Source organism: Symsagittifera roscoffensis, chromosome 1 (genome assembly GCF_963678635.1).
Source record: "Symsagittifera roscoffensis chromosome 1, txSymRosc1.1, whole genome shotgun sequence".
In the NCBI taxonomy this organism is placed as follows: Eukaryota; Metazoa; Xenacoelomorpha; order Acoela; family Convolutidae; genus Symsagittifera; species Symsagittifera roscoffensis.
Window position 1 is genome coordinate 80,066,663 of NC_087062.1, and position 72,089 is coordinate 80,138,751.

Sequence of the window (72,089 nt, forward strand, 5' to 3'; positions counted from 1 at the left end):
AAACCCGGGAGGTCGGAATGTTAACGGGATAAGTAGAACAAAGACTTGAGAGGGCCACTGAGTAAACATAGTACGATTTAGAGGTTGAATTCAACTCGAGCGCTGAAGTTCGAAGTTCACGGATGTCAGGAATTAGTTGATTAGAGTTGTATGACATTTGTTAATATCTTAACTTTTTCGGGATTGTATAAAGCAGTAAATTCCTGTCGCCCCACTGAATTGACCAACTAAGGCACCATTTTTTGGTGTCTTTAACAGAGAGAGAACGAACATAGAGAAGCAATCACCTACAACTACATTCCTGGGTGAACCATTTTCTGGATTGTAGTTACCGAAAATTCCTGCTAATGAACGAGACGACTTAGGAAGAAGATGAATGACGTGAAGCGAGCATTGATGGCCGAGGCTGCAGTTGCCGCAGCAAACGCGCTCGACGAGCAACAAGGCGTGTTTGGATTTGGGACGATACGGCGAGATCGATTTCCTTCATGTGACTACCAGAGTTGGGCGGACTGGAGGGCAGATTCTCTTGAGTTGCAGATGCCAACCGGTAGGAAGATGAACAAATCAAGATGGTGCTGTCCACCAGCTTAACGGGCGGGGCTCTAGACGAGTTCACGAGTCTGTCGAAGCACTTCATGGAAGAAGTTCATGGCTTCCCTGAGCCGACTTTAGCGAGGATGCTTGCCGAGCTTGATCAGTGGTTGTTGTCATTCCCGAGTCAAGGTGCAGCAAGGGCTGATTTCAAAAGCCTCATGCAGGGCGACAAAGAAGGCCTCAGAGACTTTTCGAGGCGAGTCAGATCGCTAAGTGATTTGGCGAACGCAAATATGGGTGTGCAAATGAGAGACGACATGAACCCTGAGCAGTTCATAGATGGCATATTTAATGAAGAATTGCAGGAGCTACTTCTACCTGAGTAGCAGGAAAGTTCCACCCAGGCGGTGGCTTGAGCCGAGTTTCTGGAACTGCCTAACAAAATTGCCAGAGTGAGGAGCAGGAGACAACCAAACAATTTTCAAGAGTTGCAGAGTGTACGAGGTTGATGTCTGGAGAGGTCGATGACGCACATCAGATACGTGCCAGTCCGACAGGGCTCCAGACGTGTACTGATCAGAGTTTGGATCAGATAGCAATGCAAATGCAAATGCAAGGCTCGCAGCAGACTGAGTTGGCAAAACAGCTTGAGACGCAGAACTCGAGACACGATGAGTTGATGACGGGAATGCGGATGACCACCAATCAACAACTGGATCAGGTGGCTCCGCAGATCCAGGTTATGTTGACATTGATCGCCAGTTTGGTTAATTCAGTAATTCCCACTCCACACCCTGAAAACCTGCCAGGGCAGGATCCATCACAGAGGCCTAGGCAGCTGACTGGTCTGAACTCGACTGTGAACGTGATTCGACCGAGAAACGCAAGCCATAGAGAGGGCCGCTTAGGTTGGTTCGAATGTGATCCAATGGGTTATTTTGCGGAGAAGTGTCCTAAAAAAATTTCGATTTATTTAAACTACCGAGGGCCGGGGCAATGATCAAGTTCAAAAAAGGTTTCGTCTCCGCCAACTTGCAGAGACAACGAGCACCGAAGCGAGACCATTCGGCGTACATTTCGTATAGACGAGTCACAGTGAGTGGTTGAACCAAGATGCAGTTGTAGACAGTAATACACTGTGGAAACAGGAACAAAATCTGTCGATCTTGAAAAAAAAAGACCTCGGGGCACAGAGATTTCTCGCGAACGGGAAACGAGCCAGCAACCTCAGATAGGCGTAGAGCGAGTGGGAATTAGTCACGGTATCTACAGAACCTTTGCTTGTATAGGTAGAACCCAAGTCGAGACCTTGCTAGACGCCGGGGCCACGACTGACCTCATTGGGACAGTTGAAGCTCAAGATCTATTTGAGGTTGAGGTTGCGCCATATCGGGGCACACTAGAGACAGCAGACGGACGAGAAATGAAAGCGAAAGGATGTATTGTATCACCGCCCGTCTGAAACTGGGGGCCATTGAAAAAAATCTTGATAAGCTAGTTGACGTTCAGCCACGATGAAGATTTTCTGTAGACGAGAAAGAAAGAGGTTTCCATGGTTCTGATACGTTATCTGCCACCCAAGGTACCCCAGAAGCGGATAACTTTAACCCCTCATGATTTAGGAGGGAAGAGTGAAGGAGAACGCGATTCGAGTAAAGAGAAGCTGAGTAAAGCTGATAGCAAAGATAGCAGCTGCCTTCGACCAATTCGAAGAAGTACTATGCGATGACGAGGGAAGGCCAGTGGGAGCGATTTGTGATAAAATGGACCATGGTAAAATTGGGGGTTATCCAAAAGAGATTTCTTTAGGCGAGTGTCAAAGAGACAGCGACGAATGAAGACGACGACAGAGAATCGATTCGTTGGAAACGAATGCCTGGTAGAATTGCGAACATGCAGGTTGAAGATGAAGTGATCGCTCAAGTATACTGCTGGGCGGGAACATGCAATGAGACGATTGATACGCCATCACTAGTATCGAACATCATGCCGAATGAGTAGGCCATACAGTATGGACCTGAAACATTGGCCTAATCGTCAAGATGTGATGAGTTGAGTGCAAAAGATGGATTGCTCTACAAAAAACGATTCCAGCGAGATGGCTCCAGGGCAACCCTTTTGATGATAATTCCTGTGGCGGGACAGAAAAGAGTTCTTAGCCAATTCAATTTGATGGAGACTGGAGGAGGACAGCTTGTAGCCGAGAAGATGATGGCAAGATTGCGACGAAAGTATTGGTGGCCGACGATGAGAGCGGATTTTTGAAGAGCAGTCCACTTGTGTCTAAGCCGTGTAGTCCACATGACAGAAAAGAAGAAGAAGCGGGCAGTGAAACTAGCTCCTTTTGACCCCGGGATCAGATTCAGCGCGGTGGCAGTAGGTATTTTGGGGCCAGTGACGATGGCGACGAATACCAGAACGAATCATGTGCTTGTAATGACGGATCTAATCACAATGTACACAACTGCAGTTCCGTTTTCGTCATCGGATTCTGCTGACGTGGCTCATGAAAACATGGAAAATATGGTGCTGAAGTTCGGAGCTCCAGATGTGCTACATACAGTCAAGGTGGTAAATTGATCAAAAAAACTGCCGACTTTTGGGTGTTTACAAAACTCCGACACCTCCTATAAGCAAAAAGGTAATGGGCAGGAGGATAGAGACAACGCGGAGACGGCCGATGTTATTTCAAAATATTGTGCAGAGAGCCCAAGGACCTGGGCCAGGGCATTGCCGTGCATGAACTTTGTGTACAAAACGACAATCAGTCGGAAAACGAGAGCTACGCCGCTTAGAATGGTGCAAGGACAGAAGTACCAGTTTCCAATTGACCTGTTCTACGAAAAACCTCATGATAAAATGATTATCAAGGATAGTTTTCCCGAATGGCTAGACGAACAGTTCTGAGACGCACACAGCAGCGCAAGCGAAATACTCGGAACAAACCAGCGTCGACAAAAAAGCTATTACTGGAAAAAAACTCACGGGAACACTATGCGAGTGATAAAAATGTCTGGGTGTGCTCAAAAGAACCAAGGCGGGGCATTTTAGCTGAACACACGGCGCAAGGGAGATTGAAGCCAGAAGAGATGAAGAGCCCGCGAATCTCCCGATTGAAGCTGAAGGTAGACCTCCAGGAAAGCAGGACAGGCGACAGGTGTTGAGTTGGAGAGAAGCCCAGAACATACGAATGCGCGTCGGTCAAGCCGGACCTGTAGGGAACCTGTATAGTTTGGGGTTCACGAGATCTTTGAGTTAAAACTAGTTTTTCCAAAAATTTGTTACCCAGCTCATCCGTGCTTGTTTAATATCTAAGTGCGATCGCATCTCAGCGTGTTGCGTTACTATAAGCTTTTTTGAACAAATTGAATAGTAAATTACATAGCAGTCAAGCCCCCTGGTTAGGATTTTTGTTTAAAAAATGGCTTATTAGTCGAATCTGATTAAGCATAAAGGAACTGTCCGATGGGTCCGCAATCACGTTTTGGGAAAGGTATTACGGAAACTAAGAAGATTTCTTATAAGATTAGGCATTAGCATGATGATTAAAATGTGGACTGGCTAATGGGAGCAACAGACAAAAGGGACTATCAAGCTAAGCAGTAAAGGTATTAGTGTTAATAGTGCGGTTGGCTATTCTGAACTGATTTTATGATAGGTTAAGCTTTAAGATAGGGTTCATTCAATTTAGTAGAATGACGGTAATTTAATTTTTGTCACTAGTTTCGTTCGAGAGAAAAAAACACTAGAAGATAAGACTGTAGGATCGGTGATTAGTGATACAGTTTCGACAAAACAAGATCTGAACCTAGAGTGTATTACCTTGTAACTTGAGTGCAGTAAAATAAGGCTAATAGTGAGCTCAGCGTAAGATTGATTATTCATTAACTTAAGCAGTACAGCAAACAAACGGTAGATCTCAAAAAAGATCATGTTTGAAAGAATTCGTCACACCTATGTCAGAAAAAAGAAAAAAAAACAAAACCGGCGAAGTCGCACCCCCAAATCGAAACTAAGGAAGCTCAGGTTAAAAAACTCAGAGGAGCGGTACCAGAGATGATTTGATCAGGGCATACGAAAAACGGGACCCCTCAGACCCATAGGGGCATGTGATAACGATCCCAGGAAGTGAAAATGGCCCTATTAGAACTCGGCAACTAGCAGCGGTATTGGGCACAAAGTTTAATTTGTTGTAGGCCTAGTTAAGGGAAGCTTAAATGTGGAACCCCAGACTCCAACGATACCCACTTACGGTTTTATGCCCTAAGTAAACAAATCCATCCCTAACTTCCCGAAGTCGTTTCTCAAATTCCAATGAACAAAGGCAGCTGAAACTGGGAGGGCTGATAGGTAATGGCATGATACATCTTGTGTTCTAAATCGAACCATTCGGAAGCTTCAAGCAGTTAAAAAAAAACCTTAGACCGGAAAAAGGCATTTTACGCAAAATAATGAGAGAGGGCATACTGATTTTATAGCGGCAATAGACATAAGAAACAAACACCGAAAAAAGGCTTCTTGTGAGTAAAATGCATCTTGACTCTTTCAAATGTTACTAACCAATTCCAGGGAAAAGGGACAATGGACCTTAGAAATGGGATAATTTGTGAATTATTGATGGGATATTCATGAAACTTGGTACTTAAGACCCCCATAGGGTTGTGATTCTATTTATGGAAATTTAACCCCGTGTGATCCCTGGGTGACGTTAAAATAACCTTTGGTCGTTTTGACCCTAAATTTGCATAGAAAACCCCGAGATTAGCACCGCATAGAGGCGTAATCCCTAGCCCCAACCCTTGGGGAATGAGAATTGGTCACCTTACTAATGACTGGGAGGAAACTTGTATATTTTGACCTGAAGTAGAAGCTGATGACCAAATAGCTCTTGCATTGATTGCAAGCTTGTAGTAGTAGAAATAATTCAAAGTGAAATTCGCAATTGTTGGGTTCAGCTTAGCAGGGCAAATGATCTATTGATAGCAATTTAATTTGACTAAAGAAAAACATTCCCAGAAAAACTTGATAGTATTAGGACTGCGGCATGAAAAATAGTTCTCCGAAAATGTATGACAGGGACGTTGAATTCACTTGGCTCCCAATAGGTGATTTTTCAGCTTATTGGACCCCTAATAGACAAATTACGTTCCACTGCGAGCTAGACGGTTGTGGTTGGGAAAGGGTTCAGATTCTGTACTGTATTGTTTTGCTTGTCCCTTCCTTGTGCACTGCTCTTAACGCTGTCTCGTCTACTCAATACAATCGCAAGAATTTCCAATGGTAAACAAATTTAGATGAATAAAATTCGTAAGGCTCTAAGTGGTTAGGATATAATCTAATAGTCAAATCAAAAGGAAAAGGTCCGTACCTTTTTAGATGCCTGAAATGGAACGGCTCCTCATAAGAGTGGTCTCTCCGTGCCCCCGGGAGTTCGAATTGTGGACGGGATAACAAAAACAAAGACCTTGGGAGTGTCACTGAGTAAACATAGCATGGTTTAGAGGTTGAGTTGAACTCGAGGGCTGAAGTTCATGGAGGTCAGGAATTATTTAATAAGAATTGTCTGGCATTTGTTTGCTTGATCAAATTATGACACCTACCGCATACCGGGTATCTACTAAGATTGATAAAAAAAATCAAACTCGGCGGACGTAATCAAAAATCTTGTTCGGTCGTGTGATTTAAGCGCATACCAGGACCGATAGGGATTGGTGTGACGTAACTAAAACTAAGACTTAATAAAGATAAAGAATCGGAGGGTACCGGAGGGTCTTTAAGACTCAGAAATATTCATTCCAATTAGTGAAATAGTTTGTTTTTGGAGTAAGAGAACAAAGATAGCAGAAACATTTGATTGTTGGCTCTCATCAGAGTAGGAACAATGATTCTGAACCTGACGAAAAGATGAGTTAAGGTACCTCAAAGTAATAGTGATCCGTAGAGACACTATAAATTTTAGCAGGCCACACTGAGTATTTGTGTAGAATTACTGTGCGTTGATTAGATAGGATTCTCTAGTGAGAGAGAGAATGAATTGTTTTGTGGAGTCAGTTGGAGGTTAAATTGCAATTAGACAATTACGCTAAAAAATCGCGGACCTTTTCCTTTTTATTTGATTATTAGATTATATCCTTACCTCTTGTAGCTTTCCGACTTCTTCGATTTTTTCGTTTCTCCGTATGAAACGGAAGTTTCTTTAAGACCAATGATATGTTATTTAATCCATTAACCAATTTCAAACCATTGCTCATTAAATACCAATGATACGATATCATTCATTACCTAAAGGAACACATCATTTAATAACGACCAGAGAAACTGATATCGATTAACCATCAATTTTGCTTTCCATGGTTTATAGTACCAGTATCAGATCAGGGGAGGAACTAAGATTTTCTTGAGTCGCCATCACGGCTCAGAAGAGTGGCGACTTCTTGTGTGCGTTGGTGAAGAAGGCTTTGAGCGACTTAAAAACAAAAGCCTGTGGTCGTTGGTAACAGCGCAATTTGATCAAGTTTGATATAAATTTGACCAAAGCATAGAATGGAGTTGAAAAATGAAGATAGTGTTCAGTTTGTCAGTTTTTTGAGGTTAATTAGCCAATAGCATAATCGAGTTAGATTTTCAAACTTTTTTTGTTGATGTGTCTGCGCCAAAAATTAGTAGATCCTCCTTCAAGTTAGAGCAGAGGTAAGCTTTTAGTATTCTCATGCTCAAAAAAGACCACTCAGTTGTGCAGATTGTCACGGGGAGGGCATCACCAACCTAGAGCAAAGGAAAAAGACTGGTACTGGGGCTTTGTGACACACCCAGGCCAGCTGTGAAGCTTCTGGCAAATCGCTGAACATATGGAAGTGCCCAAAGTCTTTTCCAACCTTCACATTCGCAGGGGAAGAAATCATCATCTAGAAGCACTCGTTCGTAAGACCAGATCATCACAGTCTTCCTCTTTTGCATTCTGTTGAGCTTGCACACCTGGACACATGGAGATACTGCTCCAATAAATCGTTCCTTTGGTTCGATGAGAATAAAGTCAATGAAGGGCAGGTAAACCGTCTGTCTGAAGCGGCCATAAGCTGATGATGCTCTGGGAGGTCTATATCTTCGAACCTCAATCTGAATATCATCCAGCTTTGCAGCGTCAGCTTGGACTTTTTTTAGGGGGGGGGGGGGGGGCGGACGCCCCTTCTCAGGAATTCGATCCCCTGCCGATCCAAAGGGTCCCCCCTTTGTACTATTTTGAGACATCCATGTATGGTGACAGACCCTAAAAATTTTCTAAATGCGCCTTCGGCGCCAATATATGCTTAATTTAAGGGGCAGCATTTTTTGGCAGGAGAATTTTTTGGTCAAAATTTTCTAAAAAGTGCCTAAAAAAGCCTTTCTTGGGCTATTTTTCAAAAGTTTGTTTGCGGCGCACAAAATTCGACCAAAACAGGGTCTTTTTACTGCTTTGGGAGAGCTCGAAAAATTAATTCGGTCGACCTAAAAAAAAAGTTGACAAAATTTTCGAAATTTTTTGAAAATCCTCCCCCCTCGAAAAAATCCTAGATCCGCCCCTGATCCAAAGTAAATTTTGTTGATTCTGTCACCCACAATAATAAATCTTTGGACAATTGGCAAGAAAGGCACAATAGACAAAATTGAGCGCAAATTTGACTAAAAAGACCGGTTTGAGGCCATTTTGATGATATTCCTTCAATTTGACATGCCCTATGTTATTATTAAGATCATTCATCCACGAGGGATGGGACCAACATACGAGCTGTACAGCTCATCACGGCGAACCGCTGTTGTGCCCCTGCTTAAGAACTACATGCAATTTTTTTGGTTATTTTTCTGGGCTGGGTAATGTTGCCTCACCCTCAAGCAACGAGCATGTTAAAATTCAAAATTTGGTAATACTATTTACTTAGTTTTGTAATAAATTTTCTGATTGTTTTTTGTTTTTTTTTGGGGGGGGTTGATGCAATCGAGAAAACCCGCAAGTCTTTCATTTTTTAGGTTATCGCCACTGCACCAACAGCGGCATCTGTATCCCCATAGGTTGGATCTGCAACGAGATAGTCAACTGCGGTGACGAGAGTGACGAATCAGACGAGCTACACAACTGTACCGATATCATAACGAACCGGATCATGGGGATGTTTTAGTTGATTTCATTTTCAATTGTACTTGAAAACGTATCGCAAAGAAGTGAGTTAATTAGTTTTTTTTCTGAAAAAATGGTTGAAGTTGCAACTTTTTGATTTCAACGAGCAAACTAAAGATTTTTTCTTCAGAATTCTGTCGTTTTCTCTGCAATTATTTTTTTTCATGTTTCTGTCGTTTTTTGCAACTAGTTAAGAGATAGGGTTGAAATTTTGAAAAATTTCAGATGAAACTATTTGGAAGAACTTAGCCGGGCCAAAGTTTGAAGAATCTTGTTTAGCAAACAAAAATACATTTTGAACTTAAGGGCTCAAATAAATTCTTTAGAAAGCGAATGAGCTTGACTTACTTTTCCCGCCGACGAAGAAATACAGGCATATGAATTTAAAAAAGTTAATTGTTCCGGCTAAATTTTTATGAATAGTTTCGCTATGATGATTGAAAGCCAACAAAATAACTGTTAGGACAAATATTTTGGAAAAATTACTACTCCAATCCATGCACAGAATCATTGCAAGGCTAAACTTTGCTTTTGGGAAATAAAGAGGATTCCGCAACAAGGACGCTCCCTTTGTTCTTCTTTTGGTCTTTCATTTTCTTTGATCGTTCCGACAAAGTTTGAACATGTTCACAGTCTTGTCTCTGGAATCCAGGAACATACAAACACAAAATTGTGCGCCTTTACAGTGCACAGTCTGGGTTCGTAATGACTTGCACTGGCAATGGAGTTGTCTCTAATTTTTTCAATGGAAGCTCCCAAGAACGTTTAAGGTCCTTGTCGTCAGAGCAGATATGAGCATTTTTCGACGCCGGACCAGGTTAGCTTTTCAATTTTTGTCCGTCGTTTTCCTGTAACATAAACTTTATGTCAAGTTCTTTAGTATTCGAAAGAAGTTTTTTTAAGCCCACAAATTCAAAGGTTTTTTTTATTGTTTGCAAGGAAGTTTCCGCAGCAAAAACATTCCTAAAGTTAGTTATGGTATTTTGGTTAGTTTTCAATCTCAAAGCAATATTTCCCAATTTTTGATCACAATAAGTGCTTCCGAAGGATTCCATCTTGCTTTTGTGGATATTTCAATTTTAAATCTTAAGCAGTTGCAAAGAAAATGACAAACACAAAGAAAAAATTCGTTCACTTGCTCGTTGATTTCAAAAAAATGAAACTTCTATGTCCCGTGACTGTTTAGGATTGAACAGTTGACAAATGCTAGATGAAACTATTTGGAAGGACTCGGCCAGATTAAATTTTGAGAAATATAGTTTCGACTGCTTAAATTAGCCATTATATCCAAACTAGATTTAGAGGCGTTCTTGCTGTGGAAACATCTTCGCAAACAATATCAAGAATGTGTTTTATTGGTATCAAAATAATTTTTTGGGAAGTTTTCCTGGTTTACTGGCGTCGAAAAACGGCTAAAATTGGCGTCAAACAACGGCTAAAATTAAAGAACGATTTCGCACTGAGGATCAAAATAAGTCAACAAAAAATCATTTCAGCAAAAATCTGGAAAAATAGCTGCTCCAATGAATAAACAGGATTCTCATTAGCAGTTACCTTGTTGCAAATTTTGTCCACCTTTCTAGTATAAGCACCAAAAAACCTTTACTATATTTTTCGTCAAAACAGATTTAAATTTTTCTAACTTCAGATTTTGATAATCAATTCATGGTATAAAAAATTTTCAAAAAAACTTGAAACTTCATTGCTTGCTAGAAACAATCAAAATTTATGCAAATCAATTAAAACTGAATTAAGTTGAAGTTTTCAGGTGTTTCACGGATTGACTAGCGTGCTCAGAAATGTTTTGACTTCATTGCTTTACAACTCACTATAGAGTATCTTCATTCAAGAGTTATTTCTTATTGATTCGCAAATGCCTCAAGTTCTTCTGAATACTCCAATCACGCGCTGCAACTAATGAAACAACTCTCGAATGAAGATAATCTACAGTGAAGATATGAAGATAATGAAGATAATCTACAAAGTCAATTGTAAAGCAATGACGTCAAAAAATTTCTGAGCATGCTAGTCAAACCGTGAAACGCCTGAAAATTTCAAAATAATTCAGTTTGAATTGATTCGCATACATTTTGATTGTTTCTAGCAAGCAATGAAATTTGAAAGTTTTTGAAAATATTTCATACCGTGAATTGATTATCAAAATCTGAAGTTCTTTTTTAAAAAACAAACATTCGATAGCTGAAACCTTTGCAATACCTGAAGTTATTTCATAGCGGAAAACAAATAGCAAAACTTTAAAAAATTTTTAAGTAAGCTATTTAACCTACCAGCTTTGAAACATTGACTTATAGCGTAAATTGGTTCTCAAAAATAATCAACCATATCTTCTAGCACTAGCAATTACTTCAAGTGGTAAAATATTTTTAAAAAAAATCAAATTAATATATTGCGTGAATTGGTTTACAAAATGATCTAGGGTTTTCAAACCAAATTATTCAAGAGATAAAACTTCATGTTACATAATTTATGCCGGAGAGCAGATCAGTTCGCAAAAAAATAAAAATTTCTAGGTAAAGTACTTCAGCGACAAAACTTTGGAATTTTTAAAATTCGCTTATAGAGAAAATTGCTTTCTAGAAAATTAAGAAATTTTCTATGCAAGCTAATGAAGCAAGGAAACTTATCGAAAAACATCAAGGTAATTCATCGAGAGAATACCGTCGCGAAATTTTGAAAACTTATAGCCAAGTTGTTTAAGCGTTGGAAATTGCAAAAGAATTTTGTTCAAATGAACTATGTCAAATCACTCAGCAAATTAGTTTCAAACTAGCTACTGAAGAGTCTTAACAGTGAAACATTTCAAAAACTTCATAAAACAAAGCGGTTTCAGAAAACTTTAAATTCTTTGAGCAAGTTTCTCAAGCAAAAATATTTTGTTTAAAAGCAAAGTTTTCCATCGAGCAAATCTGTTCGACAAGATTAAGTTTTTTGAGCAACAAGAAGCTAGACAATATTTTGAGCTATTTCATAGAAAAAATGAGAAAATACAACTAGATTATTTTACGTTAGTTTTTGTGAATAACACTCTTTGGAATTTTTGAGCTAGTTTATTGAGTAAATCGGTTCGCGAAAAATAAAAACGTTTCTTAGCAAGCAATTCAAGTGATTGAAGCTAGATTGTTATTTTATAAAGCAAACCAGTTAGTCAAAATTTTTTGTTTACTAATTAAGCTATTCAAGCAACTAAACCTTAAAGTACTTCGAAGTTGTTTTCAACCGGTTTGCACAAAAAATCCGTTTTCAACGAGTTAGAATAAAAAACGAGGCTAAGTTCCTTGTAAGCGCTGTTTTATAGAGATCAAGATAAAATGAAACTTAACTATATAAATATATTTTTCAGAGAACCAATTATAATCCCAAGAAAACAGTTAAGTTAAGTTTCATTTAGTCTTGATCTCTATAAAGCAGCGCTTTTACGGGGCTTGATTAAAAAAACAAATAATTAAATCTAATAAGTGCGATTTTTGTTTTTTTTTCTTCGACAAAAACAAAAAAAATGTGATTACTTTCATTGCTTTGAAAAAACTATATATTTTTTTTCAATCCCACAGCACGCCGTCAATAGGCTCCAGTATCGTTTATGAAAAAAGGTAGCAAACGGCTTCCCGCAGAAGGTCTCGAAACCTAATTTACCGATGCAACTGATAATGCTACAACTTTTTTGCGTTTACTAGCTTTGCATATTCACGGCTTTCCGTAAACATTTTCTCGCTATTCTGTTCAAATGCGTGAAACAACAATTTAAAGTTTAATGATTATTAAAGCTATTGAGGTTTTGAAACGCGTTATTCGATCATCATTCGAAAATTCTGTGATGTGCCAGAGGACAATTTAGGGGTTTTCATGGTGGTTGAAGATTTTTTGTGTGCTATCGTATAAAAAGAGAAGGTAATTAAGTACCTGTTTAGGGCTAAATTTTGCAGGACCAAATGATTTTCACTAGCAAATTAATCTGCCATAACCATTTTTTTGTTCTAACACGTTGAAAACGGCTCAGAAAACACTGAATCAATTCAACCTGAAGTAACTCGACTTTTTTCAGGTGTTTCGCGGTTTGAATGGCGTGCTCCGAAAATTTTAGACTTCATTGCTTCGCAACTCACTATAAAAGATCTTCATTCAAAAGTTGTTTCAATAAATTCAGCGCGTGATTGTTCTGCACAGAAAAATATGAGGATTTTCCGAATCGATATCAAATAACTCTAACAACTTCTATAGTTTCATTGCTTGAATAGTTTGCTCAGAACTTTTAATTTTTTTTTGCCAAACGATTGAATAATGGAGAAGGGCTGGCTAGTTTTTTTGAACTGCCAATTTTTGCTTGTTATAATCAACCCTCAAGAAAACATCAATCTTTTTTTGTAGTTGGAAAATTGACTAAAAATTAGCGATCCGGGTACCTTTTTATTCGGATCAGGGATGATGCCCTCTTGTCATTTTCACACAAAATTCTTGTTCATACTTTCTTCTAGATTAGGAAAAATATAGTCTAGAAAATCAACAAAAAGTTATGCTCAAAATTTGAAATAATTGTTATAAGTTTTTCCACTTCGTAAGTATTTAAAATGAAAACAATCAAAAACACCCCTTCTGCAGAGAAGGGATTTGCCGGCTTCATTGGAGAAGAAGCAGAAAATATTTGTATGAAAGGCTATTTTATGTGCCCTGATGATGAACAGTGTGCGATAGCATGTGATGGCATTCCCGAATGCATTACTGGAGGTAAGAAATGCAAACCTGATTTGTTTTAATACTGCTACCGGTTTCCAGCCATGCTAACCGGTTCCAGCTGTGCTAAAATAATGGTTTTATTATAATTCCTAATGTTCTTTTAAATTCTGCTGAAAAAATCTTGGTAAATCTATTAATATAATTTCACGGCAAAACCATTGTATTGTCGCTCTGCCCGAGAAACTGAGTTCGAATCCCGAGCTATCAGCAAACCATGCAAACTTCAAGTTTAAGGCACATATAGCCGAATCCTAAATTCTCATAAGAGTAGTTACCTAACTGAAAAGCATGCGGTAATTTGTTGTCGAGGGTTTGAACTGATGAAGTTTTTTTTTTAAAATGAGGTCGCAAAAAGTTGAGCTGATATGATTTTTCCAGATTTTGACGAACGAAAAGAGGCTGGGTGCGAGGTCAATTCATGCAACGAAAAATTATTAGCGACAGACCAACCTCAGAAATTGACTTCCAAAAATTACCCCTCAGAATACCCTAATTCGCTGAACTGTGTAGTGTCAATTGAATCTGAAAACCCTGACAATCTTATTCAAATAACTTTCGATGATCTGGACTTAGAGGGAACTTTGGAGGGAAGTTGTCACGACTATCTTGAATTTTTTGACGGAGCTTCAACACAATCAACTCGCAGAGTAGTAATGAAATCGCTCAAAGTTTGTGGCCGAGAAATAAAAGATCTCGAACCTTTTCGTTCAAGTGGATCTAAATTGACTGTTAAGTTCTCATCTGACACAACTGTGAACAAAAAAGGCTTTATGCTAAGCTACGTAAGTGTGCCAAAAAAGACAAAAAGACACGTCGAAAATGAACTAAAAATGGTTCAAATGGCCGATGAAGAGTCAAACATAATTAATCAAATTGAATTCAATGGAAAGAATCGAATTCTCAAAGGCGAGACCTCCAAAATAGTTGAAAATTACAAACTAGGAAAAAACTCATACAAACGTCAAAAACGAGCCGACTACAATTTGAACAGTGTTACCGATAGTACTAATGACTACAAAGACTCCACTGATAATGATAATGAAACCGATAGTGATTATGGTACGGTCAGTGGTTCCGATTATACTGATGACTACGATTACAGTAGTTACGATTACGATTTCGAGAATGATCGCTTTTACCAATACGATCACACTGATTTTTTCAGCTTATACAAAGCGTCAGTTCTGTCTGATTATTCTGATTTCAAAAGAGCGGCCTACTTTTTTCAAAGTATTGTGCGCCCAAATGGCAATCAGGGATTACTCAAACTTCAAGCTCACCCTTCTGACCAAAATAAAAAAAAAAGTTTTATTTTTCAGCTGTGCTTTCAGAGATTCTCCCAGTGATCAGCACAAAGATCGGATTTACAAAAAAACTTTCGAACATTTTGTCGACCTTTTTAGGTCGAAAAAATTATTTTCCTGGCGCACCCAGATCAACCTAAGGACCCTATTTTGATCAAAAATTTTGCTCCGCAGGCAATTTTTTTTAAAAAACATCAAAAATGCCGTTTTCAGGCAGTTTTTGGAAAAATTCGACCAAAAAATTGCGTTTTTTCGGCGCGCGCTCCCCTTCAAAATTAGTGTACTTTGGCGCCAAGGGCGTTTTTATAAAAGTTTTTGGGTTGGTCGGCCTAAAATGGATGTAAAAAATAATACCAAAGGGGGACCCTTCGGTAGGTGAGGGGGTCGAATCTCTGAGGGGGAGGCGTCCGCCCCTCCCCGAAATCCGCCCCTGGATAGATTGGTATCATTCATAGCTTCCACCAATTTTACAGGTTAAGCTACGCGCGCGTTTCGTTTTTTTTTCGTTTGGCATTTTTAAGTCATGCCAAAATTGAAAAAAAAATTCAACAATTTTTTTCTGATTCATTGACAAGATTTTTTCAGTTGATCAGTGTTGTGATTTAGTATTTTAGTATTTCTTAACCTTGACCTTTATTGATTAATCAAGTATCAGCTAACGTCTACTCTACGAAATCCAGTGGACTTCGAGTCACAAGTTGCTCTTTTTAGACTACAGTCAGTTTTAATTCACACATTAATTCTATTCCGTTTTAAACTTAGTTAGATAACAGAATTACCAGTGGTAACTTCATACTTTTATTATGGCGCAGTCAACAACTGATTCGAATCTGCGGGGAATACCCGCCTTTTGGCCAAACGACACGGTAGAACCTCCCACCCAATGGAACAACTGGATAGACCAATTTCACCTGGCTATCATTGCGAAGGAAAATCTAGATATAGACAATCTAAAGGAACCATTGGAAGGGGAGACTACGTTATCTGGAAGGCGCCCAGGAGTCAGAAACTGACCAACAGAGGAAAGCTACAGAGGCCACGAATAAAGAGACCATGCGAGTCTACGAGCACGCAGAAGATAAAAGACTAGCAGAAGAGAAACGAAAATTCGGAGGAATGAGGAGATATGATTCCGACAAAAAAGTAAGATCAATCTTATACTTAGCCCTAGGAGCGGAAGGAAAGAGAGTTTTTGCTCAAAAATACCCAAGGGTCAAAGTCCTAGGAATCTCATTCAAAGAATTTTTCGAACTGCTAGAAGCTGCTTTTATTAAACCGACAAATATAACGTTTGAAGGATACAAACTACTAAGCAGGAAGCAAAAGGATAAAGAATCCTACAAAAAATTTTGGGGCGCACTATCAGACTTAGCAAGATCATGCGAAGTTGGAATTAACGCTGAACAGGAGTGGATCAGAGATGTATTTATTTTCAACATGAAAAATTGTGATTTACAATGTAGACTACTCTGGGAAACTTTTAATTCAGTGGATACACTCAACCAAGCTATCATCGACGAAAAAGGCTGCTAAAACCATCTGAAATTAACAAGCATGACTAGATCATTCAACACGACAGGAAGTAGAGGCAGAGTGTATAAAAATTTCAAAAATGTAAAAAAAGGAACCAAGCTTGAACATAGGAAGATCAAATACTTGCATGAAATGCGGGAATGCATTTACCAAGGGTCATCTGAATGTGTGTCCGGCAAAGGAAATAAGTTGTAATTTTGTAAATATAAAGGATATTTCGGAAAACTGTGTAAATCGAAAGGAAGAAAACCCGCTGTAAATACTGTAGAAGAACCTGTAAATAGTCAGAATTGTTCATATTCCCCAGAAAACCTTCAAGCAAGAAGTGAAGAAAATTTTTGCGGTGTGATTAACGCGTGGACCGAAGAGGGGATCAGCGATAACGACAACTATTCCGTTCTTAACATCAGAACCATCTATGACACCAATGGTTTGGAAACCAAGAAATTAGTTAACATCGGACTGGGAGACGATGCGATAGTTAATCTGAACATTCCAGTGGATTCTGCGAGCCCAGTGAGTTTTCTGAAGCAAAACGTTCTGCACGAAAAGAAGTTGAGAAGCCCACAATTGAAAATACACCCAGTAGACAAGAAGACTAGGGAACTATACTGCGGGTTTACCAATGATACAATCAACATCATCGGGAAAGTTGTAGTGAGAATACAATCCAATGGATGGACCGCGGACAAAACTCCACTTTTTATCACTTCTGGACATGAGAGGAATATCTTTGGTAACGATAATTTACCACGAATCGGAATCAAAATAGCTCAACGGCAGCCTCTACTACCCGTCAGCAACGTAACACTCCTCAAGCTGTGTAAGTTAAACAATCATTCAGACACAATTCTCAATCGGTACCATAAGTACGAAGGATTATTTAACCGAGTAGGGAAAATACCATTGGACAGAAAATAACTCATTTGCACTCTCCATTCAAACCTATCAAACCAAAGTCAGAAGAGTTCCCTACATTTACTAGATAATGTAAAGATGGAATTAAATAGAATGGAAAAAGAGGGGCATATTGTGAAGTTAAACAAATGTGATGAAGACTGTTTTATAAGTCCAATAGTGATAACAAGAAAAAAAAGATGGTAGTATCAAGTTGGCATTATATTCGAAATTATTAAATAATCAGATATTCAAGAACAAATATCAAATGCTAAGCATACACAAGCGTATCGACAACATAGCTCTCCAACTTTCCAGCAAATTTTCAGGGGAAGTTTGGTTTAGTAATTTAGATCTAAAAAATGCGAGCAGTCAACTACAACTATGTACAGACACTAACAAACAGTGCAATTTTAGCATTGTAGGGGTGAAACCAACGGGACCTATAGGTTTTTAACGGGATTTTACGGACTAAGCGATATGCCAAACGAATTGCAGAGGGTGATGGATTCTTTATTGAAAGACATTTCTTTTACCAATTGTTATATCGACGATATTTTAATAGCTTCGAAAGGATCATTAAATGAACAGAAAGCGATATTATCAAAAATTTTAAACATCTTGGACAACAAAAAATGGCGGTAAAATGGGACAAATGTGCATTTTTTTTAAAAAAGAAATAGAGTGGTTGGGTTTCAAGATATCAAATTCGGGCGTGAAACCATTGGTGGGAAAATCAGATTTGATAAAAAGCCTCCCAAACCCCAAAAACATATCCGAACTAAGGTCGTTCTTCGGCTCAATCAACCAATATATGAAGTTCGTACCGAACTTGTCAACTCTATTTTCTCCCTTACGACCCCTTCTAGTAAAAAAAATCAGTTTACCAATGGAACGACGATCACACGAAGGCGTTCGAAGAACTCAAAAAACAGATCGACACTATTACAGAGAACAATCACTTTGACATAAAAAGGATGTCAAGATTAAAAACAGACGCTTCACATAGCGGCCTGGTAGCCACTTTAGAAAAATGGGACGGGGATAATTGGTTAACAATAGCATTCGCTTCCCAATTTTTAAATAGCCACGAAACGAAATATTCTACAAACGAATTGGAATTGTTGGGAATAGTCTGGGCTACAGAGAATTTTAAAAATTACTTGTATGGCGCTGAGTTTGAAATCGTAACGGACCATAAGGCATTGTTATCAGCCTTAAAAGCCAATCATAAGAACAAAACTATGCACAGCAGACTAACCCGTTGGGTAAATTGACTTTTACCATTTAATTTCAAGATCAACGACATACCGGGAAAAGAAATCGGATTTACAGATCTACTGTCGAGATTACCTTCAGGAAAAGCCCTCCCAACCTCACATTACAATAGCGAATTTGTAGTGGCAACAGTTAAAAAGGTTGTAGAAAACCTCTCTGTAAAAATTGATTGTAAAAAGAATAATTGTAAAAAGAACGAATTGTATAATCCAGTGGATGTAAATACTATTAGTAACTTGGATTGTAATAATCCAATGGGCGGAAAGAAAGAATTAGCGCTAAGCATCCAACGGTCGTTTTTTTCGAATATTCTGAATTACGTCAACGACACAATTTTAATTTGTAATTCCAATCACTCTCGTTCAGAGTTCTGTACAAGCGGTTGTGTCCCATTAAATTTTTCGAAATTCGATTTAAATTATTTTTACTTGTCAGATAAAACCTTCTTATTTTTTCTTGCCCAGTCACTATTATCAGTTAATCAGTCCACAAGCTCAGAAAAAACAAAAGCTGTTAGAAGAATTCCTCACATCGGTGAACTTGCTAAAAATTTCCCTAAGGGCAGGAAATGAAGGAATTTCACTGAACTTCAACAACGATATAATGTCGGACATCCACAAGAAACTACTGACCAAATATAAATTAGATCTCAAGTTACCAGACACTCCGTTATCCCTCACCGATCATTGCTCGAATAAACTAATCAGACTGATGACGGACGAGGACAAAATCCTCAAGGATGTGAAGAAGGCGGTAGAAGAAGGCAGACCATTGGATAGATTCGGAGCTACCTAAAGAATTTTCAAAGGGACATACATGTTAAAGAAGGATTGTTTTTTAACGATAAAAAACTGTTAGTTCCGGCAGCTCTGAGGTCGCCATTCCTGTCGCTACTACACTCAACTCACCCAGGACAGTTCAGAATGAAATCTCTGGCAGAAAACATTTGGTGGCCACATTTATACAGAGAGATCTACTATCACGGGAAAAATTGCATTCAGTGCATCAAGGCCGGTAAGAATCTAAAAACGATATTGGGTGCGAACAATACGGAAAAATTACCGATTCTGGCTGAACCAAACGAAGAAGTAGATTTAGACTTTGCGGGTCCATTGGACAAAAAGTTGGGGCAATTCGAAATACCTTTTACTATGCATCGATCGCGTCTCAACATTTTTGTCAGCAAAGGTAGTGATTAACACCTCGGTTTCTTCGATTTTAGCATTCATGACAGATTATTGTCACCTTCACGGATTTCCGAAGTCTATTAGAGTCGACCATGGGTCATGTTTTACTTCTAACGATTTTAGAAACTTCTGCGAGAAGAACAACATTAGATTAATCCTATGTGCTGTCGCGGATCACAGATCCAACGGAGTCGTAGAACGACTCATCTACACCGTTAAAGCAAAACTCTTGGCAATGTCGTTTAACGATCCAAAACCATCTTTAAATACGGCTATTGATAAAATCATCTGGAATATTCCATCAACGAAACAATCATCCATTGGATGCTCTCCTTTTTCAAAACATTTTAATAGATCCCCTAACACGTTTTGAAAATCTCTGGTCTCACACGCGATTATTTAGATGAAGGGAAGGCAATACTATCAAAGGATAGAGCGCAAGACTGGGGAGCAGACGACGCATTCGAGGATGGCTATCTGGAAAAGATAGCGACAGACAAAAGGGGGTATGAGAGCGACCCTTTGGACAAAGTAGACAGAAACCTTCCGCGAGCCCCACTGTCAAACCCATTCAGCCAAGGAGGTAACTGGTTTAGGAAGACAGTTAACCGAAGGGAAGGCGAACCCTATTGTAAATCACTTGGAAGAAAACCATTGTCGGATACGAAACATACGGTTACATTAGACAATGGACATGTGATCAGAAAATCTGACCTAGTTTTTAATAAAATTCAACCGTCGGCCCCCAGTAAATTTTCGGCAGTACCGAATTCGTTAAATAATAGTCAAGATTTAGCAGGGAAACGAAAGAGAAACTCTCCATTGAAGAGACCAGACTCGAATGAAGGAGTTCCCTTGACGAGCTATAAACTAACGGGAGAAAAGGCAATGAAAAGGAGGAGAACGAAAACTCCGAGCTCTTAATGTTCAAAATTAGCGTTTACTGGTTTAGATTCCTCGCTAGAGTTAGACCATTGGGACAAAGTTATCGATGATTATAGGGTACAGACTCGGAAATTGTATATAATACACCGACTTTTAATATTCATAGTGATTTAGATCAGTCAAGACGCACCCTACCAAGTGAAACCAATACGCAGACAACGATTACTCCCCCGGCGGGCACAGGCGATAACCCAATTAGAATAGACAGCTCTCCGGAAAAAACATTGGAGACGCCCAAAACCTCGTTATGCAACAATCCACGGTCAAGAAGGAATCCAGGCCCCCTAAATTTTACGGAGACAGGCGATTCATTGACCAGGTGACTATGGGAACAGAAACCAACGAATTAGCAGATTTCGATGACGAACCCCTAATAACATTCTCCGGCTCAAAAAGCCTACAGACAACTTACCCCTCGGCGTCCCCATCGGATTACCTGACACCAATTGAAGATTTTCCAATCCCTCCAACACTGGTGGCGGAAACCACACAAGGCTCCTCCTAAACACCTACTTCTTTGACGCCAAAGATCGCGACAATATCATCTCCATTGATAGAAATCAGTACGGACATTCAGGACGATGACGGCAGTGACATATCCTCATGCATAGACACAGATGTAAGGAAGGAGGCCGATATTTTCCATGATAGATTTAACGCCACATACTAAAACTCCGACAACTTATAAACTCACTTAGCATAAATTCTGACGCTGACTTATTTTTTTTTCTCGGACTTATCTCCAGTGGATTACTCATTTTACGTATCTGTACTAATTCTCAAATTGAGCAATTTTGTACATTTTAATCACTTAGTTATGTAGGTTAGCTTGTTTTTTTTGTAGACATGTCATATAACCCCAATTGTACATTTCATTTCGTCAGCTGTACAGTCGCTGTAAATATCTGTTTAATCTGGTAGGTAGCCTGTATATATTACCATATAATCATCTCCATTGTAAATTGTACTCTCTGTGAATTTCCATTGGTGCTAAACGCGGTTACTTTTTGTTTCAACTTTGGCCCTGGTGTAGTGAGGGCAGAATGGAGTATATGTGTGATATTATTGGGGAGCGAGCAGATATAAATTTTTGTGCAGTGGGTAATGTTGTGATTTAGTATTTTAGTATCTCTTAACCTTAACTTTTATTGATTAATCAAGTACCACCTAACGTCTACTCTACGAAGTTCAGTGGACTTCGAGTCACAAGTTGCTCTTTTTAGACTACAGTCAGTTTTAATTCACACATTAATTTTATTCCGTTTTAAACCTAGTTAGATAACAGAATTACCAGTGGTAACTTCATACTTTTATTAATCAGGGCTAGTGTCAAAATTGACTCAAAATCATGATAGATGGAAAAGCAAAATAGTTTACTAATAAACTGTGGATTGATAAAACGCTAATTTCAGAGCACAGGTGTTTTTTCAGGTTTAAAACATTGAAAAATAATTATTTCATAAAAATTGAGTTTGAAAGCTTGAAATGGAATTGATTTGTGCCAGAAAAACGACTTCATAGTTCAGTGCACTTATGATGGCAAGGAATGCAGAAAAAAAGGCACAAATTTCGTGCAATTTGAAGACCCACACTACGGAAACTGTTTCAGTTTCAACTCCATCAGGTAACATGACTAAATGAATTAACTCAGTTCTGTTCTATGTTAAAATTTTAAATTATCTGAACAGCAACCCTAGCCAGATTAACTAAAATTAAACTTCACTTTCCAGGGGCGGGTTTAAGGGGAGAGGGGGAGCACATGAAATTTTCGAATGATCAGCCCGAAATTTTCTGTACACCTTCGCAGCCAAAACACAGTGAAGACGCCCTCTAGAAAAGACATTCATTTTCCACAAAACTTTTCAATGCGGCATTTAAAAAAAATGTCAAAATTGCGACTTTTTAAATTTTTGAGCGCTCGGAAAGTCAGCAACGACATCTTCGAATACCCTCATGCGAAAATTTAAAGTCCGCCATTGCAAATACCCTTTGAAAAGACATAAAAATAACATTTTGAAAAAGTAATTTACTTAATGAGTTTGGGAATTGGTTGCATTTTTTCAGGTATCAAGAAGACAATTCGACTTATAAATTCCGCAGCAGTAGCAAAACGGGTCATGAATTCGGGCTAAAACTAACTTTATTCCTTGATTATGCAGAGTACATTGGACTATTTGCACCAAATGCTGGAGCTCGGGTATTAGTGCACGACCCTCGAGTTCAGCCTGATATACAAGCTGCGAGTTTTTCAGTCGCAGCTGGCGAAACAACTTTCATAGCTATGAAATTGGAAGAGGTTCAAAGAAAAGGCGGCAAATACAACGATTGTTCCGAGAAGTGGCCCAAATCACTGAAACTTTCGGAACAAGCTCAGAAGGCATGGCCAACTTATACACAGGAATCTTGTTTGAAATTTTGTTTGACCAACGCCTTAGCTACTAAATGTGAATGCACAGACATTTATGATGTTGATTTCAGTGCGGATGAAACGATTAGGAGGAACTCGTTGTATTATTGTCGAGCCACGAATCGCAGAGAGAGCGAATGTCGCAACGACGTTTACGCTGTTTGAGAAACAACAGCCTCACCTGTGACTGTCTCCCTGCCTGTCATACGAACGAATACATCCTCACTCAATCTAGATCTCCTTGGCCGTCGAAAACCTACAGTCCCTATCTCGCTTCAAAGCTGATTAAATCTGACTCAAGTCGGGTTGTGTCTTACATGCAAGACCTTCTCATCAGAAATGTCAGTGAAAATACAATGCAAGAAAGCTTCAAGGAAAACTTTGTGAGGCTGGAAATCTTTTACGAAGCGCTGAATTTCAGGAAAATATCAGAATCTCCGGCGTACGACTTCTCTTCGTTGATTTCAGATTTCGGCGGTAATCTTGGACTTTGTCTTGGGTGGAGTATGCTCATATTTTTTGAACTGGTTGAATTTTTCTTCCGTTGTGTGAGAGCTTGCATGCACTAAGAGCCAAAAATTTAAGAAAACAGATGAAAACAAAAAAAACACCTCTAAGTTTCTAAAACAGCAGCTATCAAAAAACCTGGTCGAGCTCGTTTTTTCTCACAGTACATCAAAGAAGATACTCAATGTTTTGTTTACGAATAATGCTTGCATTTTATAATAACTGAACGAATAATACTTGCACTGTTTTGTACATTTAATCTTTGTTTGCTAATATGTACGTAAAAAATTTTATTGCAGAAAATGATCAATGTTTTTATGACTACTTTCAAATAACAATATTTGAATGGCATAAAATTGAGAGTAACAAAGTAACATTGGTAGTAGTTTCTCGGGCAGAGCGAGCCATCAGCATATGCCAAGCTAGAGTCGACTAAAAAAGTTTAGATTCGAAGCATCCATGATTCGAATTACCAGACAGAAGTTTTTTTACACAGAGGCGCAGCGGAGCTTCGCACCACTTGCGATAGAACAAAAACACTGAAAAAAACGTATGTCGAAAAAATAATAAATTTTGAAACAAACTAGGTGAACCAAAAATTTCGTATGTCTCGATAAAAAATAACTAGGTGCCCATGTGTTTGATATTGAATAAATTTGCCATACTGATGCGGGTAAAATGTGATTTCAAAAAATTGGACTTTGCCCAAATCCTTAGTTGTTTCTCTACTAAAAAAAGTAAAAGAGTAGGAAATTTCGAGATAATCAATTTTCCCAAAGAAATAAAACTTCTCTTCCAAAAAATTAAGAAGTTGCCGCTTCTGCAAGAGCAATTATCGCAACCGATTCTTTCAATTAAACGTTTTATCTCAGATTTGATTGTTCAATTTCTAAGAGATTTCAAAAAGTTACTAACAAAACGGTCAAAAGTTTTCTTTAAAAAGCAGTTTGTGGCCACTTACGCAGAGAAGATTCCCAAAACTGGGTTTCTCGATTGAACAAACTGAGAATTGGTACGGTAATTTTCGCTTAAAGTCAAAAAATATCCAAAAAACTGTCAAAAGTTTCAAAACTTTGATTTGTTTGAAGGCCATAACGTTTATATTGAACAAAAAGACCTAGCCTATTATGGAGTTAGGCTTTCAACCTGTTGTCCTGATTAGAGAAATCTATGATTTCAGGCTCTGCCGGATAGTTAGCGAGAAAAGTCCAAAAAAAGGTCAACTAATCAAGAGTTTGACATTTCCGAGAATCAGAGCTTTTTATAAGAAAAATAGGGCGTAGCTGCTGATACAAAAGTGATTTGCGCAATCTGTAATTTCGATTGAACACGAAATCTCAAATTTAGGAGGGAAGTTCTCGAGAAAAGCCAAACACTTTAAAAAAAACAGTCAAAAAATCAAAACTTTGAATTTACCGAGGGCCATACCTTTTGGTGTCAGAAAAAGTTGGAGTAGACGCATAAGCAAATAAGTTTACCACAATCTGTTATTTGAATCGAACCCAAAACTCCAGATATGGCAGGGTAGTTTTCGAGAATATTCAAAAGTTTAAATAACGGTCATAAATTTGACTTTTCCGGGGCGATAACTTTTTATGAAAAAACTTTGTGAGTTGTCCACTACCAAATAGATTTGAGCATCCCACTACCCATTATCTACATTAAAACCACAATATCGGATTTGAAAGGTTAGATTTCGAGAAAAGTCAAAGATTCACGAAACAGTCAAAAATCAAATATTTGACCATTCCGAGGGTCCTAACTTTGTGTAAAAAAAATTTGGGCGTAGATTCTTATGCAGGAAGCGTTTCAAAACCTTTCTATTCATTGAAAACAAAAACTCAGACTCTAGAGAGGTAGTTTTCAGGAAAAAGAATAAAATCAACACAGAGGCGAAGCGGAGCTTCGCACCACTTGCGATTATACACAAACATAAGAAAATCAGTCGAAAAAATGGAAAACAATGAAAAAAACTGATTCTACTAAAAATTAAATTTTGGGATGTCTCGATAGAAGCTGGTTCTAAGCTAACAAGCCAGAAACTTGAAAATTAAATTAGCAATGTAGAAAAAACTTACGAAGATGAAATAAAGCAGGCAATCTTTGAGCAGACACAAGTTGAGCAGAAAAAATACATTTCATAAACAATAGTTACAGGTTCAAGTCCTAGCTGAGACTAACATGAACAACACTTGCACTTACAACTACCAAGAAAGTTACCTATAGCACAAGAAAAGAAAAGAAAAATCAGTGGTGTGGCAACTAAGCCGACAATCTTTGAGCAGACACCTGTTGAACCGAAAAACAAATGATTTTTAAAAAAAATAAAAAAAGCCAATCTCCCTGAAGCTACAAAGAACAAGTACTTGCATTGACAGTTGCTTACAGGACAATCAAGATTTGTAATGTGGCAACTAAGCAGACCAAATTCTAGTAGAATAAACAACAATTCAACTTCAACCGAACTTTTTAAAATTGATTATATACTGAAAAAAACAAGGCCCGGTCAAGAGTCAAACCCATGACCCTAGGGTACAACGGCGACGGCATTAACTCTGAGCCAACTGAGAAAGAATCTGGAGCTTATGAAGGACCAAGAAAAAAGGAAATTGAAGAAAAGTTAAAACGTAAGAAAAATTATTTACGGGAAGAAATCTAGTACCCGATTGCAATACCCTTGATTATTGCAAGGCTAGTGATTCAACAGATTCAGCTTGGAACGAGCATAAAATCGCGACTCTGTGGTTTGACTCAACGAAACCTGTTCGACTGAAGCGCAAGCAAAACCAAATAGTCTTAAGTGCTGTCGAAGCATTATAAAAAAAACTAATCAAAAAGCAACTTGCGAAGTTTTCTGTATGTTGATTTTTTGAAGCTACGCTCGCTAGCACTTTTTTGCTTCATAATTCATTTTTTTACCTGTAAAAAGGTTATACTTGATGTTTCCAGTAAAAATTATTTCGATCCGGATTTGGAATAGCGACAAATAAAACGACATAAAGCCGAAATATTCTTTGATTAAAAAAAGTGAACTTAAATAGAACATAGCCAACTGACAGTTGGAAAAGAGTAATGAATGCACGGAAACTAAAACAAAAATTCGACTAGTTTTCTCAAAAATCTCCAATTTTTGACTTTCGGATTAGAAATTAGATGGCCTTAAAACTCTTTGAATTTGTAGAACAATTTATGATGGACACATTTTTGTTAAACTAACCCAATTTGAAAAACTGGATCAATAGGTAAAACTTTTATTTCGCTGTGAAATCTGATAATTAATTTCCACTTTCAAAATTAGAAATCGATCACGTTTTTCGTCACCTTTACAATATTGCTGTTCGATAGTGTAGTTTCCCTTCCTTTAAACAATAGAACTGCAACTTAAGAAATCACAAGTCAAACCGCGAAAAATCAAAATTGAGCGTGAATAAATTTAATGACTTTTTCCTGAAAAATAATTAGCAAGACCTATATAAAAGTCTTCACTACGTTCATTACTCTAAATATATATATATATCTTTTTGTGAGTCTCAACGAATATATTCTGTTTTAAAAACTTATAGAACAAGTGTCATTGTAAAATTAGCATTTAAGGATAATGTTTCTACCAGCAATTAAGCCGAATTTACTAAATAGACGCCCGTTGAGCCAAAAAAAAACATGCCACAAAAAATTGTTGTAAAGCTTCGAAAATCTCACACCGCTTTTAAAAAACTATCTCCCTTTAGACGACGCCATATGAGGCGTCCATGCCGATATAAAATTTGCCAACAAAATTTAAGTCGAAGAGACCTATAAAGCAAAAAAATAGTAAAACGGGAAATAATACAAAATCGGAGCTATTCTTTTTATTCAAATAACAGGAATAAATCTATGAAATTATTCATTATCTATCTTATAAAATTTATGGTGACAGAATCTTAGCAGGCAGATAAAATAACGCCAAACGAAGGATTTCGAAAAAGACTACAATATAAAGAGTCCTAAAGCAACTACTAAAAGTACTGTAACAGCTACCAGTGTTTCAAGAGATCGGGCAATTTTGACAAACAAGTGGTTAACCTGACAAAAGTCTTTATTCCGATCTATTATCGATGGCTAATTGCAGACGTTATAAAATTAGAAAAATGTACATTACGTTTTCCATGACGTACGAACAAATAAGAACTTTTTGTGGCGAACATTGTAGTTAAGAACAAACAAATTACAGAAATATAAACTTCGAATTCAAAACTTGCGTTTGAAAAACGAAATAGAAAAATTTCGAGTCATTGATCAAACTAAATGAAATGGTGGCATTGATCAAACTACATGTCTGCTTCAAGAATTCAATACTTAAGTATGGAAATCCTGAAGGATGTGGAAAGTTTAAAAACTCATAGAGGTTCTCTAAGGTAATCGTACCACTCACCGAACATCCAAAAACTCAAGTCAGCTGCACTAAAAACTTGTGCCACTGAAGCTTACATAAGCGAAACATCAGCCACACGTAAAGTGCAGAATACATGCTTTTAAACTGCCAAGTCTATGCAACAGAAGTGCTACCAAAGTAAGCACTTTCACTTAAGAGCTGAGCTGAAGAAAAAAGCGTGTTTCCTTGTTTAACACAATGACTGCAAGCATTTTTGGCAGTATATTAGCGCAGTTTAAGATGCGCGGGCTTTAGCTCAAAGGCCGTGGATTTGAATCCCGCTACAGCATCCTTGCAGCGGTCCCCATGTCCAGACCGTTTTCTGCAAAATGGATGCTAACAACCCCCCCCCCCCCCCCCCCCCCCCACGGAAGGAAGGCCAAGTTTGAACGGTGGAAGTAGGGCCGGGGCTAGAAAAATAATCAAAAAAAGCAGTTACACGTCATCTCGCACAAAAATGCTGCTGCATTTTCCACAAAATTATACTATGTGCTATGATATTCTGATTTACCGATCTTCTCCTAAATCTGCATAAACTAAAATTCTACCTACACAGAAACATATTCCCAGAACTATTTATTAAAGGGAAAATCACTATATAACTAGAAGTAAACGAAATCAATAGGCGAAGCCAAAACTCACAAATAAAAACAAGAATTTGGCAAAAAGTAGTACTGATAAACTAAAAACAAATGGAAAACAATTCAAAAATTAGCCTGGAAAAGTATAAGATTTGCTATACCGGAATAGAATCGCCAAACTGGAGATTATGAGTCTCAGCTTTTCTTATCTTCCGCACGTTCCTAGTCAGTAAGCGAACGTAAGCCACTACGTAAGCGAACGTAAGCCACTACGTAAGCGAACGTAAGCCACTACTTGTCAGTAAGCCACCAACAAAGCAAATAGAACAGCTATTATTTGGCCTAAGCTATGCCACTAAATAAGTAATTTTATTTGAGTGTTGGTTTAAAAAAACATAGCCCACAGACAGTTCAAGGAAAGTCAATAAATGCAACGAAACAGAAAAAAGACTTGTTTCGTGAGCAAAAAATCAGTATCCGAATTTCAAATATGTCCTCTCTTGCTTGATTGATTGAACTTGAAAAAATCAGAAGTCAATCCTCGAAAAATCAAACTGACGTAACAAAATCTGAGGCTGTTTCCTGAAAAAAATTATCAAGCCCTTTCATAGGAGTCTTCATAAAGCTCATTGACTCTTAAAAAAAAGAGATTCATAATAAAAGACTACTAATTAACCTGAGCTCAGCGAAATTCATCATCCACAGAGAAAGGAAAAATATTTCAGAAAACCATATTTGGTTTCCAACACAAAAGCGTGGCTGCGCTTCGCAATCACACGCAAAAAAATCTGACATCATCGCTGCAGGCCCTTGAAAGGTTGCAAACTGTAGCCACCAATCAAACAGCTACATTTGCTTAACATAGCCCAAATAACTTTGTTTTCTGAAAAAAAATATTCGAGTTTCGGAGAACACAATGGCCTGAAAGCTCTGAATTTTTAGAAAAATTATTGCATTGCATTTTTTGATGAAATTAACCCAATTTGAGAAATTTTTATTTCGCTGGGAAATCTCATAAACAAAATCCATTCTTCAAATTAGATGTCAATCACGCTTTTCGATTTTTTGTGACTTTTACACTGTCGCTGTTCGATAGTGGAGTTTAACTTCCTTTTAACAAAGAAATAGAACTAAACTTAAAAAAAGCAAAAATAAATTTTGAGATTTTTCCTTCAAAAAACGGAAGAAAAAATCATTGCGACCTATATAAAAGTCTGAACTATGTTCATCGATTCTAAATAAAAATAGCTGACAGACATTTGAAAAAAGTCAACGAACGCATGTTAACAGAAAAATACTGACTTGTCTTAAGATACAATCTCAACTTTCGAATTTCCAAGAAAACAGATGGTCCTCAGCTCTTTGAACTTCTCAAACAATTTATGATTAACATTTTTGATAAAATTAACCCAATTTGAGAAATCGGGTTCAAGACGTATAACTTTTACTTCGCTGGGAAAACTGATAATTAATTTCCATTTTTGAAATCAGAAGTCGATCTCATTTTTCAGGACCTTTACACTTTTGCTGTTCGATAGAAGAGTTTGCCTTCCTTTTAACAATGGATATGCACTGAACTTAAAAAACAACAAACCAAACCGCGAAAAATCAAAACTCTAATTAAATTCCATTTTGTCAATTGTGGAGTTTTTTAATTGATCTGTTCGATAGCTACCGCAGACAACCGATTCAAAAAAGCCACCAAAAGTAGCACTTTTATTTGCAACTTAGGTTGAAAAAAGAAAGCTTCGCAACTGTAAAATGTAAACTTTGTACTGTTGGATGAAAAAATAGCTTTTTTCGGTTCTTTTGATGAATTAAAATTCATCAACTGTTTTAATTCATTACTAATCGAATTTCAAAGCACATGCTATGAAACTGCCAAAGCAGCCTGTTTACAAAAAGCCACCAAAAGTCGCGCTAATATTTGCGACTTACGGTGGAAAACAAAATAGTCATGTAGTATTACACTACGCTCGGGTTGTGTAATTATTACAAGATTTTGCTAGTGTAACTCGTCTTTCGGTCCTTCAAGTCAAATGAGCTTAATGTGTTCTATTACCTGACATTCCGTGAGAAAACAATCGACAGCAGATTAAATTAACTAACTACGATACACATGTATTGCAACTGTTGAAAATATTGTAAATTGAGTATACTTCAAAAGTTCGCCATTTCAATGGTCTTTTCGCCAGTTTTGCTTTAAGCACTAAAAAACTAAGTTGTGCGAAATTTGTTGGTATATGAGGGGATAGATGCTACGTCGGACGCAGGATGAACAAACAAGCATAAGTTTTGCCATCCTATTGTGAAAATGGCAAATGATCCCACATGACAGTCAGAGTGAGGACAGAAGCCAGCACTCCATAAAGTGAAGATGAGAGGGAAGATCCGATAAGAGACAAGAGTAGTCCCAAGGGGCTGGCTAGGAGCGCGAAGTGCACAGATGCATGTCTGGATAGCAACGGTTCCACAGTTCCGTTTCGGAGGATAAAAGAAACCAGAGCCAGACACAAAAAGCAGCAGGGTAATAGGAGTATCTCCGTAGTGAAGCAAAAAGACATCCAACTTGAGGGCGTTGGAGGAAGGATGGTCGGAGACTGGGTTTGACTTAGAATTGGATTTTGCAAAAGGGATACAATAAACCCCACTATAGCGTAGCATGCACCCATGTTAGCAAAGGGTAGGCAGCTCTCAGTCTGTCTGCTGAGCCAGCGTTTCACTCCTGGTCTGTAGGTTAGTAACAATACACCAGGCACCTGAAAACGAAACTTTTATCCAAACTATTATATCAACCAAAACATTATTCATCCAATAGGTGTAAATTACTAAAGCTAAGGTCAATAACTATTATACCCTGTTGATCAATCAACGATATTAAAATCGATAGCAGTAAAACAAACATAGCATCGTCTCGCCACACATTAGTCAGTTTACCAATACTTTCAACTCGTACATACCCATAAAGCCACGAGTGCCCTTGGAGTGACCAGGAATCCAAACAGGACAGCGAGTAGAGAGTACATGGCTTCCATTCTCTCCAGGGCAGCTGGCAATTTGTCATCCACGTACCTAGCCTGTTGAACAAAAAATGACACAAATCGATGAAACTTCATCTATGATTGTAATTTAAGAATTGTAGTTCCTGCGAATCGCAGAGGAGCTATCAGTAGGCCTTAACAGCCCTGTCGAGGATAGTCCATTTCTATTAACAGTACAAATTTTCTGGTACTTCGGATTCTTCAAAAATAGTAACAACAAATAAGAAGTATCTTCGAATTTATCAAAAACTCGACTTCAGATTGCAATCTCAAATATATTGCACCGACTTGCAAAAAATCTGAACTCGTGATGCGATATTTTGATCTATCGGGCCTTCTACTATCAAATTCTTCGTTACATTCAGAAAACTCCTTGAGAGTAAGTGGCAAGTATTCAAATTAAAAATGAGCATAACGTCATAAAAGATGAGATTTTCAAAGACTTACAGCTAGGTTGTGTTGGTAGACTTTGATTGACAATGCAGTTGTTCCAAGATTGATGAAAGAAACGAGGGCAACGGGTGGAACCGAAATAGGAATCCATGTTTGGTAAACAGACTGGGTCAAATTAAGAGACAGACTCCACTCCAAAATCAGACACATTGCCAACAGAAACGCAGTGCCAACCATTCTGTAATAGACAAGAAATTTCAAAGGGCCTTCAGAGGAAAAATTCAGAACTTCAGTTCGCAGTAGCTCTACTGAGTATAATAATTATCATTAAACGGAGCAAAAACAGCATGAAATCTGGATATTATTAGGATTAAATTTGTTTTTGGCACCACGAGGCCAAAACTGGCATAAAGCTTCGACTTATTTAAATTACGAGCCAAAACATTCGTGGAGCTTGACCGAGCTGACAAACGGTGACTAACATGGAATTGAATGTCTTATTGGTGTGATTGGGCGGAGTGGTTCGGTCATTGACAGTGCTCATGAACAATACAGTATACGACACATAAGCACTGCAAGTACAGATCACCACGTAAAGAAGAGCATCAACCGCCAAGTACATCTGAGGCAGGAAAGAAAACGAGGAGACTGTATCCATGTGAGGTATTAGGAGTGCCAAAGGAAATAGGAGTCCGAAGAGGGTTCCTGAGAGGAGAGATGGCAGGAGGACTCCACGGGTTGTCATCAACTGCGAGGAGGAGAGGATGAAGCAGATACTGAGTATTGCACAGAACAGCAGAGTTCCACACAGACAGAATCGCAGTCTAGATAGAACAACAAAAGTTTAGTTTAAAAAGTAATAGTGAAAGTATAGCCAATTTTATCTGTGCGATGCAGCTTTATATTCGTGTTGTTTTAGCAAATTTTAATTCATAGCCAACTGAAATGATAATAGATAGCCAACAGACAATAGGAAAAAAGTCAGTAAACGCAGGTAAACAAAAAAATACTGACTTGTTTTTTTTTAAAAAAAAAAACTCAATTTATGATTTTTTTGAAAAGATGGCCTTAAAGCTCTTTGAATTTCTAGAAAAATTTATGATTTGCTCTTTTTTTGATAAAAGCAACCCAATTTGAGGGCGCTGTATCAAAAAGTAAAATTTTCATTTCGCTGAGAAATATGATAATTGAATTCCATTTTCGAAGTATAAAGTCAATCACATTTTTCGTGACATTTACTCCTTAGTTGTTCGATAGTGGAGTTTTCCCTCCTTTTTAACAAAAGAAATGAACAGAATTAGAAAAGAAATCAAAACTCAAACCGCGAAAAAGTACATTTCAGCTTGAACAAATTCATGAAAAACAAAAAAATTATCAGGACCTATATAAATGTCAGAACTACGTTCATCGACTCCTAATCAAATATGCGGGCTCGAGTTATCGACCGAATATTTAAATTGCAACATGTCCGCCGAAAGCTGACTAAGTCCACCAGGGCAAAATCTCTCCGGATAAAATCCCCCATTCCGAGGTACGAAATTTTGGCACAATGGAGAGGATGGTGTTCTATGAATCGGGGACTTCCTTCCATCCCATCAAGCAGCCCGTCTTAGTGGAAGCGCATGATTTTTGTCCTGTGGGAAGTTAATTCAACAGAAGTTTCTATCGATTACCAAAATATCATATTTGGGATTCAAGCTCACGCTGAAGACATCATTATTTCCCATTCATTTGTCTTCCTGACTGTTTCACGTGCTTGTCAGTTTTTGCAATTACAGCTCAATCTTATAGAAAGTCAAATGAAAGTTGGAATCTCGTTGAAAAGTCATGTCAAAATGGCGTTGCATGTTGAAATGGAAGTCCATTCAAAATGGATTCGATAGAAAAGTTCAAATCATAGTGCATACGATGTATACAATTAGATTTCCACGATGAATTAAAATATGAAGGATTTTGTCTTTGAGGTGGAACTTCATCCTATGAGGGATTTTGTCCTGCATATTTCATTCTAGGGAGACCCATGTCCAGCATACAGTCTCAAAATCAATTCCGAATGATTTTATTTGGCCTTTGAAAAGAATCTGATACATAACAAAAATTAGGTTCAATGTTCTCACGTGATAAGTTGAGTAGCGATGATGTTGGCTGGTTGTAAGACAGAAAAAAGGATACCACATCCACTAAGAAGGAGAACTAGACCAAATGATAGTCCATTGTTCAAGTGAGAAGGGGACAATGGGCTGCTGGTCGCAATGGGGCTCCACATTTGACACACACTTACGGTGCACAAAATCAACAACAACCCTAAAGAAACCAAAACACTTCAAACTCATGACTCGCTTCAAGTAGTGCCAGCAAAATAGAAAAATTTGTTCATTAGGCACCAAAAATTGTCTTTAACTTCAAGGTACCTAAGGTTGCCTCATGTGAAGGAGGCTGGTAGCCAGTTAGAAATGAATATACTGCAGATGCTACTGTTGTTCCTCCGAGACAGACATGAACAGCCAGAGAAGCTAGCGTCACAGCCAATTCCTTCCATCCAAATGAGCCCGAATACTCACCCACTATTGAAGATACGGATGCCTGAAAAGGAAAACAATTGAAATGGAATCTCGGAAACGTAAAACCTGATACCTCAGAATTATACCGCGTTGGTACACAATTTCTCGAGCAATTGTCCAGATGAATTCTGTAATACAGAAGCAAAGCGGAATTTCGCAACAAAAACATTATATTACAAGATAGTGTTTAGAAAAAGGCGTAGTCGAAAACTATTTACTCGGAAAAATTGAACAAAAAAAACATTCCTTTGTCTCAAATGATATTCACAAACAGCCTTAAAAGCATTGAAAATCATTTACCGAGCGGCAACTGAGGCAATAACAAAACTGTTGCTATAGAAACTCATCATTCCGGACACACAAAAGAAAACCTATTGAAACACACACAAAACATTCTGACTTCAAACCTATGAAGCATAAGGTGACAGATTGAGATAAACATGAGTCGACAGAGTGAGAATAAAAAAATCAAAAATTTCTGCTAATTTTACAAATTACAGAACATTATTGGTAAAACTATTTCAATCAAGGCTTTGGATAGTAATCTGCTAAAACAGTGTAACGGGTAAAATAAATTTGAAAAAAAAAACGGAAAATGAGCCGACGGAAGTTGATTTGAAAAATTATTGTATAATGAGCTAAAAATCACATTTTTCTTGAATTTCAAGAAATTGAGCATGTCAGCCTTCACGTTTTTTTTTTACAGATTTAGAAGAAAAGTTGTTCATTCGGAAAATTCTAGTTCCCGGTTTAAAGAACACGATGGACATGGTCTATGTCAAATAGCATGGTCTCTTTCGTAGTTTCAAATCTTTCAAAATAAATACAAAAAAAAACTCAGCTAATGTCAACGAACAACAAAAGTACACTAACCCAATTTCTGGACATTACAAACATATCCGTGACAAAATGGAAACCCTTATATGAAATTTTCTGTTGACAAGCAAGGCTGATGTAAATGACCAAAGAAGGGTGTAGGCGTCAGAACTCACGTAGAACTGTGTAGGCATTAGGACAGGGGACAGCAGAAGACACAAACTTGGTACACTCATAGCCACTTTGCCAAAACACAATAGCTGTAATGAAGACTCCGAACTGGAAAGCGCAGATGTTGCCGACAGGGAGAGCAGATGCAAGCAGAGGGAGACTAGGAGACAGAAGAGTGGCACGTAGATCACTCTGGGCAGATAGAGACAGGGCGAATCCGGGTGATCTGAGTTTTTCTGAGACCGGAACAATCTGCAACAAGATTCAGGGTCATCAAAATTCAAAAATGATTTAACAATTTGCGGTACAGGTATGATAATTGCGTCCCAGGAAACAGCAACTATGAAAGATTGGTCCCGCAATTTTTATGAAAACTTCAACAACACAAGTAAACAAATGCGAACATTGTTTTCGAAGAATTTAAGGCCTGAAATTTTTCCTGCAAGAATCCATCTAAATTAGTACCCAATCTGCAAGTGAACTTCTTTTATTTCAAAATTCAAATTGATTACTCGCAAAAATTTGGTCAATCATATGAAACAGGTCAGCAAAAATCAAGAGTTTGCACAATCCAGCTTCTTTTATTTTACAAACACTAGCAAGAAAAAGACAATAAAACATCTCTAAAAAGTGAAATTATAAAAGAAAAGATGACAATAAGCCTTGAAAATTAAAACTTTAGCTTTTGCATGTAAAAAATAGAAAGCATGAAACCAAAATATGTATAAGCTAAGCATTATGTATAAGCTAAAAAAAAGATTTAGTTGCCCCTTTACGGCTTTTTGATAGCATATGCTTTGAAATTCGATTAATAAGAAAATTCACCCAGTTGATGCCTTTTTAATTCATCGAATGAACCGAAAAAAGTAATTTGTTTCAAACAGCACTACAATAATCATAACTCGATTTCAAAAATTTTTCCAGCTCACTAATTCTCGCATTTTTTTGAAATGTATAATTTTTACATAATTTGGCTTTATGCTTTCCAATTTATTGTATGCGAAGTTAGTGTGGATGCTTTCAGTTTTTATATTCCAAATTACGACATGCAATATTTGAAACTTAGGACGGCAAAAAAGAATCGTCGTATATTACACTACTCTCGCTAAAACTCGGAAGTTTAAATATGGTAATAACAAAATGGCTATCAGAAAAATTAGTTTTTCAACCAAACAAAAACTTCATTGATTTTATCCAGAAAACATACATGTGAATTTCCTTCTATATTGATGCTAGAAAGATTCTTTGGATATAAACGAACATCTCGATATGTGTATAAGGACTCACGTGTTGATGAGCAGAGCTAGTGTGAGGGTAATTAGATGAGCCACTAGATAGTTGATGATGCCTGAGAGGACAAGGAAGTGACAGTACTGCACCCAGACCAGCGCCACTCCCACGATTGGCACACAGGTCGCAACTCTACATTTAAAACGCCAAACAAATCAATTACTCAAACCAAAAAACGAATGAACTGTTTCATCTAAGAACAAAAAAGGCACCACTTTTGGAATCGATACTCTAGCGTTTTCTCGAGGGAACGGGGTGTATTTTGAACACAGAAGCAGAGCAGAGCTTCGCCCCAATTGCGATACAAAAAGGAATAGCTATAATCACGGACGAATAAAACGACAAATTTAAAATATGAAATAAAAATATTTTAAAATTGCTGAAAAAAAATCCAAAAACGTTCGAAGGTTTTTTCAGGCACCATTAAAAATTCTTCTAAGAGTATTCGAAATGTAAGAAAAAAGCCGAATTTCAAAAAAAAAGTCGTTCTGTGGGAACTAAGCCGACATGAAAACCACACGAACGATGGTCTTAAAAACTTTAGTCTGCTTAAAAAACATGTCCAGACTTTGTGGTCTCAAGCACGGTTGCAATCACTACAGTAAATGCGCAGAAGGATCCTTGAATTTGGATTTTTGATTATTGTTCTAAACGAAATAGGCTAGATAGCAACTACCAAAAAGCTTGAAAAGGCCAAAAAATATTCAAAAAATAGCCAATTGAAGACTAAAAAAGAGTAAGGGGTGCACTAAAAAAAACACTAACATTGTTGAAAAAATCTTCGAAGAAAAAAATAGATGCCCTTTAAGCTCTTTGATTTATAATTGGCGCTTTTTTGATAACATTAACCCAACTTGAGAAAACTGGATCAACAGGTAAAGTTTTTAATCCGCTGGAAATCTAAAAACTGACTTCCACTTTCGAAACTAGAAATTGCTCTCGAATTTTTGAGCAATTTGCACGTTCGTATTTGTAGATAGCTATTTACGTCACTTTCAGCAGATGAATTTCTATCAACAGTTTATAACAATTAACCAGTGGTTTTTGAAAAACTCTATTATATTTCTAACTGGACATCATTGGATAAAACTAACACATTTTTAAAAAACTGGATAAACATGTAGTTAGCATTCTACTGGAAAACCTATAAATTTAATTCCTTTGTCGATACTAGAATTTTCTGTTCGATAGTGGAGTTTGCCTTCCTTTTCACAAAGAAAATAACTTAACAAAGAAAAAATCCAGCCAAAAGCACCAAAATCTTTCTCAAAATCTTACCAACAACACCGAACATTTTAGGGCCACTGTCATTTAACCATTTCCTATCCGTCTTTTCTTCCGAGGCCTGGCTTTTTCATTCAATAATACAATTCTTGGGTCTTTTCACCTATTCCACCCAAAAATCAATATTTCAACAAAGTGAAATAAGATAAGCAAATAAGCTTCAATTTGATTGGCTAGAATTAACAAATCAAATTTCAGCACCAATTCAAAATGTTTTGTTCACATTTCAAGTCGACTAATAAATAAGCTAATTTAACCAAAAATATTAATTATTTGAAAAACAATTCATGTTTGTTTTAAATAACCCGCAGAGTTTTATCGAGACCAGAAAAAAGCTACATGAAACAAATGTCATTTTTAAAATCAAAATTCGGCTAAAAATTAAAAAGATCGCATTTGTATTCACCAAACGAATCAGGTCGACCAGTGTTTAGTTCTCTGTATTTATACATTGAGTATTACAAAATTGCAAAATTAAGAAAATTGAGAGGAATAAGTAAAAATACACCAATTCTTTTCCAATACTAGTGGTTTGCGAGTTCTTTTGCAGATACAAAAAGCTTGCTAAAATTGAGGAGTTACTTACTTGTGGTTTGGTCTGGTGTTGCTTGCACAGATGGCGATGAAGAGGAGGAGGGAGAGAGCGGAGAGACACACTTGGTGCACAGACTGCACTGGAGACTCAGTCACACTAAACATACACTCACTCAATATACAATAAGATTATTATAATTACATTCGATAAAATTTCATCGGTTACATACAACACTCTCATCCTAGCAAATGTTGTACTTGATTAATAAACTGCTAAATGCACCCTTACCTATCGTAGTTGATTTCCACAGCTAGCAGTTGACATAAAGAAGCCACCGTACAAAACAGCGAAACGCCCACCACAACTCTCTAAACAAATATCAACCAGTTCATAAGCAGCTTGTAAATCTACATCAGTGTTACCTATCAATGAAAAAAATGACAGCTTTCGCCGAATCGATCCTACGACCAGGAGATTTAAGTCCCCTGTCCTCGCATCTACGTCACGGGTTCTTGACAATTCACTACTACTGGCCATCAATAAAGCAGCTACACGTGCTAATAAATTGCCAGTGCAATGCAGCAAAACTAGCACCAAATAAAAACAGTCACAATTTTGCATATAAAAATTTGGAATATAACAAACTAAAGGCATCCACACTATCTTTGCATGAAAAAATTTGGAAAGTATAAGGTCAAATTATGTATAAATTATGCATTTCAAAAAAAAATTGTGAGATAGAATGAAATGGAAAATTTCTAAAATCGAGTTTTTTTATTGTAATGTTTGAAACAAATAGATTTTTTCGGTTCATTTGATGAATTAAACATAGCCAACAGAAAATTGGAAAAGAGTAAATGAACGCAAGAAAATAGAAAAAAGACTGACTTATTTTGTTGAAAAATGCCCTTAAAGAGCTTTAAATTTCTAGAACAATGTATGATTGCCAATTGAGTATAATAAAGCTGACTCAATTTGAAAAAAAAAGATTTTGATAAAATTGACCAATTTGAGATCAATATTTAAAACTTTTATTTCGCTTTGAAATTTGAAAATTAAATTCCACTTTCAAAACTAGAAGTCGATCACGTTTTCCGTCACCTTTACACTTTTGCTGCTGGATTGTGGAGTTTGCCTTCCTTTTAACAAAGGAAATGAACTGAACTTAAAAAGAAATGGAAAACAAACCGTGAAAAAATAAATTTGAGCCCTAACAAATTTTGGTGGAAGTGTGATAGAGGGGTCCCGCTGAAAACCAAGTGGGAGGTGTGAGAAAGGTGTCCCAAATGACACTAATTTTAAGCAAATACATTAAATAACTTAATCAACATGCTCCGGTCGGCCGTTTCAAAAATTTTTCTGAAGCGTAATTCACCTGCTTTATTTGAGCTAACTTATTTTAAAATTAAGTTGAAATTACCGAAGCAATAAAGTGAAAAGTTTTGAGGCACTTTATTTACATTACGGGACCCCGTTAGTTTTTTGGAACCCCTCAATCACACTTTCCCAAATTTTAAAATTTTTCCAGAAAAAATAGAACAAAAAAATCATCGCGACCTATAAAGAGTCTGAACACGTTCATCGACTCTTAAAAATGTAACAACTTCGTTAATTTATTAATAATAGAATGTCAAAGCACATGCTATAAATAAAACCAAAAAAATTGCGTCTTAAGTTGGAAAAAAATCGTACTATTACACTACGCTCCCTAAAGCTCGAGGTGTAATAATCGCTTTTAAATAACCCTTGGCTATGCCTATGCGGTTTTTTATATATATCACGCATGAACTTTGAGGGCTATTCTTATGACAGAAGGATCAAATGTGCAAAAATTCTCAACCAGTTAACGCCCTTGAAAAACAGACTGATATTTTTTCGGAATCCTTCAAAATGTTCTGGCGTGAAGCATTCCTCCATAAATTTTATCAGCTTCGAAATTGGAATTCCTTATGAATTTTGTCCTTTCTCTTCGTTAGTCCCCCTTACTGAAAATATCTTTCAACATTATCTTCATCAACCAATTCCCGCCTGATGGGATGTACAACTCTGAAGAGGTTAACTATCTCTTTTAGACTAGAGGTCAGCTAAAGCTGGAAATACCTGTTTGATAATTTTTGAGAATTTTTGTATTGATGCGGAAGGACAAGGGTAATTTCAAAAACAGTCCTATAGCAAAGAAAAAGTCCCAATTGAATGATTTCAAAACCTGTTAATTTCATCAACTATTTCAGTTTCCTTTTAAAAAATTGAAATGATTACAAGAGCTTGTTAGGTTGAAAGATGCTCAAAATGTTGCTCATTAGATTTGGGTGGGAATTTTCGAGAGAAGTTTCAAAAACGTTAAAAAAATAGAAAAATTGACTACTCTGAGGGTCATAACTTTTTGTGTGAAAAAATTGTGCGTAACCGCTAATGCATTGAGCTCTCCACAGCCCGTTCTTCACACTGAAACCAATATCTCAGATTCGGGAGGGTAGTTTTTGAGAAAAGTCAAGAAGTTTCAAAAAACTGTCAAAAAATCGACTTTTCTGAGCGTCATTTTTTGTGTTAAAAAAATTCGGCTTAACCGCTTATGCAGGGCAGCTTTTCACAACCTTTCCCTTCGATTGAAACTAAAATCTCAGATTAGGGAGGGTAGTTTTTGAGAAAAGTCAGATTTTTTTAAAATTAATCTTTGACTTTTCTGAGGTCCATAACTTTTTGTGTAAAAAAAATTGGGCGTAGCCTCTTATGCAAGGCAGCTTCCCACAACCTGTTCTTTCCATTGAACCCAAAATCTCAGATTTGGGAAGGCACTTTTTGTAAAAAAAAAATCTACGAATTTGGGTCAAAAATTCACCACACACACTTTTTCGAAAGCTGTAGAAAGTGGGACAAGGAAAAATTAGACTAGTGGATTATGGAGGCACACAGAGGAGTGGGCGGAATTTCCATTGGTACCATTTTTTTGAAAATCGGTAGAGTATTTTTTGAGAACTCATTTTTGAAAAATGAAAAATTTTCCAAAGCGTCTCAAAAATAATAAAAACCCAATCCCATACATTTTCATAATACCTGTTTTAATCAAACAGGAACATAACCCAGTGTTCATGAAGAACCTAGCCTAAGTCAATTCGATACCTGATGCTGTGAGGTAAGAGTGAGATATGCTAGAGATATCGTTGAGACTAGAGAAAGGAGCAGCTGACTCATCAGCATCGAGTTGTCTGAGGAATCGGCTAGGAACAGGACTGAAACTGTAGCCACAGTACACATGAGTAGCCCAAGCACTCTCGTTCTCCACTCCAGACGTTTCCTGTCCAATTGTAGCTGGGCGAACACCAATAACTCGCTCAAAGGACTCCAGGCTAAGAGCATCACAGCTATTGCCTCGCAACACAGCACATGTAGCTAAACAACGGTCATAGATTATCAGAGCGTACCTTTTCTATGCCAACTTCCACAAAAAACTGTGATCGTGATGCATAATTCGACTTGATTCGCGTCAAAAACAGACCTAATGTGGTCATTCTTTTACTCAAATGTTGTACCTCATAAAGTGACCATTACCCTATCAAGGATTCGATGTGATGCGAATACCATACATCTAGGCAGCCAAAACATTAAAGAATGTCTTGCTGCTCCCACCACGAAATGGGAGAGAACTGTATTCAGTTGAAATTTTTTCCAATACAAAATTAGGTAGCGCAATAACAAGTCGTAACAAATTCCAGTGATATATCATACTTAAGCCCATTTACTAGTGATCCGAACTGCAGTGAAAATTTCCCAAGAAGTTAAGAAAACCTTTCGACAGGAAAACGACGTCTCTTTACTTGCTAAGCTATGATGAGCAAGTAAAGAGAGCTCACTATTTTATTTCTATGAAGCCCTATCAGAAATAATTCGCGATAGCGTGATATAATCTATACAACTTACCAGTGCATGTTCAGCTGATGTTTCTATTTTGGAGCTGGAGAGGGCAGCGAGAAGGAGGGGAGAGAGCAAGACACATGCCACTGCCACAAAAGCTTCACTCACGGACACAATCACCGAGTCTAGCAGAAAATTTTACAATTAAGCAGTGGCGTTCCCAAAAACTTATCGTATTATGAAAATTACTGGGTAAAGGTCTAGTCACCGGTGCCAAAACCTTTGCTTATCGCATGGCTTAACGTACTCCTGGATATCTTACCCAGAAGCAAGCTAGTGAAATCTAAAAAAAATTGCATTTACAATACCAGGAGGCCGAAGGCGATCTGAAAAAAAATACCTTTCTGCATGCAAACCAATTTCTCATACTGCAAACCAATTTCCTCTTAAAGTACAAACCAGCTTCTCCTTAAAAATGATTTGGAAAACGTGTTATAAAACAGATCAAAAAATCAAACCGACAAAATAGAAAAACGAACGAGTACCGCTGTCGATATAAATGAGCATTTCAAGGTAGCCCACAAAAAATAAGACGCTAACTTTCACGCAGAGGCGAACTGGACTGCCCTACACAGCTGACGCTTCAAGAACCAAAACACTAAGCACTCAAGTAGCGAGTAACACCTGCAATTAAAATGCCAATACTATTTGGCAAAAGTGTTTACCGAAATGAACAACTTTATGCGAATTGGATCGAAAAAAAGAACTCGTTATAGTACAAAAAAAAAGAATTATAAAACAAAATGAAAGACATCTGTCAGCAGTAAATTAGCATTTGAAAAAGTTTATGACCCCTAGCTAAGCCGACAAAACTTGGAAACACGCGCGTTGAGCTCGAAATTTAAAAAAAAAACAGGTGAAGCGATACAAAAAAACATTGCACACAGAAGCGAAGCTTCGCTTCACAAACACTAGCGGGAATACGACAAAAAGCAGTTCTATAATGTGCAATAAGAAAAAATAGAAATAAGCCTCGAATTGGTAAAAATTCAGCGACGTCTCGGATTCAATCTGCGAACTAAAGAATACGAGCCTCACGAACTAACCAATCAGCCACGGACGCTTAATTAATCACAAGCACTAGCCACAAAAAAGCTGAGAACAGATGCTATGAGCTTTCCAATACTGCAGATTGTGATTATAGCAAAAGTTCCACCAAATAAGTGAACACTTTTAATAAACACTATTATTTGCGAGTTATCTTTTTAAAAAAAGAAGGTTCGTACTAATACACTACGCGGCTCGTTAGTGAAATACCGTGACAGTGACTGAAAAAAAGAAGTCAAAACCTTTTCTGAAAAATTAAGTCGAAGAAATAAGATGAAAAAAATGAAAAAATTATAACTACAAAAAATTTATGTTTCCATCGTATGTGTTCCCAAACAGCTTTAAAAAGCATTGGAAACCTTTTAGCTAGCGGCAAAGAAGGCGACAAAATTAAGTTAGTCCTTGAGCTAAAACAAAACTGCTGTCATAAATGTTTTTTATAGAGCTATGAACGTTTTTATGACTCATCCGTACTAAAACACGTAATCTCAGTAAGATATATTTTGCTCCCAAAATTACGCAACTTAAGTTTACCAAGCCGCTTTAACACAATCCGAAAATTTTTAATTGGAAAATAAAACTACTCAAAATCAGACTCGGTAGACTTACAATTTGCAGAACTTTCAATTATTCTAAACATTGCCAACAGACAGTTGGAAAAGAGACTTTGTTCACAAGTAAACAGAAAACAAAACTGACTTGTTTTTGAAAAAAATATTCACTTTCGAATTTCGAAAAAAAATTGGTGGCAAAAAAAAGTCTTTTTAGAGAATTTTTTTTTGAAATAATAATTACTACCTGAAAGAAGCTTTATGTTATTACTATTTAAATTATGGTAAGTTTTCTTAATTTTTCAAGAAACTGACAGAAAAGAAACTAACTACCAATATTACAAAATTGCCCATTCCAGGAAAAAGTTAAGTACCCAATCGAAACTAATTTTTCAAGAGCATGACAGAAAAGAAATTTACTGACAATATTACAAAATTGCCCATTCCGGGAAAAATTTAAGTACCCGATCGCAACAATTTTGCTAATCGCAAGGGTAATAAAACATTTTGAGCTATCAAAAAAAAAACACTTAATTTTTCAAGTTTCACATATCCAGCGCAGCACGCACAAACGAATGAAAAACTATTATCGCCCTTCAAATGATGCAATATGAGGCAACTAAGCCAATGTAAGTTTGGCTTTAACGTCTATGCGCAGCATTAATATTTTAAGACATTTTGAGCGAGTTGAATTACAACAAAAATATCGATTTAACTGGAACTTAAAAATCAGACTTACATTTTGACCAGATATGTCTGTTGGCTCAATGATTCTTTGATCGTTTAATTAAATGGTTAACTGAAAAAAGTGTTTGTTCCGACTCGACAACGTTTGCTAATAGGGATATAAATAAATTTTGAAATGATTTCAAAATTTTGAATTATTTTGTTTAAAAAATTACGTTTCATTAAAAAACACCCAAATAAAAGGAATGTTCGAAACATTTTCAGTTCTTATGACTAGCAATTTTATTAGTATGGCGCAAGCGCAGGTCGCAATTTGAAAGACGAAAACATAGCCGACAGTCAGTTTGTAATAAAGGATCTCAGGGACGCCAAAAAATCACGACTATATTCCGCTGGGAAATCCTAAAAATGAAATCCACTTTTCAAGCTAAAAACCAAACTCAATTGTCCTAAATTTTTCATAAAAACAGCCTTCAGAAGTCAACATTAATTTCTTCCATGAATACTAAATAGAATTATCTCAAAATTACAATCGACTCACTGTCATAAGATAGAAGGTCATCTTTGTGCATGGGTCCGGCGAAGGAGCTCCTGTGAGGGTAGCAGAACAGCACCACAATCAATACTCTAAAGACAAATCTGTAATTAGCTTACTTTACATAGAGACATTTAATGAAAAATCATACCCAGGAAAATAAAATAATTTTGTATTATCGATCAGCTCAGAATATTTGAAGTTTTCAGTTGTTTACGGCACCAAATGTTAAGGTTAATATGATGAATCCGTATGGTATAGTTTACTAACTGGTAGAGTGTGACGAAGTAATGTGAGAGGGGTGCAGGGATGGCAGAGTACAATGTCCAGCATATGGCCACAGCCACGAAAGCAGGAAATAGCTTCATCAGAGCCACCTCCAATGTCTGAACATAAACAATAAACCTTATTACTAAGACTTCAAAATTTCGACAAAAAAATAAATCGCGGAAGACCTATGCAAATTTCAAGATTATTTCATGGCCCAGAGCCAGAGCTTAAATTAAACAAAAAATGATTGATATTAAGGCGTACGCGAGATTCAGAGCGCATTGATGAAAAATCACTAACAACTGCTGTTTCTTTGTCGTCTTCGACCACAGAGTCCAATGTCAGGTGTAGCAACACATTGAGTCCAACATAACATCCCAGACAGGCTACATAGAACACTATGTGGTACCAGGACAAACTAAAACAACTTGATAACTTCAAAACCACTCGTTTTTGCAGTTGCATTTAAACCAATTTGAAGATCATTTCCAGCTATACTAACAAAAGTAGGGATCCAAACAGGCAAACTGACAGAGATACCGCAAGGAGAGTCATGACGTGCAGCAGCAAACTCGCACTAAACGTGAGAAGATTTGATGCGTTGAAGTTACAACGATAACCAACAATCTCAGTGAGCAGCACACAATACAAAATTCTGTTCTTTTTTAGTTAATTGAACCCTCAAACTGAATAGAACCAAGAAAGCCAAAAGATAGTTGGAAAAGGAGACTGAAAAAAAACTAAAGTTTCGAAGAAAAAATATTTGGCCTTATTTGAAACTTTTTTAAACAAATTTAATTAATTTGAGAAAAATTGGCAAATCGGCATCACTTTCCGCGTATTTGAGAACTGAATTTCCTTGTCTTTTAGCAAAAACAAAATTTGTTTTATTATTTACATGACTTAATTATCAACATCAATTTTCCGATTAAGATTTTTCATTTTATTTATTTTTTGTTTTCCTTATCAAGAATTTCAATTTATTGACAAATTTAGAAGCTTGTACGTGCAGAAAAACCAGAACGACCAATGCAGAAAAACCAGAACGATACACACACAATAGGCTTGAAAATTGGAGAAAAATTTAAAAATCTAATGTCTATTTGACATTATAAGCAGGGACGGATTTAGGGGGGACGGACGCTCTCCCTCAGGAACTCCGTGTCGACCCAAAGGGTCCCCCTTTGTACTATTTTGAGACATCCATTTTCGGATGACGAACCAAAAAATCTTTTCTAAAGGCGCCTTTGGCGCCAATATATACTAATTTTGAAGGGGGGAGGGTCGGGGTGCCAAAAAAACGCCAATTTTTTTCTAAAAAACCCAAAAAGTGCCTAAAAACGCCTTTTGACCAAAACAGGGTCGTTTTAGTGCTTTGGGAGAATTCAGAAAATCAATTTGGTCGCCTTAAAAAAAGTGGACAAAATTTTTTGAAAATCAAACCCCTCCCCCCCCCCTTCTCCTCCCCTCGAGAAAATCTTAGATCTTCCCCTGATTATAAGAATAATGAACTTGCTACACCCCGAAATATTTCTATCAAGACTTCACATATCTGAACTAAAATTTTAAAATTGAATGAAACTAAATTTAGCAAGTGCAGTAAGCAGGCTTGAGCTTGATAATGATGACGATTTGACTTCAACCGCTTTCTTCTGTAATTTTTCTTGCTTCAGGTGCATTTTCCATTTAAATTGCAATAAGTTTAGCTTCGAAAAGTCTTCTACCTTGTCCAAAATAGTTAAACACATTACCCAAAATAGCTAAACAGTCTTCTACCTTGTCCAAAATAGTTAAACACATTACCCAAAACAGCGAAACTTTTTTCCATTCATTTCGGGGTAATGTGTTTTTGTTAATGAAGTTTTCAAGTTTGTACTGGAACTTGATCGATGCAAATACTGCATAGCATAGTTTGAATTGAAAACCAAAATTAAGGTTGACTCTTCTCTTTATTTAACTGACTCAAAACAGCTAAGAAAACTCTAACCTAACAGCGACTTCTAAAAATTTTGTCAGAAGAGCACACATTTAAAAACGAGCTTTATAGAATTGTTATATCGAACCAGTCATCTCTGAAAGGGCTTTAATATAATTCTCACAATGCTGTAAAAGCTTTGAATCTTTCTTTGAAACGCTTTTCCACAATTTGAATTTGTGCTCAATTCAGCAGGCAACCGGTCTTGGTGGGTGCTCTCAAAAAAAGTACTTTAAAATATTTTATAAACAGGCAGAGCGTAGACTCGCGCTACTTGCGACACAAACAAGAAGCCCACTAAGTAAAAAAACCTCGAAAAAGTAAAAAATATATATATTAAAATGACAAAAGCTAGTTTAAAAACAGGAACAAGCCACGAAACTACAATGAGAAGTTACAATCAGAAGAAAACTTACCAAGCGGTGAAAACAAGCCAAAAATACCGTAGCAGAAACTCTTCAAGCCAAAAAATTTTCAAGTCCCTCTCCCATCAAAACACACTCACTAAAACTTTTTTGGCTCGTCAAACGACGCAATATTAGGCCATTAAGCTGATAAAATATAGACCGAAACCTATCAAGCCTGAGGAAAATTAAAAAAAAAACACAAAACAAACGAAAAACAATTCAAAAAAACTTAAATTTGCAAAAAAAAAAATAACTAAATCCCCCTCACCTTCGAAACACAAACTCAATTTAAAAAAAAAAAAAAACATTTTTCGCTCGTCAATTTTTGAGCTCACCGAGTCAATATAATTACAGGGCGAAAACTATCAAGCCGAAGAAAAAAGGGGAAGAAATGAAAATAAAATCAACACAGGCGAAGCTGAGCTTTGGACCACTTGCGATAGATTTATGAATGATTATGATTAAAATCAAACGAGAAAAAATTCAAAAAATCGTGACTCATTTGTCACAAAAAATTGCAACCAAATCCCAAAATATCCCGAACAAAATTGCTTACACCATTAGAAACTCTATAAAGAGCTTTGAGAAAGCTATACAGAAGCCCAGTGTTCAAAAAAAGTCATTTCTTTGGAACTAAGCCGACAAAAATAAGCAGACAGACAATAATCTAATTAGCCAAAATTCTCTTTTTTCAAATTCAAACGGGACTAGAACTCCCGGGATTTGTCGTCTCAAGCATGGGGGTTACAGCAACTTGGAATAAAGCTTAACCATCGAGCTATGGGAACTAAGCTGACAAAAATAAATAGACGGAAGATAGTCCGAAAAAGCATTCTAGTTTGGAAAAAAGGACCGGCCGGCCCGGCCTTTGCCGTCTCAAGCAGTTTTTACCGCCAGATGGGTGATCGGATTTGCTTTATATTAAGCTAAAAGGATTTGGTTATTCGTATATGGAGGCCAGAAGCGCAAAACCTGGTAAAACTCTGAAAACATCGCACTATTAGGTTGCTAATTTCAAACTTGGTCAAACACTGAATTTAAACTATTAAAACGAAAAAAAACTTAACCATAACAATATACGATATAGCTTAAACGTGAAAAAAATACTTTTGTTAACCATGCAAAAAAAAATACATTGAAAAAGCCTAAACATGGCGAGATAGTGAAGCCCGCATTCAAATATATAATAGATAGATGAAAGTAGTTTAAAAATTAGGAGACGGGTAGAGACATTATCAAATTAATTAAAAAAGCAGGTATACAGACATACAGACTTAATTTGGCCTCGCAAAAAATTACCTAAAAATAATGACCTTGCTGAAAACTAATTGAAAATTTTTCTTAAGCATAGCAATATTTGATATAGCTTTAACATGAAAAAAAAATTCCGTTAAACATGCAAAATTATTATGCTTAAACATGGGAGATGGCTGTCACTCGCATTTAAATATAGTTTAATTAGATTAGATTAGATAGATAGATAGATAGATATAGATAGATAGATTTTGAATAGGACACATAATTAAAACGTTAACATGCACAAATTATGCATGTTGCAGTAAATTTGTTGGTAACAGAGACTTGAGTCCAATGAGTCCTGTGAACAAAGCTATTTACGGGAAAAAGTCGAGTACCCGGTTTCAATACTCGACAAAATACCTTTTGCAGTAAATTTGTTGGTAACAGAGACTTGAGTCCAATGAGTCCTGTGAACAAAGCTATTTACGGGAAAAAGTCGAGTACCCGGTTTCAATACTCGACAAAATACCTTTTGTATAGACTAAAGACATTTGGTATGAACATCTCTGCCCTTGATATTTTATACAAAATTTTGGTGCAGAGTAAAATTACTTACGCATTACCGGTATGGGCATGTGCCAATTCGACCGAATTGGCCGATGTGGACAAAGTTCAGCGCAGGGCTCTTAAACTTGGTGTTACTTCTACATTTACTCCAATTTTCGAGCTCATAGAGAACCATGACAACAAACTATTACAGTCAAGTTCAAAACAAGACCATATTCTTCATTCAAAATTGCCAAAACGAGAAACTTATGCAGAAAACAGACTTAGAGAAAAAGCAGTTGCAGCACACGAAAAATTAGAAAAACATTTCAAGCTTTTTCCAGCCACAGCCTTAAGAAACAAAAACTTTCTATAAACTTTTGTTCTATCACGTGTAAGATAGATGTGTTTCTATCTTAATTTATTCTTTCTTTCTTTCTTTCTTTCAATACACTTGCTATCATAAGTGTAACAAATATCGATTAGTTAAAAGCAAAATGTGAAAATATGTGTTGACAGTTTATAGTTCAACAATGAAATGTCGCTATAATATACCAGTCTCCCATATCTGACGCTTCGTTGTGGTAAAGATTTTGCTTGGAAACAAAACACCAGATGCCAAACTCCCGGTTGGAATCATCAGCCAACATTGCTCGTACCAGGGCAAATCTTTCATGTTCAGAATGCCCTTAAATGCATTTTGACTAGATTTGGTGTTTAAAAACTTAAGAAAAAACCTGGATTTTTTTTTGTTTTATTGAACTTTTTCCCTCATATGCAAAACATTCAAAAAAAACTTGGATTATTTTCGATTTTTTGAAAACTTTCCTCCATATGCAGTATCAAAAAAGATCTGCGCGTATAGCAATATTGAAAATAATTAGCTTGTCTCCATTGAAGTTGAAAAGATCCTTGAGTCGAATTAGGTCACCGCCTACGCTAAAAGGGAAACTTAGCTGGTATTTATTATACTATATTAGCAATTTTCTAAACCATAGCAGGTGCATAAACTTTTAACTTAGGTCACTGATATCTTTTTGATGCTATAAAAAGTTTCACTGTGAACTTGAAAAAAAAACGTCCATTTGAAGGCAGAACGAAAGAAAGCATATTTACCCTTGTGGTTCTTCCAGGCATAAAAATATTGCAACGATTTGGAGAGCGAGAAAGGGTATCGTAAGTATCCTGAAACCAAAAATATATAACACCAAGTTGTGGTTAAAACGGGAGAGTTGAAAAGACACAAACACGAACCATGAGGAGCCCAGGCTAATCAAAAGCAGAGCAACCGGTAGTCCAACATTCAGCAAAATTGGAAGATGTCTTATTGTGAGACCTATTGTGCAATCTGCAAATTGTAATGCCTTATTTGGAGTTATATCTTCTATGGAAGGAAATCTGTTGTCCAAGCATTTCTTGGCATTTGACTTCTCGGAATTTTTCACCTGTTCCAGGCTTCTTTTCTGGCGCTTGGATATAGTTTTTGCATTAGAAGCTACCATTGTGTTCCTGCAATTTCAATCTAAGCCCTAATCATATCAAGTAGTGAAAAGATAAAACTGGCAAATTACAAAGAGTGAAGATAGCCGGGTGAATTTTGGGCATTTTAATGCGGTTTGGTGAATGTGCACAATCGCAACTTTTTTAAAGTTTTAATCAGAAGGTCGAATATATCATAGTAACCGAGGATACAGTCAGGAGTCCTGTAACATTCGCCCGGAAGATACATATCGACGGAAAACAAAACTAAGTCCTAAAACGACTGGCTTACGTCTAAACAGAGCTTTGCATGCTTTTCACCGTCTCTACCAAGCCAGTACTTTCGGTGGTCTTTTCTAACATCGGGTCGACAAAAAAAACGTTACTGCTTTCGGCTTCGGTCAAAACACTCAAATTAACTTAATTACATGCAGAAATAGTGAGCTCATGGCTGGGTCTCAGTATCCCCAGACCACGAGGTCACTCCTAAAAACAGGGCTACTACTATTTATTATATTACTATTGTTTTTGTTCAGCAGATAAAAATCATCATCCCCATCGAAGATGGATCAACCCTTTCCCCCAACTCCTAGCTTCTCATCTTTATCAAAATGAATCCAGTTGTTAATTAAATTCAAATCAGGACATGACAAGAAGCTAAAAGTTTATATAGAAGGATAAAAGTCTCAGTTCCGAAACCCTTCCGGATTCTTGAATCCACTGAATCAAGCTCGTTAATCTTGATTTCTTCGTAATCCGGAAGTCTGTCTTCCACCCTTCACCGTTGTCTGCAACGGCCTTGCAACTATTGTAGCGACACAATAGTTGCAACTAGGAACGCTCTCTGCTATTCCTGCAATCTGCTGTTGTTTTTTTGATCACGATTCTCGTAGTTATCGTCCGCGCAATTAATGTTGTTGTGTTTTTCTTCGACTTTTTCGCCAAAATGGCCGTTTCTGTCGTTTCTCAGAAATGTTACGTAATCACTTCGAAAATTTAAAAATTAGCAATTTCCGAATCCTTCATCCTTCACGTTTTGTTCAATCGTTCAAATAACGTTCTTAATCCTTAATAATCACCAATCCGGAAGGCTCGCTGCTAAAAATTCGAATTCTGCAGAGATTGTATTTTACACATTCTGGTCGAATGTCATATACTCCCCGGACAGTCCGGTCAATGTCCTCATTGAATCACGCAATTTTGGTAAAATAGATACAGTGTCATCGAACAGAATTTACAAAATGCACGAAATTACTTTCATCCACGTCACATCGACTCACTGCAGAATATAAATGGCATCATACTACATCACTATAGCCTTCAAATTCTTTCATTAATCTGCTCATTGAGGATATGACCTAAGATAAAACATATTTTCTGACTTCCAGTGTCAATGTCCCGATTAAAACTTTTTCTCTTAGATTTAAAAGATGTTGGCTTGCAGGACAGTCCTGCCAACCAACAAGCTAAAATTATCCTACTATGCTTTTCCCTTCGGAAATCTTGCTTGTTATTGTCGTGAATATCAAAACTAAGAAACTCTGTGGTTAGAAAAAACAATGAAACAATCTCCCTCTTCGAGAGATTACTCAAGCCTTCCATGTCACCACAAAGTGATCAGTTCTCCTAGCTGATTAAAAACAGTCATGCAGGCTGGAATATTTAAACATACTCCTTCACTTAAGCCTTTCTAAATAAATAGTAAGTGAGTGTCTCTAAAGCCACTTCAACGAAAATCAAAATGCAAATTTATAAATGCAACAATTTCAAAACTCATCTAAATGTTTCAGTTTTCAATTACAACTTGGTTGCTTGGTTTCTGAGTTTTAACAATTCTGAGTTTTAACTTTTTCTTCATCACTCCTTTGTTTTCTTCTTTTTTCGTCTCTTTTTTCGTCTTGCTTTTCGGTCATTCGTCAATGCTCCATTTCTTCCTCCTGTGATATTGACTCTGCACTCTCAGTTTCCGTATCTTGTAACATGTCGTTAGCTATCCTGACGCTGCTGGAAGCCGTCCTCCAACACTTCTGCTCTTCCACCCTCTGTTTGCAGCAAGGTAGCGGATCCACGTTAGATTTTCTGTTCCTGCAGAAGCTGTTGTGGAGACACAACGTCACGTTTCTCTCCAAATCTTCTTTCAGCATCTCTGCCTTCTCCTTTCCACTACGTTCACTCGTCCTGGAAATTTTTTTCACAGCGGTGGTCACCGCATTCCGATGAGTCACGAGAGCTCGCTTTAAAGCTCCTGCTCCAATGTCCAGCTGATATTCACTGTACACTCTGCCATGCTTCGACATATGCTTTTTCGCATATTCATACAACCATGCAGTCATGTTAGCTCTGAACCATGGCATCAATCGTTTTCTTGCCCATATCTTCTTCACTTCCATCGGAATGTTTAGAATTTTGCACATTGTCTCAAAAAGATCTAAATCTTTTAGACAATCTAATTTCCGCAACTGTTCTCTCGTCGGTGCCTCCTGTCTGTTATTTTCTCTCACATGAGCTTCCAGCCATCGTATCGCCATCATAACTCCCACTATCACTATTGTTATGGGCTGTGATGAATCTGGTAAACCCATGGAGAGCAGCTCTCCAGAGTCCCAGATCAACATCAGATTACTACGCTTGGGATACCACCAGGTCTGCAGCAAGCAGTGGCAAGGAAACTCGTCATGCGTCAACATGATGCTCCTCCAATTACGTTTTCCCGAAGCTTCCAGCAATGGTTCCACTTCCATCATCACTCGGTGGACTTCATCATTCTCATCTACTGCATTGTAATCTGTGACAGTTGATCCTCTCTGTTTCTGTCTCTCGAAGTCACTGAAGTTCCCGCTCACATATCCCATGAACTTCTTTCCTAATATTGACTCCAATTCTTCTTTGGTTCTCTCTGGAACTGCTGAGAACATCTTACATAGCAACTCGTAAGACGTCTCGGACATTCTCGCCAGTCTCACACACTTCGGCACTGAGAAGGCTTGATCCACGATCGTTCTTGTACTCTTCACGTCCACAGCTACGAAATGTACAGGGTATCTGCTCTTGCACATTGGAGCCAACGTTGAACCCACCAAATATCGTGCTCCTGATGGTCTACAAAAAGTCTCGCTGTGTTTGATGTTCATTTCTGTCTCGATTGCTTCCCTCCATTTCCCTATGTATTTCTGTTCTGTCTGCAGAACTCCTGGGAATACTTCTACACTGATGGCTATGACCATCTCATGTTTCTGTTCTAGATTCAATAGTGACTCTAAAGAATCAAACATGCTGTAGAATCCTAGTGCGGTCACTAGATTCACCTCGGTTCCTCCATGGCAATCTGCGATCAGTTCCGTTTCCATTCTTGCTTTCATCACGACATTCCCAAACAATACTGTCAATTGCTTGTGTTGTCTCTCTAGGGTTTTCACACAATCCAGACCTCCACACACGTGACCCTCCAGTCCACAGACTTCCGCCAGACAGCTACCAGGTTTGACCCAGTCTTCTGGTCCCCAGCCAGACAACTCCACTTTATCTTCTCCGTTGCTCTTAGAGGCCGTAATCATCACATTATATATGATGTTGAGGTCACGCAGGTTACAGTCTGCATTCAGTTCCCTCTGTACGTCTTGTGTCGCCCGTAATATTGAGTCAGCGTTGGGACTAGGACACCATGATGGCCTCATCAATTCCCACACTGTCATCAAGCTCGTTCTCAGTAATTCATCTGAGAATCCCAACCCAAACTCCACTCTTTTGTCGGATTTTGGTACTGAAGGTGCAGTCACCTCTTCTTCCAAGACCAGTCCCAATTTGGCCTGTGGATTGTTAACGCTCTTAATCGTTACAATTCTGGACGTCCAGAATCTTAGCAACACCGCCTGCTCATAATCGAAGAAGCAATCGCGTATGTCTTCACTCAGGAAAGGATTGTACGCTATCCCTATGATCCCGGATACGTAGCTATACGATTTCTTCTTGATCGGTCCACAGTATTCTTTGGATTTCGGCAATGCCCCCATAGATTCTTTAGTGAGTCTCAGCTCCTTGTTCGAGAATCTCCTGATTTCATCTATCTTTTTCATGGGTTCCAATTCCTCGGGTTCTTTCATGTTCACCCTCATCGGTTTACTTTGCTGCATATCCAGCAGTGCTAGCAGCATATCCAGCAGTGCTAGCAAGAATAAGGCTTTCGCTCGCTCATCGCCTTCCCTCAACATTTTAACACAGGTGTTTAATGCAGTTACTGAAATCTGCTCTATCAGGAATCGAATGAAACAGAGAGCGTCTCTCCGCTTCGCACACGCTACTGCTGCTCCCTCCTGGACTATCAGATCCCTCAGGTTCGGCATAAGGAAAACCTTCTCTTCTTTCGACCTCTTCCTTTCTTCTGAATCATACTCTTCGCGAGTCAGTCCCATCATGTCGGTCTAATATCTCCATGTATCCACCGGTGGGTTCCTCTATCGACACAGTCTCCGACACTGTTATTCGGTTATATTCCACTGGTGTTAGTTGTCCCGCGACACTTCCCTTTCCATGATTCATGGGAGATGGCTTGAAGTCTTTCATTTTGCTCTCTCCACATTGGCTGAGTATTTCCATTTCTAAGGTTGCTCCAGTCAGAGTCCGGTCACTCGAGCTATGGGAACTAAGCTGACAAAAATAAATAGACGGAAGATAGTCCGAAAAAGCATTCTAGTTTGGAAAAAAGGACCGGCCGGCCCGGCCTTTGCCGTCTCAAGCAGTTTTTACCGCCAGATGGGTGATCGGATTTGCTTTATATTAAGCTAAAAGGATTTGGTTATTCGTATATGGAGGCCAGAAGCGCAAAACCTGGTAAAACTCTGAAAACATCGCACTATTAGGTTGCTAATTTCAAACTTGGTCAAACACTGAATTTAAACTATTAAAACGAAAAAAAACTTAACCATAACAATATACGATATAGCTTAAACGTGAAAAAAATACTTTTGTTAACCATGCAAAAAAAAATACATTGAAAAAGCCTAAACATGGCGAGATAGTGAAGCCCGCATTCAAATATATAATAGATAGATGAAAGTAGTTTAAAAATTAGGAGACGGGTAGAGACATTATCAAATTAATTAAAAAAGCAGGTATACAGACATACAGACTTAATTTGGCCTCGCAAAAAATTACCTAAAAATAATGACCTTGCTGAAAACTAATTGAAAATTTTTCTTAAGCATAGCAATATTTGATATAGCTTTAACATGAAAAAAAAATTCCGTTAAACATGCAAAATTATTATGCTTAAACATGGGAGATGGCTGTCACTCGCATTTAAATATAGTTTAATTAGATTAGATTAGATAGATAGATAGATAGATATAGATAGATAGATTTTGAATAGGACACATAATTAAAACGTTAACATGCACAAATTATGCATGTTGCAGTAAATTTGTTGGTAACAGAGACTTGAGTCCAATGAGTCCTGTGAACAAAGCTATTTACGGGAAAAAGTCGAGTACCCGGTTTCAATACTCGACAAAATACCTTTTGCAGTAAATTTGTTGGTAACAGAGACTTGAGTCCAATGAGTCCTGTGAACAAAGCTATTTACGGGAAAAAGTCGAGTACCCGGTTTCAATACTCGACAAAATACCTTTTGTATAGACTAAAGACATTTGGTATGAACATCTCTGCCCTTGATATTTTATACAAAATTTTGGTGCAGAGTAAAATTACTTACGCATTACCGGTATGGGCATGTGCCAATTCGACCGAATTGGCCGATGTGGACAAAGTTCAGCGCAGGGCTCTTAAACTTGGTGTTACTTCTACATTTACTCCAATTTTCGAGCTCATAGAGAACCATGACAACAAACTATTACAGTCAAGTTCAAAACAAGACCATATTCTTCATTCAAAATTGCCAAAACGAGAAACTTATGCAGAAAACAGACTTAGAGAAAAAGCAGTTGCAGCACACGAAAAATTAGAAAAACATTTCAAGCTTTTTCCAGCCACAGCCTTAAGAAACAAAAACTTTCTATAAACTTTTGTTCTATCACGTGTAAGATAGATGTGTTTCTATCTTAATTTATTCTTTCTTTCTTTCTTTCTTTCAATACACTTGCTATCATAAGTGTAACAAATATCGATTAGTTAAAAGCAAAATGTGAAAATATGTGTTGACAGTTTATAGTTCAACAATGAAATGTCGCTATAATATACCAGTCTCCCATATCTGACGCTTCGTTGTGGTAAAGATTTTGCTTGGAAACAAAACACCAGATGCCAAACTCCCGGTTGGAATCATCAGCCAACATTGCTCGTACCAGGGCAAATCTTTCATGTTCAGAATGCCCTTAAATGCATTTTGACTAGATTTGGTGTTTAAAAACTTAAGAAAAAACCTGGATTTTTTTTTGTTTTATTGAACTTTTTCCCTCATATGCAAAACATTCAAAAAAAACTTGGATTATTTTCGATTTTTTGAAAACTTTCCTCCATATGCAGTATCAAAAAAGATCTGCGCGTATAGCAATATTGAAAATAATTAGCTTGTCTCCATTGAAGTTGAAAAGATCCTTGAGTCGAATTAGGTCACCGCCTACGCTAAAAGGGAAACTTAGCTGGTATTTATTATACTATATTAGCAATTTTCTAAACCATAGCAGGTGCATAAACTTTTAACTTAGGTCACTGATATCTTTTTGATGCTATAAAAAGTTTCACTGTGAACTTGAAAAAAAAACGTCCATTTGAAGGCAGAACGAAAGAAAGCATATTTACCCTTGTGGTTCTTCCAGGCATAAAAATATTGCAACGATTTGGAGAGCGAGAAAGGGTATCGTAAGTATCCTGAAACCAAAAATATATAACACCAAGTTGTGGTTAAAACGGGAGAGTTGAAAAGACACAAACACGAACCATGAGGAGCCCAGGCTAATCAAAAGCAGAGCAACCGGTAGTCCAACATTCAGCAAAATTGGAAGATGTCTTATTGTGAGACCTATTGTGCAATCTGCAAATTGTAATGCCTTATTTGGAGTTATATCTTCTATGGAAGGAAATCTGTTGTCCAAGCATTTCTTGGCATTTGACTTCTCGGAATTTTTCACCTGTTCCAGGCTTCTTTTCTGGCGCTTGGATATAGTTTTTGCATTAGAAGCTACCATTGTGTTCCTGCAATTTCAATCTAAGCCCTAATCATATCAAGTAGTGAAAAGATAAAACTGGCAAATTACAAAGAGTGAAGATAGCCGGGTGAATTTTGGGCATTTTAATGCGGTTTGGTGAATGTGCACAATCGCAACTTTTTTAAAGTTTTAATCAGAAGGTCGAATATATCATAGTAACCGAGGATACAGTCAGGAGTCCTGTAACATTCGCCCGGAAGATACATATCGACGGAAAACAAAACTAAGTCCTAAAACGACTGGCTTACGTCTAAACAGAGCTTTGCATGCTTTTCACCGTCTCTACCAAGCCAGTACTTTCGGTGGTCTTTTCTAACATCGGGTCGACAAAAAAAACGTTACTGCTTTCGGCTTCGGTCAAAACACTCAAATTAACTTAATTACATGCAGAAATAGTGAGCTCATGGCTGGGTCTCAGTATCCCCAGACCACGAGGTCACTCCTAAAAACAGGGCTACTACTATTTATTATATTACTATTGTTTTTGTTCAGCAGATAAAAATCATCATCCCCATCGAAGATGGATCAACCCTTTCCCCCAACTCCTAGCTTCTCATCTTTATCAAAATGAATCCAGTTGTTAATTAAATTCAAATCAGGACATGACAAGAAGCTAAAAGTTTATATAGAAGGATAAAAGTCTCAGTTCCGAAACCCTTCCGGATTCTTGAATCCACTGAATCAAGCTCGTTAATCTTGATTTCTTCGTAATCCGGAAGTCTGTCTTCCACCCTTCACCGTTGTCTGCAACGGCCTTGCAACTATTGTAGCGACACAATAGTTGCAACTAGGAACGCTCTCTGCTATTCCTGCAATCTGCTGTTGTTTTTTTGATCACGATTCTCGTAGTTATCGTCCGCGCAATTAATGTTGTTGTGTTTTTCTTCGACTTTTTCGCCAAAATGGCCGTTTCTGTCGTTTCTCAGAAATGTTACGTAATCACTTCGAAAATTTAAAAATTAGCAATTTCCGAATCCTTCATCCTTCACGTTTTGTTCAATCGTTCAAATAACGTTCTTAATCCTTAATAATCACCAATCCGGAAGGCTCGCTGCTAAAAATTCGAATTCTGCAGAGATTGTATTTTACACATTCTGGTCGAATGTCATATACTCCCCGGACAGTCCGGTCAATGTCCTCATTGAATCACGCAATTTTGGTAAAATAGATACAGTGTCATCGAACAGAATTTACAAAATGCACGAAATTACTTTCATCCACGTCACATCGACTCACTGCAGAATATAAATGGCATCATACTACATCACTATAGCCTTCAAATTCTTTCATTAATCTGCTCATTGAGGATATGACCTAAGATAAAACATATTTTCTGACTTCCAGTGTCAATGTCCCGATTAAAACTTTTTCTCTTAGATTTAAAAGATGTTGGCTTGCAGGACAGTCCTGCCAACCAACAAGCTAAAATTATCCTACTATGCTTTTCCCTTCGGAAATCTTGCTTGTTATTGTCGTGAATATCAAAACTAAGAAACTCTGTGGTTAGAAAAAACAATGAAACAATCTCCCTCTTCGAGAGATTACTCAAGCCTTCCATGTCACCACAAAGTGATCAGTTCTCCTAGCTGATTAAAAACAGTCATGCAGGCTGGAATATTTAAACATACTCCTTCACTTAAGCCTTTCTAAATAAATAGTAAGTGAGTGTCTCTAAAGCCACTTCAACGAAAATCAAAATGCAAATTTATAAATGCAACAATTTCAAAACTCATCTAAATGTTTCAGTTTTCAATTACAACTTGGTTGCTTGGTTTCTGAGTTTTAACAATTCTGAGTTTTAACTTTTTCTTCATCACTCCTTTGTTTTCTTCTTTTTTCGTCTCTTTTTTCGTCTTGCTTTTCGGTCATTCGTCAATGCTCCATTTCTTCCTCCTGTGATATTGACTCTGCACTCTCAGTTTCCGTATCTTGTAACATGTCGTTAGCTATCCTGACGCTGCTGGAAGCCGTCCTCCAACACTTCTGCTCTTCCACCCTCTGTTTGCAGCAAGGTAGCGGATCCACGTTAGATTTTCTGTTCCTGCAGAAGCTGTTGTGGAGACACAACGTCACGTTTCTCTCCAAATCTTCTTTCAGCATCTCTGCCTTCTCCTTTCCACTACGTTCACTCGTCCTGGAAATTTTTTTCACAGCGGTGGTCACCGCATTCCGATGAGTCACGAGAGCTCGCTTTAAAGCTCCTGCTCCAATGTCCAGCTGATATTCACTGTACACTCTGCCATGCTTCGACATATGCTTTTTCGCATATTCATACAACCATGCAGTCATGTTAGCTCTGAACCATGGCATCAATCGTTTTCTTGCCCATATCTTCTTCACTTCCATCGGAATGTTTAGAATTTTGCACATTGTCTCAAAAAGATCTAAATCTTTTAGACAATCTAATTTCCGCAACTGTTCTCTCGTCGGTGCCTCCTGTCTGTTATTTTCTCTCACATGAGCTTCCAGCCATCGTATCGCCATCATAACTCCCACTATCACTATTGTTATGGGCTGTGATGAATCTGGTAAACCCATGGAGAGCAGCTCTCCAGAGTCCCAGATCAACATCAGATTACTACGCTTGGGATACCACCAGGTCTGCAGCAAGCAGTGGCAAGGAAACTCGTCATGCGTCAACATGATGCTCCTCCAATTACGTTTTCCCGAAGCTTCCAGCAATGGTTCCACTTCCATCATCACTCGGTGGACTTCATCATTCTCATCTACTGCATTGTAATCTGTGACAGTTGATCCTCTCTGTTTCTGTCTCTCGAAGTCACTGAAGTTCCCGCTCACATATCCCATGAACTTCTTTCCTAATATTGACTCCAATTCTTCTTTGGTTCTCTCTGGAACTGCTGAGAACATCTTACATAGCAACTCGTAAGACGTCTCGGACATTCTCGCCAGTCTCACACACTTCGGCACTGAGAAGGCTTGATCCACGATCGTTCTTGTACTCTTCACGTCCACAGCTACGAAATAAACAGGGTATCTGCTCTTGCACATTGGAGCCAACGTTGAACCCACCAAATATCGTGCTCCTGATGGTCTACAAAAAGTCTCGCTGTGTTTGATGTTCATTTCTGTCTCGATTGCTTCCCTCCATTTCCCTATGTATTTCTGTTCTGTCTGCAGAACTCCTGGGAATACTTCTACACTGATGGCTATGACCATCTCATGTTTCTGTTCTAGATTCAATAGTGACTCTAAAGAATCAAACATGCTGTAGAATCCTAGTGCGGTCACTAGATTCACCTCGGTTCCTCCATGGCAATCTGCGATCAGTTCCGTTTCCATTCTTGCTTTCATCACGACATTCCCAAACAATACTGTCAATTGCTTGTGTTGTCTCTCTAGGGTTTTCACACAATCCAGACCTCCACACACGTGACCCTCCAGTCCACAGACTTCCGCCAGACAGCTACCAGGTTTGACCCAGTCTTCTGGTCCCCAGCCAGACAACTCCACTTTATCTTCTCCGTTGCTCTTAGAGGCCGTAATCATCACATTATATATGATGTTGAGGTCACGCAGGTTACAGTCTGCATTCAGTTCCCTCTGTACGTCTTGTGTCGCCCGTAATATTGAGTCAGCGTTGGGACTAGGACACCATGATGGCCTCATCAATTCCCACACTGTCATCAAGCTCGTTCTCAGTAATTCATCTGAGAATCCCAACCCAAACTCCACTCTTTTGTCGGATTTTGGTACTGAAGGTGCAGTCACCTCTTCTTCCAAGACCAGTCCCAATTTGGCCTGTGGATTGTTAACGCTCTTAATCGTTACAATTCTGGACGTCCAGAATCTTAGCAACACCGCCTGCTCATAATCGAAGAAGCAATCGCGTATGTCTTCACTCAGGAAAGGATTGTACGCTATCCCTATGATCCCGGATACGTAGCTATACGATTTCTTCTTGATCGGTCCACAGTATTCTTTGGATTTCGGCAATGCCCCCATAGATTCTTTAGTGAGTCTCAGCTCCTTGTTCGAGAATCTCCTGATTTCATCTATCTTTTTCATGGGTTCCAATTCCTCGGGTTCTTTCATGTTCACCCTCATCGGTTTACTTTGCTGCATATCCAGCAGTGCTAGCAGCATATCCAGCAGTGCTAGCAAGAATAAGGCTTTCGCTCGCTCATCGCCTTCCCTCAACATTTTAACACAGGTGTTTAATGCAGTTACTGAAATCTGCTCTATCAGGAATCGAATGAAACAGAGAGCGTCTCTCCGCTTCGCACACGCTACTGCTGCTCCCTCCTGGACTATCAGATCCCTCAGGTTCGGCATAAGGAAAACCTTCTCTTCTTTCGACCTCTTCCTTTCTTCTGAATCATACTCTTCGCGAGTCAGTCCCATCATGTCGGTCTAATATCTCCATGTATCCACCGGTGGGTTCCTCTATCGACACAGTCTCCGACACTGTTATTCGGTTATATTCCACTGGTGTTAGTTGTCCCGCGACACTTCCCTTTCCATGATTCATGGGAGATGGCTTGAAGTCTTTCATTTTGCTCTCTCCACATTGGCTGAGTATTTCCATTTCTAAGGTTGCTCCAGTCAGAGTGCGGTCACTCCTTTTGGATTTATAACCTGTTGACTTTATCCCCGCCATGAGAATGGGTGGTACCATCGCTATATCAGTTAACATTTTATCTGTGCCAGACAGTTGATAATCACCTTGCCCCACATCCATGACCTCCTCAACTCGTTTCCTTTTTGCTGAGTTAACAGATTTCATCGATATTTCTGAATCCACCTTCGTCTTTCCGACTCTCCTCGGCATCACTCTGCTGCCTAACTTCATTTTCATTGCATTGATTTTATCAATCACCAACTTTGATCGCATCGTCCCTCTTCTGGTTCTTGACAGATACACCACCTCTCCTTCATCGTCCTGCGGTGTTATCTTGATGGGAGAATTCGCTTCACTTTCATCAGTGGCTGAGTCGATCAACAACTCACTCAGTCTCCCTTCACACTCATCAAGCTTGTCAAGGACTTCTCTCATCAAGGGTTGGTTGAGACCCGTTTTCAGAATAGACTGGGTCCCATAGCTTTGAACCACGGTCCAGACTTCTTCCATAAACGCCACTCTGTCCAGTTTGCATCCCGTCCTACTCTCGTGGTCTCGGTGATGTACTTCCCATTCTTCTTCGGGCAGCGTTCTCAAGAAAGGTACTCTAGCTGAGGCCTCTATTCTTCTCCTCCGAGGTGGTTCCATGAGGATTCTCTGGTCGTTATTTCTTGAATTGCCAGGAGAGCTGCTCTCCGGCAAATTCCGTTTCATTTCCATAAAGGCTGACGGAGGCTCCAGTGTCGAGATGCTTTCATCCGCTGGCTCAGTCGTTTCCAACGTATCTGCATTATTCTCAAGATCACTGAAGATATTGAAATCCAGGCTGGATGATCCTCCTGTCGATGCCCTGTCGTCTTCCCCACCAGCTTGATCTTGTTGCATGGGTTCTTCGGTTTGACGGCTTCCTCCTTGTCCGTCATCTCCTTCTGACTTATCCTTGTTCGAGCTCGATGGTCCTTTTTCATCATTGTCAGCTTCTTCCTGGAATCTCGGTATGAGCAATGTACCGGCCGATTTATCTTCCTCTTCTCCATGGACCACTTTGATTTCTTCGCAGCCAAAGGGTGCTAGGAAGCTTCTCGTCTGCAGTATTCCTCCCACTTTCATCTCCTGTTTTACACTAGTCAGGATTAATGAGGCTTCAGGCAGTTCGGTCCTGCCTCTCATCCTCATCGGAGCTAAGCCTAATCCCTTCCATTCCTCATCAAATCTTCCAGGCTTGGGAGTCGCGGCGTTGCTTATTCGCCTTCTCGTCGCTTGATCCGTGTATGCAAATCGTGTGTACTGTAACACGGCGGCATTTCTCCCTACATAGTATGGATCTATCGTCCCACGAAATTCCCTACTCTCCTTTCATTGGTCTCGAATGCTCTCAACCTAGGAGTTTGTACCACGGAGACTGCTCCGAGCAACATCCTTCTTATCAGAGGGAATTCAGGGATTGCCTCCGGCAGCTTCTTGTAATCGCCCCAGTCCTTCGTCTCTTCTCTCAATTTGTGATATGCTGCAGTGAGACGAGGCACTCTGGTTATTTCACCATTCGTTTTATCATATGGTCTCAGATTCCAAAGCTTTGGAAACACCTCGATGTGTCATCTTTCTACTTCTCCCATGTGATCACGGAAGTGATCGTCAAAATTGATGACTATCATCTCTGGCTCCGATATTTTCGCAAATAACAGATCTTCACTCATGAGCTCCCGCAATGTGTGCTGCTCACACCAGTTCAGTGTACTACCGTCCACTGCCGATATGAGGTTCAGGTGCAGCACCGACCTCCTATATGCTTCCACTTTAACGTCAGGGAACGCAAACGTGACTGCTGGTCCATAGATCACTGTCACGAACTCCGTGACTCCTCTGATCAGCGCCAAGGGATCGGTTCTCATAGCCAAGCTCAGATCGGTTAACAGCGGCATGCCTCCAACATGTCGTCTAACATCCTCCTCTCTTTCAATCGTCTCGTCTTCTCCCGTTCCAAAGCGATTTTGTTGTAAGAGATACTGGATAAGAGTGTGTCTCAGGTCTCTTATCTTGTTCCACGAGTCCGTGGATTTCTTCATATCCAAGTTCCTCACTCTCTCTTTCATCTGCTCTGGACAACGTGCCAGTTTCATCAGTCCTCCCAAGTTTCCGTGGGTAATTGCTATCAACGTCAGAAGTCCGTCTAGCCGCAGGTTCTGGATTCCATCGGTAAGCAGTATCGCCGGTCCTTTCACGAAACTCTCCGCTCCGAATGTCACGAACAAGGCTATTAGTTCCACTATTGACACTTCTACTACTGCTTGGAGGAATTCTTTTATCAAGTAGTGCGAGACTTTCGGGTAAACTTTTGCCAAGAAGGACGCGGTCCATCCGGCTCCCAACTCTTCTAGCATGCTGTCTGTCCTTTCAGAGCCCTCCTGTCCCTTCACTTCCTGGGTGTAGAAGGTTTCCAGAGTAATCTGACACATTCTATTCACAAATTCAGCGGTCTTTTCTCCGGCATTTTCCGCCAGGTTCACCTCCTTCAACAGGTAGGCATGTATCTTTGTGATCATCACGGTGCCTTGCTCAAAAGCATTTGCACCCAATGCCGCTACTCTAGGGTTCAGGTGTAGCCACTGGTTGGCTTCCGGCTTGGTTCTCAGAACCATCGCTTCCAAGTGAGCTCTCGTCTCTAGTGAATTTTTCCTTCTTGTGTCTTCACCTGCCACTTCTATTGCTCGGAACCATAAGTCGTTGGACATCGCCGCGATCACTCGATGGTCGTCGTCTATTCCCGGCTTCAGTTTGAGTTGACGACTGAAATTGGACAGTTCCAACCCCAGCACCTCGTCCAATACTAACATGTGTAGCGAATGGTCCTTGAATCCTCTCATCGTGTTTGAGATATCTGACCATACCGCAGGCAGTTCAGCCTTAAGTGGCCTCAGGTTCTCCATCTCTATCATGCGATTCGGGGCTGATATGATCACATCATATTTTCCTTCCGAAAGTAAGGCCACAATCGCATACACGAATTTCAGTCCATCCGGGAGATGTGCATATCCCGGAGACAACGCGAATACTACTCTCAGTGCCACTTTATTGAATGACCCCTCCTTCGTCGCATCCACCACTTCACCCATTGACTCAAGGATATCTTTTATCGCTGGCCATACAGCGTTCTCTGCTGTTGTAGGATCTCTGAGTCTGCTCAGAAAACTTCTACTGTGTAGATGGTCATTGATGCCAGCAAACACAATCGTAATTGGGTTCATGTCCGTCTGCCTTTGTACCCCTATAGCCAAAGAAATCGATTGCAGTAAGTCCAGGTCGACCGCTGCCAACATTATGACGTCCGGCCAAAACAAAGACTTGGAGGTGTACACGAACTCTGAATTCGCTACCACCATAATCTTGGCCTTCCTCATCTCTGCTTTGTCATAGGCGGCGAAGATGGTCTCATCTTTCTTTATCGCTGTCAATCCGCCATATCTCTGGGCATCACCATCTTGGTTCACTAGTTTTGGGTATACTCTTTCCTTCACATAACCAGGGGGTGTCGTCAGCTGCCTGAATATCTTCACGTGTTGTCCAATCGGCGCCCTCGTCGTCAGGAATCTTCCTGGTCTCTCTTCACGATTCCCATCATCATGATTCAGTCTCACATCTTGCAACGGTCTCGCATTCACTGGTCCCATCGTGTTGTTAGAGGGCAGTCCCTCCAAGTCAGCAAATCTCAAGGCCGTCGTGGAGCTGAAATTTATGCTAGCGGCTATCAACCAGTCTACGCCGGTTATCGAGTACAATCTGCTGACAGATAGCATCGCTCCATTCAGCATCCTCCTTGCATCTTCGATGAAGCTTACTCTCTGGAGATCCAGCTTCATTAGTTCGTCTTTGTATATATGCCAGGGAGACGGTATGGGTCTTGACCACATCAATGAGCCTCTGCTCGGACGTCTCTCCTCTCGACTGGTACTTGTCGTCTCTGATCTAGTGTCCGATCTAGACGTGCCGGCTGTCTCTTCGATTGAGTTGACAGGTCCTTTTCTTCTCCTAGGATGAATGGTCCTCCTCATCGGTGCTTCTCCCAATCGATCCTGTACGTCTGTCCTTTGACCTGGTTCGCTGGAGCTTTGTTGCCTGTAGTTCGTGACGGCCGGGACCGTACCCAAGCGTGTTTCCAGGCTAGGAGGCACAAAGGTGGTAATCACCGCGTCACTCACTGTTCCTTCTTCCTTCAGCACTCCTGTGTCAAAGAGTTCTGCTTCCAGCTCGTCCAACCGCTCTTGGAAGACTCGATTCAACCAAGCTTGTCCTTCGATACTGTCGAAGTGGATGCCGTCCGTGGTCAGTCTGGCCTGATCCATGGCTCTCAACTCATGTTCGATGTCCATGAGGATCATTCTTCCAGCGTTTCGACTTGCGAGGTTCCTCAAGATGTTATTCCATCTGACGACTCCCTCGTTGTGCCTTATTCCTGATGCCTTCAGGCTTCTCGCGTTCATTGGCACAGCGCAAACGGTCAGTACCGCGCAATTGAATTTCTGCCAGAGGGTCGTAAACAAACACACCATCATTGACTCCCATAGTGCTTCCTGCTCATCTGAACCTCTGGAGATGTCATTCGTCCCAACTAAGATCATCACATTGGGAATCCTCCCTGGATTCATCAGTTCCACCTTCCGATATAATTGGGCTATCGTCGCGCCTCCAAAGGCCATCACCGTGGTGACCCACGAGGTCCTCAAATTTGACAGCACTCTGACCAAGCTGTCTCCCAGTATCAGATGAGATATCCCGAGTGGTGGTTGCTGCAGGTTTACAGCCGGGCTCCAAGTAGCTCGATTGAAGCAGGCCCTCGGATCTGTCTCCGGAACTCCCGTGAAATTATATTTCAATTGATTATTCTTTTGCACGTCTATTATGCGAGACACTTTCTTCGCTGGCATCTTCCGTACTCTCCTCTCTGGGACTCTCGAGCTCCCCATGAGTGGTGTCACGTCACTTATCCCCTGTCTGATCACGGTCTGGGAAAGTCGTACTCTGCCCGTGTCGTCAATCGTTCCATAGGGTGCAGTCACCCCGGAACCTGGCGCATTCTTGTTAGCGACCAGTCGTCCAGCTGTCTCTATCAGCTTCATCACTGTCTGTTCCACGACGGGGTCACCCAAGGTGTCACTAGGATCCGGGATTGTTACTCGATTTGTCCCTGCTGGGAGCTGTGTCTCCGTTGTTTGACTCATTTCTCGAGGCGTCAAGAGCTCCATCGGGGACTGCCCACGAGGAATATCCCTTGCGGGTATCACTTTCTCCACGGCCGTTGTCAATGCCATCTGCTCCGATTGCTCTTTGTATTCCTGCCTTAAGCGCTCAATCTCTTGGCCCTGCTTTTTGTTGCAGTCTTCAAACAACTTTCTCCATATGTCCCGATCTTCCTCCATCTGGAGCATGCTTCTGGTCATCTCGTCCAGCTCCTTCTTCGTACTTTTCAGTTCATCGTTCATCTCATCCAGATCTTGCATGGTTTGGTTCGTCTGAACTTTCTGTCCTACTTTCGCCCCTTTTGGTGGCACAGCTGCTCTCAGTGGTGAACCAGACGAGGTCGCCTCGCTGTTCATCTCCTGATGCATTCTCGTCAGCCCAGGTTTGGGCTTGGAGGGCATTGGCATCTCACCTGGTTGGTAAGTCCTAGAACTTCCCAATCCAGGCTCATTCGCCAAGTCACTCCCTGAGAGAGCCCCGTTTCTCCACCTCATCACTCTCATATTCGGGCGGTCTAGTGCTCCCCTTTCTCCATATGCTGCCATCAACAGGACTTCCGTGGGGCGGTCCCCACGGTTGTCGTGCCCCAAGATGTTGATCAGGGCGGTCAGCAACATGACTACCTCTGGGTCCTCCAGAGCGAAGTCTCGATCGATCAGCCGACGATAGATCGCATCTATCATCGGTCCTACATATGCCTCTGCCAGGTCCATCAATTCATCTAAGTTGAAATTGTCCATTCTGTTCTTCAGATTTTGATTTGATTCGATTCGATTCCAAGGTTTTGACTCAAGTGATTAATTAAATGATCAATCAGGATCTAGAAAAGAAGTCACAAATATCACACTTGTCAGTTTCACCTTAACATATATTGTTAAAATTTGCTTAAAAACAGTTCAGATAAAAAGATATTTATCCTAAAACTTATTGAAATCAATCGGTCTCTAAAATTTTGGAATTCGACCTAAGATTTGATAGTCCAAACTTTGGATCTATTCCTAAGATCGTCATTTAGTTGTTCATGGTCACTAACCCCTACTTACCCATGATCTTAATAACCTAACACATAACATAACATAACATAACACATATTACATACAACTTAGTCTTTGGCCTAACACTCTCTCGCACATCACTCAGCCTATACTTAAGTAATATTTCTTATGTAGATACACTTGTATGTTCTTGTCAGAGAATATCACGTGTACAAGCGCGTACAATTCCCGAGGATGCAGTCTTCCTCTGTTTGGATCGTACACTGGAAGCGAGAGCTCCTTCACGTCCATTTCCACAAGGAAGTCCCTCAGCCTCGACAAGGACAAGACTAGGTTCTCCGGGTCTGCGTGCTGCTTCTCCGTCGCCCTCGTTACCAAGAAGCATAAGTATTTTCCCGGTATCTGCGTCGCCGCCGGAGGTAAGGCTGCTACGCCCCCTATCCCTGGTCTTTGCTTCCAAAGGAATTCCACGTTTTTGTATTCTCTCTTAAAGTCTGCCGCTAACGCTGTCCTAAAACTCATGTCTGCTGTGATCGCTATCGCACATGTTCTGTTTGTGAGTATAAAATCACTGTCTGTTAGTATTATGTTACTTGAATATTCATTTGGTAAGTTAAAATATGACTCAACTACCCTGCCTATGTCAGGTTTCTTAGGTTCTTCGCCTGTTTCTGCTTCTAAGTCTCCTGTTTCTCTTGCTATTCTTAATTTTTTTATTATCAAGTTTTCAGTGTGGGTAAGTCCTACCCCCACTCCCCGGACAAAAACATCCATCGACGTCCCCGTCGATCGCATACCGGGTATCAAGTCGAGGTTTGAAGCTGGAATGAGTAGTCGTACCTTCCTGGGCAGCCCAGGAAGGATCATCTCGTTCGGTCTTGATGTATTTCATGCTTTCACGATCTACGTCTTGAATCGTGACGCTGGTCTCCTCAGGATCCGAGGTCGTTTCATTCAGCCACTCTAAGACACGCAGGTTCGTCAAGTCTTGTTCACATGACTGCTGTTGCTCGTCGTCGAATTCTACCTCGAGTTTCGACCAGTCGTCAACCCACTCATCGTCGTGATCATCGACTATGTCAATGTCTTGCGACACAGTTATTTCTTCTAGACCCACTACTTCCTCCACTATCTTCTTTAGATCTATCCTATCCACTACAAAGTCGTCACCGTAAGGATTGTATTTCTTTCTTGGTCTCGTCCCGTCCTTCTGACGAGTCTGTATCGTGAACGGAAGATCCGGCTCCAAGTTCTTGGGAACCTCTATCTGTTCGGGATCTTGCCAATCTTCCTCTGCGTAGGGTAAGGTTTCATCGTCCGCTTCGATCTGCTCGTTTGGATCCAGGTCCAGCGGTGTATCCGTACCTTCCTCTACGATTTCGTTTCCATCGTTCTTCTCCATGGTGCCTTTTTCATTGACCTCACAAGCAGGATTCATCATTAGATAATCCCCTTCTTCCATGTCTGCAGGTATACACCAGTCTTCTGTCGATGGATTGTGTGGCTTGATGTTCTCGTAGTGGGCGGCTCGGCCAGTACTCAGTCGATAGAAGCGTCCCTCCTGGTGCACCTCTGTAATCATGAAGGGTCCCCTCCATTTTTTTAGGAGCTTCTTTGTCCCTTTCGGTGGTATAACATTCTGAAATACCCATACGTAGTCTTCCACCGAGTAAGCTTTAGCACCAGCTGCTTTCTTGTTGAATTTTTTCCTCTGCCTTGCCTGTGCCTGCTGAGTGTTTCGTCTACACAAATCGTTCAACTCCTGTTGGCGTCTGATCACATCCCTCACGTAGACCTGTGGGGACGTTTTCTTTCCCTCATATTCTGGGTAGAAGAAGGTTAAGGGTAAAGACTTTTCGTGTCCAGTTAGCATCATGTGTGGACTGACTCCGGTGGTGGAGTGTTGCGTGCTGTTATATGCTCCCATCACCTCTGGAAGGTATCTGTCCCAATCGGTCATGTACCTGGAACAATATACTCTTAGCATGGACACTAACGTTCTATTCTGTCTTTCCACTAAGCCATTCGTCTGAGGGTTGTATGTCGTGGAGTGAGCCTGAGCGACCTGTGAGCGTCTCATTAGCTCTTTCGTAAGCTCTCCTACGAAAGCTGTTCCATTATCCGATTGAAACGTCATCGGACAACCATGTCTTGCTATCCACGTATTGATCAGGTGGTCGCATGTCTCTTCCGCCGAGGCAGTTATGCAGGGCACGGCCTCTGCATACTTCGTAAAATGATCTATCATGACCAGCACCTGATTGTAACCATTGTCTGTCATGCCTATCTTTTGGTGATCTATTTGCACCACCTCGTTGAATTCAGACGACTCGATCGATTGTAAAGGAAATCGCAACTTCCTTGGATCCTTGACCTGTTGGCATGACAGACATGCTGTTACCCATTTCTCGCATGCCTTTTTCATCCCAGGCCACTCAAAGCGCTTCAGGATCTTCTGATATACTTTGTCGATCCCCTGATGGCCCATCTGATCATGTGACCTGAATAATAGTTCTGTCTGATAGAGTTGCGGTAACACTATCGCGTTATACTTGTATAGGACTCTGTCTTCCTCCCTTCTTTTGCAAGCCACAATCCCGTCCTTGTTCAAATATAACCTCCCTTCCTTCTGCATGAAGTATTGTCTCAGGATGCGATAACTATCTTCCTCGAGGTCCCCTTTATCCGGCGAACCATTCTCGATCCACCTTTTCAGGTTGCTTGTCATGCGATCATTTCTCTGCGCCCTTAGAAGGTCCGAGAGTCTGTATCTCGCCTTCAAGTACGTCTTCATGACCCTCATCTGACTATTCAGCTCGTTGGGCTGGTGTGTGTCTTCTTCCATCTTAACGCACCAAATCTTCGCCAACGGTTGTGTTTCTTGTTC

General features: G+C 39.0%; 2 protein-coding genes across 2 annotated transcripts; one reads left to right on the forward strand and one right to left on the reverse strand.

Annotated features, from left to right (window-relative positions):
- The first annotated feature begins 19,056 nt into the window (after nt 1-19,056).
- On the forward strand, nt 19,057-23,581 carry LOC134840095 (amiloride-sensitive sodium channel subunit alpha-like). Its single transcript, XM_063855791.1, has 3 exons — nt 19,057-19,206; nt 22,091-22,209; nt 22,650-23,581. The coding sequence occupies exons 1-3, from the start codon at nt 19,057-19,059 to the stop codon at nt 23,155-23,157; spliced, it is 777 nt and encodes a 258-aa protein (XP_063711861.1). The 3' UTR covers nt 23,158-23,581.
- Nucleotides 23,582-30,585: 7,004 nt separating this feature from the next.
- LOC134850698 (uncharacterized) lies at nt 30,586-51,736 on the reverse strand. Its single transcript, XM_063866615.1, has 18 exons — nt 51,006-51,736; nt 50,868-50,936; nt 46,087-46,161; nt 45,885-46,002; nt 45,585-45,700; nt 45,321-45,406; nt 42,501-42,619; nt 41,703-41,972; nt 38,871-38,950; nt 38,634-38,738; nt 36,761-36,895; nt 35,479-35,725; nt 34,337-34,508; nt 34,043-34,229; nt 32,408-32,749; nt 31,980-32,163; nt 31,452-31,568; nt 30,586-31,250 (listed from the first exon to the last, which is right to left on the reverse strand). The coding sequence occupies exons 1-18, from the start codon at nt 51,251-51,253 to the stop codon at nt 30,795-30,797; spliced, it is 3,126 nt and encodes a 1,041-aa protein (XP_063722685.1). The 5' UTR covers nt 51,254-51,736; the 3' UTR covers nt 30,586-30,794.
- Nucleotides 51,737-72,089: the final 20,353 nt, after the last annotated feature.

What these genes read in the sequence shown, in the direction of transcription:
- LOC134840095 (XM_063855791.1), top strand. Translation starts at nt 19,057, where the DNA reads ATGTCGGACATCCACAAGAAACTACTGACCAAATATAAATTAGATCTC. An exon ending in TCAAGGATGTGAAGAAGGCG is followed by an intron (nt 19,207 to 22,090) that starts GTAGAAGAAGGC and finishes GATTTGTGCCAG; the next exon opens with AAAAACGACTTCATAGTTCA. An exon ending in TTCAGTTTCAACTCCATCAG is followed by an intron (nt 22,210 to 22,649) that starts GTAACATGACTA and finishes GCATTTTTTCAG; the next exon opens with GTATCAAGAAGACAATTCGA.
- LOC134850698 (XM_063866615.1), bottom strand. Translation starts at nt 51,253, where the DNA reads ATGGTAGCTTCTAATGCAAAAACTATATCCAAGCGCCAGAAAAGAAGC. An exon ending in TACTTCGTCACACTCTACCA is followed by an intron (nt 45,407 to 45,584) that starts GTTAGTAAACTA and finishes ATTTGTCTTTAG; the next exon opens with AGTATTGATTGTGGTGCTGT. An exon ending in TCTACCAACACAACCTAGCT is followed by an intron (nt 31,569 to 31,979) that starts GTAAGTCTTTGA and finishes TTTGTTCAACAG; the next exon opens with GCTAGGTACGTGGATGACAA.